This window comes from Diadema setosum, chromosome 8 (genome assembly GCF_964275005.1).
Source record: "Diadema setosum chromosome 8, eeDiaSeto1, whole genome shotgun sequence".
Classification (NCBI taxonomy): domain Eukaryota; kingdom Metazoa; phylum Echinodermata; class Echinoidea; order Diadematoida; family Diadematidae; genus Diadema; species Diadema setosum.
In genome coordinates, this window is record NC_092692.1 from 4,743,611 (window position 1) to 4,815,699 (window position 72,089).

The following is a 72,089-nucleotide window of genomic DNA, read 5'->3' on the forward strand; positions in this document are numbered from 1 at the left end:
ATACATGCGTATGAATACAACAGTACAAACACACACATGCGACACCCATCTTAATTTGGTCCACCATTCCTTTTCAACCCAGTAGGATTAAAGCATTACTCTGATAAGTAACAAACACGTCAAGATATATTCATACACTTTTTCCTCCAGAAATGACCATCAGGCAAACACGATGTTGGAAATCCAGTTCTTTTTGTTGGACAAGAAGCTGAAAAATTCATTGCTATCATACAAAGGCACAAACCATCTCCTGAGATAAGACAAGAGAATCATGGTAAAAAAAAAAAATGAACAAAAATTGTCAAATCAAAATGATTTCTTGTCAAACAAATTGCCTAATCCAGCCAACACAAGACCAGTCGATGTTTGCTCAGAGGGTAATAAATCCACCCCTCTTGAGTACAATTGCATACCTCTCCTTAATACAGATTGCCGCCGCGGTAATCGATATGATAGGCAGACATTTGTATAACCCTGTCATGGTAAAACTTTGTTTTTTGAGGTGCAATATTTATTAACAAAACAAAATTCAAACAAAAATATGTGTAGAAAATATTAAAAAACAATGACAACACAAATTTCAATTCTTCAAAATATTCAGAACACACCAGAGATGCACCAGAGTTTAACAGCCTCATTGTCATCATTAGGAGCTACAAGATGGCAAAAAAGGTAAATATCAAATTTAACCATTTTTGTAATGATATTCACCACTCATGGAAGTCACAAGTGAGGGAAAAATATAAGCCCTTAAATGCTGTACAAGTTCCGTTCAGCAAGAAAAAACGAATTTTCATGAAGTATACTTGGTATTCTTTTTGCAGGATTTAACAGGTACGAAAGATAAATGTGTTTGTGATAATTACTTTACCAGTATCATATTTCGATTTACAAATATGTGATGAGTTCATGTGAATGGCTGACAAGTTTGTGTGTGAAATGTAAACAGACTTTGATAAAAGGTTAATTTTCCCCCATTCAATACAGGGCGTGTGGTACATCCAAAAACCCAGATGACATATCAAAATGTTTTGAAAAGATGAAAATAGGCCAAATGCAATTGCCTATTGTCATATACAACGTGCAAGAGGATGGAAGACACCGCTGATTTTCTTAGTTGATGGGACTAAGCAATAACGCTTCTCATGTTAAAGTTTTTCCTTGGGGCTTTTGCATGATATGATGTATGTCCTGTGGCTATGCGATGAAGTTAACAGTCAAGTTCGTTGCACTTGTCCTTGCACTAGTGTATTTGAGGTTGCTGATTTGGCGGACAGCCCAAAATGTCGATCCCGAAATTCCTCTTGCCGACGTAAGGTACGTAGTTTCTTTCATTGGCTTCAAAGTAGTCGGGTCCATCAATGAGGAATTTCCTGCCTGCAATAGTGGAGAGAGGGACAAGGAAAACAATAAATGAACTTGTGTTTTGAAATGGATGTTGTTGGATGCCGAAGACAATATGTGCATATTGTCTGTACAAGTCAATATGCATCTCTACCAAAATTACCACACCATAAAGAAGAAAAGAACTAGTTTTCCTGTGTTTCAGTGCTCAAACAGGTTAACACATGAATACACGGTATATAAAGGCAATGATGATGCAAAGAAAGCCTCAAGTTTTATTTAGGGAAATTAGATAATGGTGAATGCAACTTTTTTAAGAATGTAATTACTAAATAATAATCTGGATTGTAATTTTCCCACTTGCAAACTTCCAATACAAATTTACTTTATCTTATCAAATATAATCAACTGTTATAATCATTCTGGAGTATCCACTATTTCCAGGATTAATATAATTATATTAGCCATTTTAGTACTATACGGAATGCTTTCAATTGGAAATTTTCTTTATGAACAAATATGTAATATCACAAAAGTCTTTTTACCACTGCCAGCTCATAGATGCTAACATAAGGTATGAGAAAGTTTCTGAAAGTGTATGAGCAAATTTCTCTGTTTCTGTGGCTCTTTTTTTCTTCGCTGCTCCTTACCATAAAATGAGAATGCAGCCTCAATGTTCGCTGATGGATGGAGTCCGCGAAACACTTTCTGGGTCGACAACCTGTCGGCCTGTCCAGACAACTCGTCGTACAACCACACTTTACTTCCTTTGAACAGGTAGGTCTTGCCGCTGGCACGATCGTAGAGGGCAGCATTGACCCGCGAAGGGAAGTTGGTGTTTGCGTCACCTGTGCGGACGGGTCCTTCAATCAGCGTGGTGCCGTCATATACCCACTTCTTCCGGGCTGTTAAAGGAAATTGATCTGTTGTTATTACATGTATTTACCCTCACTCCAATATACAGTGCGTTTTATTGTTTTTTTGTTTGTTTGTTTTTTTCCAAAGAGGAAGAATGAAATACTTATTTTGCACAGTACGTTTGTACAAACAGTTTGTACAGCACAGTACGTTTGTACAAACGACCAACTGCTGCAGCAGTTGGTCGTAATAACGGTCGTAATAACATAATGGTTACATGTAACCATTATGTAAAAATAATAATACCTAATGCAATGAGATTATTCTGCATCAGTAATTTCATTCAAAGTTTTCCAAAATCTGTGGCAGGGCACTCTTGGTAGATGACTTCTTGAGACTTCGTAGATAACGTGAGGGAGATATTGTTGCTCATTTGTGATTTCGTCGCATGCAATTTAATTTGTTCCTGCAAGAGGGTATAGTTGTTGTTGTTTTCAATGTCTTCCTAAGACAATGTTCAGTAATATAATCATCGTCCATATGGTGTGATGCATTGTGATTCGTCTGGGTCTCTACGCGGTAACTGGAATATAAAGGAAGAATGTCTAAATGAAGAACTTCAAAGAATCATAGCAACTGGATTCTCATCATGAATTCAAAGATAACAGGGCTGGTATCATCAATGCGTACCTTTGATAAAGACAATACGACCGTCCTGTCGTTCATACACCGTCTTGATGCCCCTTTTTAGCCCCTGGAAGAAGTAAAGGACCGAGATGCCGTTGTCTATATCGACGGGAACCAGCGGCAAGGTACCATCGGGAGACCCGTTCGAGTTGTAGCGCGGCCTAAACCTCCACAGACGCTCGTTCTTCGTGTGGAAGAAAGAGAAACATTTAAATGGTTAAAATTTTGTTCTACAGCCTTGCAATAGCATTGTTGTAAAACTTGAAAACCTATTAAGTTTTCAATACATTGTCTCATTAAAATTTGAAAGTAAATATTCAAGTCTTATTGAAAATATCGAAGCCAAGAGTAGCAGTAGTACACGTATTAGAAACAGACGCAGTTTGTTGTAGCAGTAATAGTGTTGTTCTTATGAGAGACAAACAAACCTGGATATATTGTATGAACTACACCATGGGGATTACACGACTTATTCTATAAAGAAGCAATGTACATGTACCTTAAACACCATCACTGTTCCCCTGATGTCGGCTACGGCGTCGATTGTCGTGTTGCAGTACGGAGGGACGATGACAGGCGGAATCGTGGGCGTCGTCGTGGGAGCGACAGTGGTGGTCTCCAGGTCGGCAAATGGGTGCTTTCCTGTGATGAAAATAGTAATGATAATCAATCTCCATCATCATTACCACCATCATCGTCATCATCGTTATTAAAAAATCAAAATCAGATTGGTTGTATAATAATGACAATTATAATGATAATAACAAGTGTGTCATGTACTGTATCGTGTCTGTCACACATAATACCTTTGGCGAACAATAAAGAGTTTCCTAACTTTGCTTCATCTAGGAGAGCTAATTATAAATATACAATAGCTCATGTAGTTACTGGGTAGGAGTAACTGCCTTGTTTGATGATGCCCTGTACTTGCCTTTGCGTTTGTTTGTTGTTGTTGTTGTTGTTGTTTTGTTTTGTTTTTGTTGTTGTTGTTTTGGGGTTGTTGTTTTTTTTCGTTGTTGTTGTTGTTGTTTTTTTTTCACAGAAGTTACTCAAGAAAACGTAAGCCCGGGCTTACTTTTGTCGACAGGCCTGACACACTTTGGGGGCAGTGACGAACTTTGGCTCAGAGTGAAATGTCCTCTACCTAGTCTTCAAGAACACGACTAATGTGTCTTTTTCATCGGAAATCACTAAATTGATTTGATGCCTGAGCAGGTGGGTATACAGCAAACTCTTGTAAGTATCACCACATGTAGTGATAATGCGAACTTTTTGTTGACAGATAAACCCATTGCATCTATATAATCAGCCCAAAAGTCAATCCGAGTAATAAAGTAGCCCCATGGTGAATTAGTATAGGTTTTCCTCTTTCTTTTCACTTTATCCCATAAGTTATAATGCTATAGATTGAATTCATGAACTTTGTTTTCTCCTCAAACATAAGCCATATAAACATTCTCATTATGAAATTATTGTCTGCATTCTTATACACGCACAAAATATGAAAGCTAAAACATTAAAAAAATGGCGAGTATAATATATCATGTGACAGATTTTTCACCTCCACCCCCCCCCCCCCAAAAAAAAAAAAACGCCGTGTAGAGCTGCCTCAAATAATTGTGCACTCTTCCTCACCGCCCGTCATACTCTCGTATATTGGAAAAAATCGGATAGAGAATAATTTCCCATGAGCGTAACAGTCTCTGAGGGACAGAGTCAATAAAATTGTCAATTAAATCCTGTCCGTTACGTCAAATTGTGTGTATGTATGGTGACAGATGAGGACGACATACGCGTGCCCCGCTTTTTTTTTCCATAGCACCCATGGTCACTATCTAGGAAAAGGACATAGGATCTTATGTAAGAGACAGAGAGGGGAGGGAGACACGGAGGACGAAGAAAGAGGAGTGCGCATGCGCTCAACGACCGAAACATCCGTGAACGTGACGTTGGGAATGCGCGCGCATCACCGTGAGCACGTGACGCTATGACCCACTGACGACTGACTTACCGTATATGACCTGGATGCCGAGCCTGTCGTCGAGAGGAAGCTTGAAGTTGGGAATGTAACCTTTGTCCCAGGGCCACATGAGAGAGGACCTGTCTTTGGAGTGGTCAAGACCGAGTGCGTGCCCGATCTCGTGGGCGGCGGTGTAGAAGAAATTCACGCCTGATGGGGGAAAAAATAATTAAAGTACAAGTGATAGTCCCATAGTCTAAAGGTAATCATGGTCCCGTCTAACCATTAAAAAATAATGTATCACACTTTCTAGCGGAAAAGGAAGTTTAAATCTAATACAGGCTTGCTGATAAGGACAGTGTTATCACTTTTAAGACACTGAAATTGTTGTATGTTATACTGGGAATTTTTGCTGTGTGTATACTCTGTTTGAACACATCAAACATAATTTAGGAACTTTGATAAACTGTAATTACGAGATCTCCCGATGCAAAGGAAATGATGTAAGAATATCAAGTATACCAAGATGGACTTCAGGCGATATGAAGACACGGTCATGATAACACGCACGAATCTCTGTCATCCTCGAAGTCAATCTCGTGTAGACACACTTAGCCTTCCTTCCTTCCTCGGAAAGCGAGGGAGAAATTCACAGATAGAAAGAAGGAGACTGAGTGGAGAAGGGGGTTCACATTGAACTGTCCGAAGAAATGCCTTGAGCCCATTTTCGACAGGCTTGGCGACTATAGTGACCCACATTGCCTTCCAAGAAAGCACTTGACGATTTACAAAGGCCGCCTTGGTCTCACACACTATATCATAGCAGCGGACACCGTCTTTCTTTAACACACTCCCGATTCCAGAAAAAAAAAGAAAAAAAAAAAAGGTGAACTTGAGTAAAGTTTCGGGAAACGGTATGAAAAAGCAACAACACGAGTTAACTTCGATTGAAAAAAAAAGAGAGAAAAGAAATAAAACGTCTGCATGATTGATACACTCCTATCATTATATTTCCACGAAAACCCTGGACAATCGTTATGTCGCCTTAAAAGCCTATTGCACTTTGGGGATGATGACTGGCAATCAAGGGAACGAAAAAACAAAATCACAAAAATGTTGAAGTTGGCATTGTACGCTGAACGGGGTCATCAGCAAGTTTAGAGATTTTCGTCAAATTTCTTTGGCTGCAAGTCTAAAACATAATATGAAAACATATGTCTTTAGCCATGCAGTCATAACCTATATAATTTTTCAAGACGGTGAAAGAAAATACAGACGTTGGGCCCTGTTGCATAAAAGTTTAGATCAAACATAAGTCACTAAAATCAAACATAAGTCCCTAATACTCAGTTCTGATTGGCTGATAACGGACTTATGTTTGATTTCTGACTTATGTTTGATTTCATCTTTTTATATCACAGGGCCCTGCAGTCGTGTAACGATACCATATAATGGTTTCGCGGCAAGCCTTCGAATTTACCTGCTCTCATCTTATGCGTGTAGTTTTCGTCGTCGTCGAAGTGGACGTCGCCGTTCGTCAGCCCCCATCCGCTGTTGGGTGTGAAGGCGTGTGCGAGGGTTCCGCCCTCACCGTCGAAGGCCGGATCGCCATATACTTCCGTGTGACGTCGGCTTCCGAACAGCAACTCGATATCGGCGCGGCCTTCAAAGATTTCCACGAATCTGAGAAAAAAAAATAACAACAAAACACCTGAATACAATTGTTGAAGTTTCAGGCCATTAACTTTCGGGAGATACTCCAAATTACAAGACACCCCAGAAAAAAAAAAATTCAAAATATGCTGATCCTGATCTGAAATTATGACTCATGAAAATAAGCAAATGTATTACATGCAATTCAAATAGATCAATAACAATAGTGAGTATGGCGCTACCACCAACTGAGGAAGGTTGGTATATCCCTACACCAGTCATGCATGCAAAGAAATCGTTGATATAGGTATACACTTCCTTTTCTCACTTCGAATCAGTTAATAAGCAACTGTAAAGAATAACTTTGTTTGGTAAATAGAGTACCAGGTATGCGTAACTTTTTGAATAGTTAAAGCCCGTTCGATCGCAGCAATTTTATTTGCTAGTCTCAGTGCCAGTCTCCGGCGATTTTACATCAGGTGAACTCTAATCCGGCCCATTCTGTTACGACATCAAAGTGCGACTGTCTTCCAACACTTCCCATCACGTGCCTTCCGGTTCATTTCCTATTGTATAATCAGCAATCACTTGATAAAGTCTCCCATTCTTCATCTTTTTTTTTTTTCTTCCTGGGTAATCGCTCGATTATCGCTACTCTACAGTATAATAGCCGACAATTTTGTATTTACACTTGAACCGTATAATGAGTCACGCGCGCGGAAATGTCTCGTAATAGTCTGCCTAATCTACCGACACGTCACGTGACACCGTGCCTATATTCATGAGGATAATTTGTATTGTTAGAATTCAGAGAAAGGTGATGCAAAATACGTCAAAGGAGATAAAAAGGAGAGATGCCCACAAGTGAACTGATATTGGCACGATCCTTCGCACTTTGTAAGTTTGAATCTTGATTCGGGACATTAATTTTATAACGAATGACCTTTCGTTAAACTCCTTTCTTAGTAAGAGTGAATCATATCCCGTTTTGTGCTTTGTATTCGAGTCAATGCACCTCAAGAAAAACAATGGATAGCGAGATCGAATTTTCTCAAACTAATATGATTTAAGGCGTACTACTTTGAGTAGAATAGATACGTTTTCTTCTTTTTCGTTGTACTTTTCATTACACTTTTCCCCTCGTAAATTAATGAGTCACATGTTTAGTAAGTCAATGCAAAAATTCCAAGATGCGTTGTACAAATCATGCTGATAATTATGTTGTATAGAGGGATTGGATTAAGTCGCACTTTCCTAATGCAACCAACAGAGTTTGAACTTTCAAGGATGAAAATCCAGGCTTCAGAAAGCAATGGCCAAATAGACAAGCATGACCGGAGAAAGGTCAATTGGATCGCGATATCACACGGGAGATGCGATTTCTTGGAAGAAACTAGGGCAAAAAATAAAACAAAACAAAACAAAATGTATGGGACAACAACAATAAACCCGGTTGTGTCATTGAGTAACCTTTGATCATAACATCTGCACTTTCATCAGGAGATGATCATACCACGAGTCACAGCTAATGCACTTTCATAGAATTGAACACAGTATCAGGATTTGCAAACGTAGATTTTACATGTACTTCTCATTCAGTATTAGATAATATTGACAGAACACATGCGCATTTGAAAATATTTGTTCGATATTTTCATACGGCATGGCATGGGAGACACAAATACAATGAATTAACAAACAAACAAACAAACAAACAAACAAACAAACGTGACAAGTCGCTTGATCCGATCAGACTTTTATACCAAGAAGTGGGTATTCCTCACCATGATAATCAACTTTAATAAAATAATATTATAATGGAGTCGAGATGTGCGGGATTGTGAGCGACTTGTCTTCATGTTTTATCTTCGTAAGAAATTCTGCCCGCATCTGTTGTAATATTTCATCAGGTACTTTTTTTCTTTTGCTGACACAGATACCCGTTTCGACTAAAGGGTGGTGGTTTTGGGTCAGAGACACATTTTCATCGTACGTGCTGCCCGTTTGGCTGTTGTAAGATTTCAGTCCATAGAAGAGCACGATTCGGACCCTCGTAATCCGTTTGTACAATGAAATTCAAGAGAAATTAGGTCAACTACACTCAGCCAGCTTTAAATGTAGGAGTAGATAAAGATTGCCAGAGGGATATAACTCTGTCATATGGGGGGACATTTGGGGAAACGAGTATTTGGAAACAAAAAAGGGGTGTTGTTTCATTCATATCTTATAGGCCCTATCCTATTTTGATTAACGATATAATTTTGGACCTTGGTTTTTATTGCTTTGTTTTAATATCTATGTGAACTCTTTGGAAGGTGTTTTATCTTTAAACTAGATTCATTCAGGTTTTCATTACACTCAAACTGAAATTTCATATTTTCAGATATTCTGTTACTCGGCGAATACGTATTGTCTGTGGCCATACTATATTTGAGACAAAAACGTGATCAGTGACATTAAAGTGCATGAAACAAATAGAGACCTGCTCATCACCTAGATCACCAGTGATCACACAGAGTTGACACACTTTTCTTGCTCTCTAATACTTTTAAAGTTCATAGCGTTTTTAAGTTAGCATCAGATTTATTTATTTATTTTTTTTTTTTGGGGGGGTCAAACTTTAATTAATTTACTTCTCTGATTTTTCCGTTTTCATAACAATGCAATATAATATCATGAAGGGGTAATGTTATTTCACTGTTTGTTTGTTTGTTTGTTTGTTTGTTTGTTTGTGATCACTTTGCTCATTTTCGTAGTTTACGAAGTGCCTGCAATCAGTTTGATTGACGTGATACAAATTCTTGAATCGGGAGCTGAATCCTTACAAGTGGCAAGCGAATGCAGCGTCTTGGTTCACAGCTAATGACATAAAAGACTTAAATGACCTTATGAGAAATAATAGCCCACGCACACATGACACAGCCCATCAAAGCACTACGCTGTCCTCGAAGAGATAATCTCCTTTCGCTTTATACCATTCTCTTCGGAGCTGCGTGTTTGTTGTCACGGGTAGAACTGTATCAGCTCGGCTTCCGAACGCTGATCATGCGTGCCATCCTTGCATATTTAGGCGATTGTCTACCTGTTACATCACACTAAAACATTTTCACTCTGACTGAGAGCACTGATCCAAACAGATTAATACAGATTCGCTGATGAATAAATGTCTTATTGCTTCCTATGCCACAGCAACGATTATTTATTGTTTTACAAAATATGGCACATGTTGTGCAAACAGGGCTTTCTTGTTTTTGTTCTTCTTCTTCTTCTTTTTCTTCTTCTTCTTGATTTCTTCTTCTTCTTCTTCTTCTTCTTGCTGTTGTTGTTGTTGTTATTGTTCTTGATGTTGTTTTTGTTGTCGCTTTTATAAGAGTTGAATTAAATGCATCCACCAATCTCAGACAGGGTCAGAAGTTTGTTTGTTTGTTTGTTTGTTTGTTTGTTTGTTTGTTTGTTTTTTAATACCAACTCAACGAAGAAGCCAAACATTATAATCAAAACAAAACTCATCCATTATCTTGGACTCTATTCAACATCGGGCATTACCTGGGCCAGAAGAGTGTATGTGTCGGTCAGACCATAGAATAAGTATTTAGCTCCGTCCACTCATAAACACAAAGGGACTCTGCTACCCCTGACTCATCAATCTATGGCATAAATGTCAAAGCTTTTGTAAATTCAGGGATTTGAAATCTAAAAGCTTTCCATAGGCTTTTAGGACTTTGAAAAAGAAGGGAACACATAAATATAAGAAATATTATCAAACTGGTATTATCATGGTTTGTTGACCCCTTGATCTGACCTGGACTACTGGGCTATTCTCTGGTTATACACAAGATTACGTTTAAATGCTTTATATTTGACTCTAAATGGAGTTCAAGTAAGTTGGTCAGTTTAAAAGGGTAATTTTGGGTTTAGTCTATTTGGGGCAAAATCGGATGATACGGCCATCCGACCATAAACAGAAAATAAAATTCTATTAGGTGGTGTCAAAAGAGCGATATTGAATGCACGACAGCCGTGGTGAGGGAAAAACGCGGTTAGTGTTTTGTTGGACAGGAAAACACATCAGGTATACGAGTATACTGTATGTCAATTGCGCATATAAAAGGAACAGTATCAAAATTGCATGAAAATCTGACAAGGTTGTTCTACAATCATATCAGTACACCGTGATAAATAATATTAACCTATTCTGTTTTCACTGTCTCTTCTTGAAAAGCTTTGTTGATCTTATACATTGTACTATAATATTGTACTCTAATACCATGATTGCTGTTTACTTTCCATCTACTAACCTAACCCTATTATAAATAGCGCGGTAAAGCAAGCTGCACATGGGGGTGATACTATACTTGCCCCCACTATCCATGCCCACCCCCCCCCCCCCCCGCCTTAACTCCTCCAAAGTGATCCAATCGATACAGCAGAACGTAAACCAGTTATCCTGTCATCATATTCCACCTCGCGGCAAATCAGTGAGCGCTGTTGCCTTGAAGTTCGCAACCTGCAAAACTTTTAAACAACTTATCTGACGCATTTTTTTTTTTTTTTGAGACCGCGACCTCTACAGTCCTGTGATGGTGAGAGGGAGGCTAGACTATCATCGATCGGTGAAAGTCGCGAATCTTTTGTTTTTTTCATCAGTGTGTAAGTGGCGATACACAATATTGAAACAATATGGCTTTGGCGATTTTTACGCTCAGCGTGACATGGTGAGATCGTCTCTATTGTCTAAACTTTTCTTCTTCTTTTTTTTTTATGTGAGTGGTAGTTCCACCGCCACAAAGGTCATTGCCCACTAGTCTTATTCCATGCGCCAGGATCGATTATCCTGAAATAGTGATTATAATCGTAATGAAAAACTTTTTTTAATATTACAAATTTAGCTTTCCGTCTGAGAGTGGTGCCAAATAAAAAATAACAACAACAATGGGAGGGAGAGGGAGGAAAAGGGTTGGGTTGGAGAAAATAACGACAGCGGGGAGAAAATCGATATCTAAGTTTTCTTTCTTTCTTTTTTTTTGTCTCGATCAAGACTAATGCAGCAAGAGACTTCTGACCATAATTCCATATTGCTCAACCTATTAATAGCTTGTACCAGGAAAGCCAAGCGGGACAGTAAAATCACAACTTGCTTTGAATCCCGCACAATGTAGTGTCAAAATCATACAACCAAGAAGGGGGGGGGGGGGTCTATAGTAAATGGTACAGAATCTGATGATTATATCCGTAATGATACCTCAAACTGAATTGGGATGACCTTACGATGTCACCGGAGGAGACCAAAATATAAGTCGATTAACGGGGGTGGGTGGGAGAAGCTTGCTCTACTAATTCAAATTGGAATAGAACTCCCCATTCGACGTTTATGTTGTTTGCCGAAATGGTTGAGTCATAATTGGTTTGAAACATCTAGGGATCAAGACTACTGAATGGCGAGTCATTCAGTGTTCAAATAAGAAAGCAATTTAATTTTCTGCGTCACAGCAGTCATATTGCCACAGACGATTTGCATACAAACGTTACGCCCCGTACATCAGCAGAAAAAAGTCCCTTCAAAGTAATGATAATACAGTGTAGTGTAAAACGAAAGAGAAAACGGCAGGATTTTCTCTCCCTTAAGATTAATTTTGACAATTACTCCACTCACTACGGTGATAAACAAGCCGCTGGCATCTCTTATGATAAAGATTTTCTGTACAGGTCTATATGAATTCGGTCATCCATCTTTTTTATAACATTGTATGCAAATAGGCCTTTGGCCCTTTTCATACCTGAACAGAAGTAATAAAGGGGATGTTTCTGCTACTAATGAAAAGGTTGCAATTCGATTTTTTTAATATAACACTGTCACAAATATATGATTTAGTAATAGATGATGTCCAATATGTCCTATAGTCTTATGATGATAATTACGTCCAAACCCGATAAGCACAACTTCTAGTATTTGTTGCACTTGCAGTGTTTTTTTTTTCTTATTATTATGATTATCAAAAGAACTGGCACTAGCAAGGAGAATGAAAGAAAATAATTTTGCTGAAAGCAACACAACTCATCTATAATTGGAAGTATTCTATAAAAAAAAGACAAACAATTACAAGCTTTTAGGTCATGAAGCGTTTCTGGAGAAACAGGCAAAATAATGACGTTCATCTTGATCGTACTCCACGAAAAAGTTCGCTCAACTTTACATCCCTTCTTGTTCGAGTACGCATTTAAAGATTGAAATAACATGTCGAGAGAATGACTGTCCGAGTTTTTTCCCCAACTCCACTACAAAAAACCGCAACGCCACAAACCCTCAACCCATGCGCAAAACGAAATCACACAAAGGCACTACAATGGACAATGGCATGGACTTGGAAACTGGCGAAGACAACAGTCATCTTTTACTTCTGTTATGTTTGTATGTATTGCCTACACGTGTCTTTATGTGTGTATGCGTGTGCTTTTGACGTTATCTCTTGTCATTCCTTTGACATTAAGTCAGCGGGCTATTTTCGTTCCCCATTCAGAGACGAGAAACTTGTTTTTCTACTTTGCTCATTACCGAGACACAATGAGAGATGATAAGCAGCAACAGGAGCACTTAAAAGTGTACAAAGCATGCTAAGTACCATAATACAGAATTTTGTTTTCAACCTGTCTTTGTGTTCTAAATTGCCCCAATCCCAAACCATTTACGATATAGAAGTGTATCTGACTAATAGCTTGTTCTTTGTGGTGCTGAACCTTTAATGGACTGTGACAGGTCCTTTTAAAGAAAATAAATCAATGCAGGTTGTTGTTTAATTCTTTTTTTTTCCAGTGAGTACATCTGATATTACCTTTTAGTTTACACTAAGTCTTTTGTTGAGATATTTTTCAGTGTAATTGAACGGATAGTTACAGGGATGGAAATATATCGTATGGAGGGTTCTCATTTTCATGAATAGGTTAGAATTATTGAATAGGTTATTGTCCATGTTCCCTGCCCCCTTTTACTAATTTCTAGTTTTCAAGGAAAGCAGAAAAGAGGCAGTTTTCATTTACCTCCATCATTTTTTTTTTTTTTTTTGCTTTCTTAGTAGTGGGGATGATAAAAAAAAAAGAAGAGTCGACCAAATAATGTAAAATGACTAAATTATCACCAGCTTGAGTTGATTGTTCTCATCTGCGTTATTGTGTGTATCCTCAACTGCAAATGGGACGCAAACTAAATGCCGATTAATGTCATCAATGTTTCTTTTCCCACCATAATTGCTGTCACGCGACCTCTTGAAATCATGCGCCCACATCTTTTATTGTTAGTGCAAAGGCTTCGCTCATCTTTTCTACGTTTAGTTCCACCATCTTAATCACTTAATAACCTCCGAGGGTAAGGAATAATAGAATATCCATAATCATAGTGTGTCCAAGATGGTGGGCAATTATATGCTGGCATTGTTTGTTTGTTTGTTTGTTAGTTTTGACCTGATTATTCGATGTCTTTGTTATCTCGAAGACAAGAGCTGAGAGAAGCGCGTAAAGACTTCAGGATCTTGAACCAACAGGCCAAACTGTGAATCAAGATCATGAAATAAATGAAGCGACATAAAAGCCATGGATGCTTGCTCCTCTGGTGCTAAATGAAAATCCGTCATCAGGGTTGCCCATGAGTGAGAGTTACCTATAGACTGGGGCTTCCTGATCTACATTCTTTAGAGGAACACATGACGCATCACATTAAACAATGACAAGGAATTTCAGGGTTGCAGTACTGAATTGTCATGAAAAATAAACTAGCAAATATACATGTAGAGACACCTTGGAGTATTCAGTATATGGATAAAACTTTTCAATATGGGATATCTACCTCTGCTTCCTTCCAAAACGATAATACGATCAGATTTGATAGCACACGTTTCTCACCATGCCCCATTATCACTTCATATCTTACCATTTTTAATCGCTTTTACGCTTATATTGTAGCATTCATTGTACCACTCTATTTTCGTTTCATCTGACATGCATATATTTTAATGGATGCTCCTTCTTACGTTTGTTTTTATATACGTATAAAAAATAAATTCATTTTTTCTCTATATATCTATCTACCCATCTATCTATCTGCCTACCTGCCTATCTATCTATCTATCTATCTATCTATCTATCTATCTATCTATCTAAGTTCCGTCATCCTGACCTCTGCGCACTAAAGTTTTGTTTGATTGTGTCTTCAAAGTCACGAAGCTTCTAAATATAAATGTAATCTATTTGTCAGTAAATAATGTTGGAGCTGTTTGCTTTGTCTTTCAATACTTTGTAATTCCTCTACTGTTAATCGTTTATCTCGGGATGACGTCTTGAAGAAAGATTGTTTGCGTTCATCAAGGTGAATTACATTCGGCAATGAGATAAAGTTTGCAAGTAACGGTCGTATTATGAGGTCAGCGTTAATCATTTCTGGAATTCGCCCCACCACGCACGTTGAGTCATTAAAGAAAATGTCTGTTTGGTTACTGAGCTCCGTCGTGCATTCCTTGATGGCTACTCATGTTTTGAAGGGGGGGGGGGGGAGAAATCGATTTTTGAGTCGACTGGTCATCGCTTGCCCATTCGCAGAATCCAAACAGTGGTCCCTGGTCAGATGGACGAAATTTGCTGACCTGAGAACAATGGCAGCCACTCGAAACATTCAAAACAATGTACGTTGTTTGTTGGAGTATATGTTTCATCGAAAACATTCATGCATATCAACGTTTCGTATAATGACGAGGGCATATATTACTTGATGATTATGTCTTTGGCAGAATAAGCCCGTCGCTCCTTTACAGTGGACCCTGCTTATACACCGGTGGAAAAAAAAAAAAAAAAAAACCAACCAAATAAACACCCGCGAATCTATAGGGGAGTTCACAAACCAAATAAAGGCTTATTAATGGGGTGCAAACAACCCCCCCAAAGAAAAGAAAGAAAGAAAGAAAGAACAACAACAACAGCAACAAACAAACAAACAGTGATTTTCAGACAATGTGACAGTCCATCATCAGAAGTAAGTTGCGTGTTTTCTGGCGCGTAGAAATACATAACTACTTGAGTAATACAATCTTTGTGTGTCCACTGCAATGAGGTATGCGCATATTACGCAGTTGTGCTGACATCACAACAAATAAGAAAATATTTACAGAGCTACTTACAAGAGGGGGGGGGAATACAAGATTCATACTCTTTTGAAGAAAATAATAAAGAGTTTTATGAATAATTCTATAATCCATTCATCTTTTCTTCTCCCCCACAAAAGTATTGCGTCGAATTCCATGTTAATGGAAATTGTGACTGGTGCCATAAAGGACGCAAATGACGTGCGAGCTACAAGTTCTACAACTTTATTTGAATTGTAAGTTCCAGGAGTTTGACGAGCAAACGAACGAACTCGAAACCCAGCCCCATAACAAACAATGTCTGCCACAGCGTAGTAATGTTTTTGTTTGCTTGCTCAACAACTATCGTGTCGTTCTTGGCATTCCATACACGTCAACACAACACTCAATAATTGACAGAGCGATATCTGTTTTTGGGACACTTCAGTTCTGGGTACGTCTATTGTTTAGCTGACAACAACCGAGGAATTCAGTTCAGTGGTTGTAATCTGGATAAGATGTTTCTATTTTGAAGTTCCTGCTGCATTTGTCACTGTAATCTATTCTTTTCAGTTCATAGCTGAAGTGTATATAATAACCTGAAGAATTTGACGTAATAATGCGTCAAATTTGTGCTTTGTTTGTCCTTCCTCTAATGTTTAGAAAAACAAGATGTTATTTTCATTTTCTTCCATGTTTTCATGCAGTGACTTAGTGCAGATATCTGTTGGCCAGTATGGTACGCAAAAAAACTGGGTTTGGAGACTCAGCAAAACTTGAAAACCACTCAACAAACAATATTATATTTTTGAAGCGAATCGTTGTCTGAGAGAGGACATAAACTCAAAATTCAACATTGTACTTCAGTACATCACCGAGTGCTTCACTGAATAGGCCCGCACTAGCGCAGCATTGATTTTTCTGCTGTTTTGTTTTAATACAAAGCGCGCCTCCTATTGTTATTCTTAAGACAATCGTTTCCCCTCTCTAAATTAAAAGGTCTAGATCCCACAGACATCAATGGAACGCAGTTGCTAAAAGGATCACAAGCCTTCCTGCAAATAATCTAGATGCATATCTATTTAAAAAATTCTATTGGTTAATCTATTTTGTAAACAGGCTAGATATTTTGACCTGTACACTGGTGGACGGGGCTATACATGACCTCGGACATTGTTTGGGGACAATGTAGGCATTTTACACGCGTTTAACCTGTCGGTCTAATACCTCTTTGTAACAGACAGTTTGATCCTTTTTCTTTATGTGACCTGGAGCCGCGGGAAAAGAGAAACTCACATAGTACTTAGATACAGTTATGATATTCAGATAAGTTACCTTCTTGAGACAAATTCGCATGGTTATACCAGGGAGGTGCTAGAGAAGGAGAGACAACTACTGCTCTCCTTTGAAGTCATGCGCGGCACCGCCGAGAAGTTATGCGTTCAACTACAGGTGTTAACCATGTGCTTTGACAAAAGAGAGCATCAATAATCGGGACTAGCGCTCTCACATCTAGAAATACTTGCTCCTACTGCAATTCGCTCTCTCTTTCAATGTGATGGCAACAATAAATTTGTGTACCTTGAATTGGAGCAGCGAATAAAAATGCAATGTGAAACTCACAATTTTAACAGCAAATAGTTTAAAAACACGCTGGAACACGCTTTAGCGGAGACTTTATTTGAAAGATCAAAATATCCCTTATTAAAAGATAGAAAATTAACATGCGGAAATGTGCACATTATAGAAAAATATTATGTTTTTAAGAGGGCCTAATTTTCATTTCATTTCGATTTGCTAATTACGAAGAAACTAGAAATACATGTTTATAATATTGAATTCTTTCCTAAACTATTCTAAATCAATTCGAGTATTTCATTTAAAATTTTGCGGTGAAATAAAGCTTGTAATTCAACGAAAGGTGAAATGCGTTCTTCGTCTCCGAACTTCGTCTTGCAACCAGAGCGGTGCCGAGCATGACTTCAAAGCGTAGTGGAATGCTAGACATCCCATTGTAACGCCTTGTACCCAAACATGTGTTTGCATGAATTACGAAGAGTTGCCACTCCATCTCTGTAACACCTCCCTGGTTATACACGAGTACGTGTATAGGCGTCAGAACACAATCTACGACTATTGATGCAATTGAACTATTTCAATTTCATTGACGCAGCAAACCACGGGAAGTCCAACCAGATAATGATGTTATACCATGGTTAAGAGAAGGTCGATAGACTCCAGGTTTGAGTGGAGCCGTAATCAAAATACATGTAGTACAGAGCACTTCAGTCAACACATTCAAAACAACAAGAAATCTGGGGCAAGTTCCGGTATCGATACATGACTCGAACGCTGATAAAGTTTTAAAATGCCCATGTACCCCAGCTGCACAGAGCCTATCACACAGAAATTAACCATCTTTATTTGTGCAGAGGGGCAAGTAAGTTTGATATAACTTTAAGCTCACTTCCAAGGTATGATTTCCAAGGTATGAAATCACGCGGATACGACCACGTAACCACATAACATGGAAAGTTCTGCCTGCACACTCTACGGCAGGTCCACGGGTTCGAGCCCCCTGGCTGCACCGGGTGTTCCTCTTGGCAGGACACTTTATCCCTCTCATTGCCTAGTCCCTCGGAATATGCCCCCCCCCCCCCCCCCGCTGCTCACAGCTCGATTCCTTCTTTACTGACGACTTCCACATCGTACAATGTCTATAAATTAGCTTTTAAAGTGTGTCCTTAAATGGTTAAAGTGGTAAGTGATACTATCACTTAAATCGAAATAATAACTTAGCATTGAACTGTCAGGGTAAGACTTTGAGAATGTTTTTAGAGGGTATAAGACTGTTGATATTCATTTATTTTGAGACTTACACTAGAGGCGTGACGTCACTCCAAAGCGTGAAAGCCTCCCTCAGATCATACCGGACTTGGGCCTGACTGATGTTCGACTTTGGTCCGGGGTAGTTGATGATGCGGTACGTTAGTGTGTTCTTGTTCCACCTGTAGTTGCCGCCGGCGACGCTGTAGCGTCGCTTCCGCGCCGCCGCCCCCGTCGTTTCGCTCGTATCGACCTGCTCCTGGAGATCAGGGTCCGGCATACCGCACCGACGTTGTCCCATTATCTGAACGGTCTCCTCGTCCAGCTCGCCGGTGGGTTCAATGTTGGCGTACACTTGCAGTTTCTGGACGGCGCGAACGAATTTGTCGCTCTCGAACGTCTCCCCCGCCGTCTTGCCCGGCTCAATGTCGTCTTGCCCTAGGTAACCATACCCCGTGAAGAATTTCTGTCGTCGTGCAGGAGGAGAATCAGAACAAAAGGTACTATGAAGTCAAAGATAATTTGACTTTGCTTTTCACTCAGCGATGATAATGTCAAAAGGATCTCACGACAGGCATTTTTATTTCTATATGACCTGATACTAGTAGTATGTAAATTTTTTTCATACTGGTATCCAGGTTTCATACACTAGTTGTTGTTATGCTTGGCAAGCTTCAAACAAGCTTGATAGTTGTCAGGAACAACCTCTTAAAAAATGTTTGTCTAAGAACATATGTTACAAACTGGTTTATTCGAATCAATATCAGTGTGAGCAAGCAAGTTGATTTTTCATAATGTATAACATAATTTTCAATGTAGCAAATGCTTTTGAAACACCTCCTTTGAATAATGCAGATAAAGGGAAAAACATCGAATTGAAGACCTGAGGGAAATCACCCAATCTTAGTTATAATGTGGCTATAAAAATGACCAATTTCTGCTTTTGTGCGGGAAAAGACAAAAGCGACAAGTGTTACAATGATAATGGTAGTTACAGCCTTTGGGAAATATCCTAAAGAATAATAACTTACAGGCGTGGCGATGCTACCACTTCTATAACAACAATAAGCCAAGCAATACACTGCACAGCAGAACCCCTGCACCCAGTCTCAATTTTGCATTTCGTTGCGATGTATAGTGTTCTATTATGGTTCGATATGATAAAGGCTGAATGATACAACCTAGTTTTACTGTCATCCGACACATAATAAAGGCACGTGACTTTCATTTATCCGCAAAGCATTCATGTGCGCATGCACCACAAGAACGTGACGCCAAGCATTTTCCTGTTTGATATGACTTGACTCAATTAAAACTCAGTCCGCTCACAAGTGAGCACAGAAAGGAAATGGTATCGTAGTGATGACAATTAACAAACAAAATGCGAGAATACATTCTGTACCAGTCTGGATTTTATAGCAAAATGTGGCCTGCATGAGAACGAAAGAGACGGAAAATATTATTTTACCCCCATTCTTTGATACAATGAACACACACACACACACACACACACACACACATAACTGTACCTGAATTTTTACGCAAATTGATTGAACTAATCATCAGATTTATATAGCTTGCCTTTTACTTTTAAATAGAATATTTGCATAAGCAGTAATTGCAAGCAGTTTGCTTTTTTGATATCTTTTCGTGAGAGAAACGGAAAAGTGAGAATTAAGAAGTTTCAATTAAAAACAAACAATCCAGAACAAGTGCAACAACACACAAAAACAACAACAATAACAACAACTTACGAACAAACAAACTTACAAAAAAAAAACCAAAGAAATAATATGGACTTACCAAACTTGCAGCCAGTTTGGCTTCTTCCGTTTCTGGAACAGGCGCTCCACTAACGTCTGCCGTCACGAAGAAAATTAGTAACAAAGAGAAAATTAATGGCACAGCTGAACTTCTGTTCCCTGCCATTTTGCAGTTTGTTGTTATCGAGTCAGTAATCCCAACAACAACAAAAAAAAGACGCAACTTTGCTTCCAGATCAAAATGGAAGAAGGATGCAGAAACGGAGATGCTTCGCTGGCTCCTTTCTGCCCGTTGCTGTTTAACTGGTGGTTGTCGTCTGTTCGGAAAGAGATGTCCGTACGATGTTTGTCTCCTGACTGTTGATTACTAAAAATCCCACCGTCCTTGTGTTCACTGTTTCTTGCTGTTAACGTGAGCTGAGCTGCCTCTGTGGCGTGGCGAGATGCTTGCTGTAAACTAACATTTGCTTCTGCTTTCACAACAGCACTTCAACTAGACACACATGTTTTCGTTTGCGAGTTAGCACGCTTCTTACTCCATTTCACATGTGCCGTCGCCTTTTATAAGAACCAAGGAGTGATGTCATCGCGAAATTATGAGCGGTGCGCGGTGGCGGTTTCTGGTGGACTTCATACAAAGGAAACTAAACGTTCGCTCAGGCAGACTCAGGTTCTTGCGTGTGATTCGTGCATATGCTGAGCATGCGCACAAGTCGTATGCGGATCCACCACCCCCCTTGCCGCGCTGATCAAATAATGACCAATTTCTTTGATTCTACGATTAGCGGACCTTTTTCTCTGCACCTGCTAGTCAATCCCAGCACCACACTGGCAATGAGCCATAACTTTCCTTTCCTCCTCCTAAACCCAAAACAATCCCACACGTCACTGACGAGAAATCTTGCGCAAGATGTATACGGAACTCCAGCTGGTTTGGTTGGGGCTTAGGTTTAGATGCATCGCGGGTCATTCGAGTACAGATACACCTATGTTCATCGACACAGGGCTGATAATTTACTAAATTCGGTCTCGTCCAATCATCCAGCTAGCAATGATTACGTCACATCCGGTCACAAATAATTAAAAAAAAAAGAATTTTGTTTTCTGCTCTTGTGAGCGAGAAATTTACGTCAATGAATACCTCTGGGTGTCAAAGATTTATAAACACTGTAATAACATCAAAAACGTTTATTAAGTCACCATCATGCATGACTCACAGGAATTTATTTTCCATAATAGAATGCTGTACAATTACATTATTTGTATCTATTTTGAGTGATCGTGGGCATGTAAATCATAATATGTATTAACTGTTAGAGTGAAAGAAAGTCGTAAAAAAAAAAACAGTCTGTAACAACAACTATAGTTTCATTCACCGACCATCCGGAAGGAGAAAGAAGGAAATTACAAACAAACAAACAAACAAAAAGTAGAAATGCCTGAGTATTTTGATCATTGTATTATTTTACTATCTTGTCATTTATCCCATTTTATCTTGCTTTTTTGAGCTTGTAACTTTCCAAAGTTTTGGCCAAAGACTATGAGCAGTGATCAGCAACTCGCTGAAACATGCCTTCAGAGAGGAAGAAGTTCTTTCTTCCATCGTCCTTGCGCGTACAGACGCGGGAACAGCAGAGCTATATCATGATACACCAAAACATATTGGAACCTACTATACAGCTGCATAGCTCAAGCGAACTTTGATATAAACAGAATCATTGCAAATCCCTTGCCCACTTTCTGTTTTGACTTTGCCGCCCGTTTGCCACTGGAGTCGCCAACGTGATAAATCCAAAAAACAAAAAAAAAAACAAAAACCAATCGGAAATCAGTTATGAGATCGAACGCACGCTATGGGTTATAACAAAATATTAAAAAACCCAGAAATTAAAATCTTGGTCAAACTTTGTCCTATTATTTTGATTTGTCATTCTACCAACGGTCAATTAATGAAAGACCTATCACAGACAGACCGGTAATGGCTGACTTCCGATTTGCGTAGATGGAGTGACTCCTTGGACACGAAGTTTAGATCCGTTTCGCCTCTGATGTGATTGAGAAAACATTCGACGCTCCCCGCGTCCCATCCGTTTTAGCTGCTAATTCAAAACCTTTTCCGACACGCTAGGCGGACTTCCCGCCCTTTAACTGGTTTCTTCACAGCATGTGCAGGAAAGAAGAAAACCTTGGCTGTATTGATCGAAGAAGAGTCACTAACAGTTTGATCCAATCAGATCTTCTCCAGTGAGAGACATTCACTGCTGTGAAAAAGAGAACTGTCTTGAGGATTTTTGTGGTCCGGCGCTTTAGATTTTCATCATACAAGCATTTGGTTTTCTAGATTTTCATCCAAGATACTTACAAACCTTTAATTTTCTTATGAGAAGAGAAAATCCCAAGATCTTCTCTTCCTCCTTGATAGCAAGAATCCGGGCAAGAATCATAACATCATTGTTTTTGGCAATGTAGTACAATAAAATGTATAAAGATATTCGGCATGTTGTGTAACTTTCTTTTGCATAAGACTGTGAGTCAATGAATATGACAATATTTTGTTGAATTAGGTATATACATCACTTGATAATACCTAAATCAGTTTACAATGATATTGATTTCCTGGAAAATTACAATATCTATGTATTTCAGAATTTAAATTTTCAATATTTTGTACCAATTACTGTTAAATGTGATGTTTGTCAAGGAGGTCTCCATGATATTAACTTGATCATAATTTTAATTCTAATTGTGATACTGTAGTCATGGAAATTCTAATGTTAATGGATTGTAATCAAAATAGAGGAATGATACTGACAATTATAGAAACATTCACATATTTAGAATAAATGATGTTTTACTGAATCGTGTCTATCATAAAAATATAATGATGTTATTCAAATTCATGAAATTCTTCCGTCGAGATGTTTTCATTGCAACTGATTGACAAATTGCCCTACATCGACGTATATAAGCACTGAATTGATCAGTGTTTAAGTAGTAGCCATGATAAAAATCATGGGCGTACATACTGGAGCAGGAAGAATTTGAATAATTACGCAGTACCCGCTGCATGCTATAAGGATTAGAACCAACACTTTCTGTCGGGCGAAAGCTCGGTGGTATAGTGGAGATGACGCCTGTCCGGTGATCAGGAGGTCGTAGGTTCGAATCCTGCTCCAGTATGTACGCCCATGATTTTTATCATGGCTACTACTTAAACACTGATCAATTCAGTGCTTATTTACGTCGATGTAGGGCAATTTGTCAATCAGTTGCAATAATGATGTTAGCCTTACAAGTCCGTCAATATATCGATTTTAATTTCATGCAATATTACGATAATTATCCAAATTCTTATGATGTCAATGGATAAAAATTAGGATGACAGTAAGAATAATGATAGCAATAATCATCACTGATATAATTATGATTTTCGTAACAAGTTTTGTTTCATGAAAAGTATAACCATGCAACTCACACGTAATCATTGTTCTCAACATATATCATATCTTATCATTATCATCAATAAAATCATTAAAATCATCAGACCTTTTTGTGTCATTCTTTTCAGAAGATTCTAATTTATGTTCAAATTACAAAAAAAACAATTTGTGTAGTAACTGTTAGGCCTAGCCAGGTGCATCGATTTCGCCACATGTGACCTCTCCTTTTCCATTGATTATGATTCAACATTGCCAACCTTGCACCATCCCCCGCATTTGTCTCTAGTTTTACTATACTGTCAACCAAAACGATCAAAATCCCAGAGGTAACAAGATGAAGCCGGTGGTTTTGTCGCACAGAAAGATTCTATATACATGCCATCAATTTACCTGCTTGGTAGATTTTTCAAAGTGGTTTGAAATTAGCAGCAATCTCGATAAAACTATTATTATTTAAACTGTGATTGAAGCGATCATGTCACCACCTCACAACACACCCATTATAATGTACAAAAATATCATTTAAAGACTGTTTCTTGGTGACATATTCAGCAACTATTCATCATGAAAAAAATCACCTTTGCTAGGTTATCACACAACTACAATAGTTCAATACAATCAACAATGTACAAAAGATACCACTCATATTTATGACATTTTTGTCACACACTAGACTCTAGCAAATATTTTGAACATTGCATGCCAATGGAAGGGGAGAGTTGATGACGGCATCTTACTCTTCCAGTATGTGGTATTTGCTTCCCATGGACCACTTTTGGGTCACTTTGGCTCCTATTCATACTATCATTGCTTCGAATAGATTTGAAACTTCAAGATTTCCTGATGTTATCTTCTAATCTTATGTTCGATTTTCTGACAGAAAAAAATATGTGAACAGTTTATGCTCTTCTGATTTTCCTATATTTTGTGTGAAAGATACTTGAACATGGCGCTGAATTATAGTTTGAAAGGTAAGTCAACGGAGGTACCTGGTATTTGGCATTTAACATTACGAAGTATCGGTGAAAGAGGTAAGCAAAATATGAAAAAAAAAAATGCTATCTTCTGTTTTTATCTGGCAGGAAGGAAACTAAAGGTCGTCGTGGCTGTCCTTTGGCCACTTATCACTGATTCCGCGGTGACCTAGAACTTTTCTGAGCATCTTGATATTCACAGAGACAGAGCTGGAGTTGCGAATAGGGCAAATTATGTAAGCTCCATGGCTTTATGTGTGTTGTGATAAAAAGTGAACTAATAATCAATCGTTGCTTCTGATTTTCTTTTAAACTTAGAATTTCATTCAGAAACAACACTGAAATGCAATAAAAAAAAATATATATATATGAAGGGTTTGTTTGCAAAAGCCGATAAGTCCAAATTTGCCAAATGGAGATATTTGCGATTAAAGCTCAAGAAAGATAAAGAGAATAATAAGAAAATTTTTGCTTCTTTTGACCATAACTTCAAAAATGTACCTTAATATGTAGTGACCAATATATAATTTAAAAGGTATCATTTTGTACTTTATGTCAGAGACCGAACTTCAAAATCTTCAAAAATGGACTTATCGGTTTTTGCGAACAAACTCTTCAAATATATATATATATAAATATAAATATATATATATATATATATATATATATATATATATATATATATATATATGAATAAGAGGGGTTATCACTCGACCTACTTCAGCATGATCTATAGCTGTTGACCGGAAACCCATTAGAATGTTACCGTAAATCCGTGTCGGGTTGTCAAAATACAACGGTCCCGGAATCAAAGTAGTTATAGTGACTCGCCATCCGCTGTGTTTTGATGACGGGTAATATAGCTTGGCCTAGACAGATCAAACGACTTTGCCCGTTGGCAGTTCACTTCAAGGAGCCAGGATAAAGTTTGTCAGTTTAACCAAAGAGGTATACCTCCTTGACTGCTACTAGTACTTGATTGTAAGGCACAGATGGTATTGTGCAGCAACTTCGAGTAATATCATAGTTTACGTATTAGTGTAGTATTGCCTGAGAGGGCGCTATACATCCTTCCTGGGGGGCGTTTCATCAACGAGTTCGTCGGAGATTTCACCGACAAATTTGCTATCAGCCAATCAGACCAAGGATTTCATTAGCTTTTAACAGTTGTCAGTGTAAATCCTTGCGTCTGATTGGCAGATAGCAAATTCGTCGGTGAAAACCTCCGACGAACTCGTTGATGAAACGCCCCCCTGCTCTGACGGTGATTTTGCTCACATTATCGATTATGTTAACTGCCTTCCTGACGCGTCTCGCCCAAAATACATTTTGAGAAGGACACATTGTTTACCTTTCCTTGCAGAGACAGCAAATTGCATCGTCAATACAATAGTATCGCTATAGCGCCTATCGATATCAGCTTTATTGCCTGACTGATGGTGCGCGAAAGAGCGTCACGTCATACTTGGATAGGAAAGGTACAAAAACAAAGGCGGAAAATAAAAAAAAAAACAGAGGAAGAGTGGAAGCGATAGAGGGACACTGTGAATGGGTGAGTGAGTGAGTGTGTGTGTGTGTGTGTGTGTGTGTGTGTGTGTGTGTGCAGATGGGTGCGTGGGTGAAGGGAAGAGAGAAAGAAAGAGAGAGATTAATAGAGAATTTGAGGTGAGACGTGTTGCGTAGATATCGTTGTATTGTTGGGGAATGATGACTTTCGGTGATTCATGATTATATCAATTGGATGATTGTTGTAATCAGACCGTATCCATGGTTACTTAGACTCAATTGATTCTGATGCCAGCTAACAACCCGAAAACAAAAGAAAGAGTAACGTTCGAAGAAAGGTATCTTTCATGTTGTCACAATACGTTATCGTAGATATGTTTAATCGGTTGCAACATGACGCATAATGGAGTAGGTGGATCACTAGAGCTTCAAACACATACACTCCGCATAAAAGTCTAAATTTGAGAGACCAGATCTAATGATTAACAATGATTCACAACTTATGAAAAAACTTGTGAAATACGACAGTTTGTGATTCCGCGCGTGCCCGCTTGTGAGAGCACGTGGATGTGCCATTAGTGTACGTGTTTGCGTGCGCGTCTGTGTGAACGCGCGCGCGCTACGGGGCAAATTGCATCTCTTTGGCAAATTGTGGTTTCTAGGGTCACCATCCGCTTACAAATAAGGAAAGGTGTGCTCACGTAATTATGAATGAATCGCCGGAACTATCCCCATGCACTTTGAGAAGTTCACACTGTTGATTCAGTTTTGGCATTCTTGCCACAGACGCGTGGTTGACGTGGTCAACGTGTAATATGAGCGCAGGAAAGAACACAATAATAACGCATTGCGACTTAACTTTGAAGATTAACAAAATGACCAATCAGAATGGGTCGGAAGTACTTTAAGACTCGAGGAACAGCCTTGACGGATACGTGACGGACGAACATCGGCTACATTATTCATGAGACGTGTAGAAATCCCGAGGGACCGGTTGTCTGATCAAGTTTTCTTCGTAAAGAGAATTGGCATCCGGTGTTTTATGTGAGATACGTCACTCCTGGTGGCCGCTAATGTGATCTAATTCGGGGAGAAGAAACGGTCATGACACAAAACTTGGGGAGAAAGCAAAAAGGGGTGAGGGAGAGAGAGAAAGGGGGGAGGGGGGGGGGGAGGGGGAGTGGAAGAGAGGAATATTATGATGGAGAGAATGGAACAACTGACGAGGAAACTTAGGGAAATAAGACAACACCGAGATGGACTCGTTCATCTGACTTTGTATTGAAGAATTTCTGTCATAAGGATGATATAATAATAATAATAATAATAATAATAATAATGATGATAATAATAATAATAATAATAATAATAATAATAATAATAATAATAATAATAATAATAATAATAATAATAATGATAATAATAATAATAATAATAATAATAATAATAATAATAATAATAATAATAATAATGATAATAATAATAATGATAATGATAATAGTTATTACATCATCATCGTTATCATCATCAACATCACCATACTCATCAAATTTAAAAGGGACCCCCCAACACAATACAATTCTTGAAATAGAGCCAATGAGTTTGATTGTTTGGGTTCATAGTTTTGAAATTAGAATTTTAAAATCTGAGATCATTTATTGTTTCTCTGTAAACCGTTGTGATGATGCAGGTGCACCATCGGGCGTGACGTCTTTACCAACTGATTGGAGTCTGGGTCCTTCAGAAAACGACGATTATAACTACCTTAGGTTAAACGAATAATGGTAACAAGCAAACTCATATATTAAAGATGTAATTGAAACTCAGTCTATATCTCACTTGTATAACCAAGTGTGACCCTACGAACACACGCGATGTAAATTAAAATCGTTAGAATATCTGGAGTGATGTAAAAATATCGCTGCTAATGGAAGAATTCCAAACCTATACAGTCGCTAACTTCACGGTCAATGGCCCGTCATAACTTGTTTGTATAACCGTCATCGTTCGGAAAATGTGAAGGTTCGGCCAAATTATTTCGTTTTGATTTCCTGCTTGGATGGGTTCTTTTGAAATTGCAACAACAACAACAACAACAACAACAACTCGAGTCAAAATGTGCCAGGGTATATGGTAAACCAACTTCTGACAGTTGTGTTTGTGCTATACACACAACCGGAGATAATCAATTAAAGGTTTCACTAATACACCCGACTTAGGAGGATGTAAACTAGGTAAACACAAGTTTGCCTGTTCAAAGGTGTAAAGGGCAATAACAGGTCCTACTCCTTACACAGAGCCGTGATGTTCAGTGCTGAGCAGACGACATGAAAAAAAAAAGTGGGGGTGGGGAGAGAACAGTAAAACCAGCAATTTGTAGCATCATGAAGCACAAAAACGCATTTACTGAATAAACATAGCTCCTACATAGATTGATAACAATTATGTTAAAAGGTATTTGTGAAATCATTATTTGTTGATAAATTGAATGAAGTTGAATTGAACTGATTGAATCACAATTGAATTGAACTGAATTAATAAATCGGATTAGAAGACTGAAGTAGACTATAAAATAGCAAATATCAGTATGCCATCGCTCCATCTCATTATGCTCAGTCAAATTTCTCCAGGCACCATTATCCGGTCGCATAACGGGGTTTGAACAAAAAGAAATACTAGTCATATACATTGTATTAGGTATTTGTAATGCTTATCTGCTATTCTTGACCCCCCCCCCCAAAAAAAAAAAAACAAAAAAAACAACAACAACAACAAACAAACAAAAAAAAAACCAAAACAACAACAACAACAACAAACACACAACAACAACAAACAAACAAACAAACAACAACAAACAAACAAACAAACAAGCACAAACAAATCAAGATGAATCTACTCAAAAGATCAAAGAACTGTTTTGATGTCAAAATTACAGGAGCAATGTAGCATCCCGATCTATTCCCATGGGATTTGTTTATAGTAGCTCTTATTTTTGTTAACATCCATGGTTTTCATTATATAACCCTTGAAGTAAGAGACAGAGGCGGTGGGGAGGGAGCGATCGAAATCTATAAAGTTCTTCAAGATCCTCCATTCGTATTTTGAGGGATCAATATGATATGAATAGCAATCTGACTTGTGATTTCATGAATTCTATTTTAAAGGGAATGGCTAGTAACTGATCAGTGGGAATCAGTGGGAATGCTGGGGGATGATTGTTCCAATTCTTGTGGGATTCATTTAAGAGTACATTATATATCTATTGTTGTGTGAAAATTATTTGCTTCAGAATGGTCTCATATTCGAGTAATGTGCAGTTTAATGTTTGCAGGTTAGCATGCCTGTACAGTGTCGGAGCATTAAACTACACATTACTTGAATATGAGACCATTCTGAAGCAAATAATTTTCACACAACAATAGATACATAATGTACTCTTAAATGAATCCCACAAGGATTGGAACAATCATCCCCCAGCATTCCCACTGATTCCCACTGATCAGTTACTAGCCATTCCTTTTAACACATGCAGTAATGAAACTGGGATAAGAAGGAGAAGGAGAAGCAGAAGAAGAAGAGGAAGAAAAAGAAGAAGAAAAATGAAGGAGAGTAAGGAGAAGAAGGAGGAGAAGAAGAAGGAATTATTGTTACTATAACACAACATTTAGATAAGTCTGGGACATTTTGTTTTGTTTTTTCCTCCCATGGCTATATGAAATGAAATTACCGGCCAGACGTTGCACCTTATTCTTGGCACGGGGGTAAACGAGAATAATAGGAGAGGAGCAATTAACTTTCCCCAGTAATCATGCTTCTATCGCTATGACAAGCCTTCCAGCTGTTAAACCAAACAGGATGGTATCGTAAAATATGACATCCATGAACTCTTCATACCCTTTACTACACCTCAATGAAAGAGGATGATGCGGTTGAGGCTTTTCCGTCCGTTTAAAATTCCGTAAAATTGAGTCAGTAAAGCTTAGACCATTTTGGCATGTAGTTATCATATTGATAGTTGGAAAAGCAAGACAACCACCTCATTTTTTTTTCTCAAATGAGTATCAATGAGCTAAAAAAAAAAGAAGAAAATATTTTGGTAAACAAGGTAAAGACCATGACTTCGTTTTCTATAGAATCTAGAATTCTATTAGGAATGAGGTGAAAAGGTGTGTTCATACCACATTGCATTTCTGAAGGTCAATACTTTAGGGACCTTTCTTTGCCTTTAAACAATATCGCATTATCTTTCACGTTACATCTTCGCAAAATCGCTGAAATGATCGTCAGGTTTGTCTCATTTACCCTGATTCGCTATCACTTGTTCGGTTTGGGTGCTGTTTTAATGTTAATGTCTATTTCAGTCATTATAACGGGGGGGGGGCGCCTTTATGAAACAATTTAGTTGATTTATGCACTGGCATAACAATGCAGCTGACTCATCAGTGCGATATCTATTTCTTTTCGTCTTATTTTGGAAGCCCCCCCCCCCCCTTATTGCCGACATGTATTAAGTTACAGTGTTTTAAACCGATAATGTCTTTATAGATACATGCTGATGATATTATCAGACAAAACCGCACTAAAATCTAGTTTGATGACCATGGCGGCATTGGTAGCTCGCCTTCCTTTCCAGATCTGCGATCATAACTATTTTTTTTTTGTTCATCTCCATCCTCTTTACAGGGTGTAGTACAGTTCTGGTCGAGGTGAGGATTTAGCATTCAACTTTTTGCGAGATATTCAGAAACCACTCTATAAGATGTCAAAGAGCATGCAATTCTAAGGGGTATCAAAGGTTTATTTGATGAAAATTGGTTTTGAATGGCTGAGATATCCAAAAATAAGGTGAAATAAAGAGATCCTAATAAAAGGCGTGGCCTGTCGCCTTTTATCATTGTCACTTTTTTGGATATCTCAGCCATTTGAAAACCAATTTTCATCAAATAAACATTGAATCCTTCTTAAAATTACATGCTCGTTCATAATAAATTATTTCATAAGAGTTTCTCATTATCTCACTTAAGAATGTTCAAAACATGAATCTCCACCTCAGCCAGTACCGTACAGTCCCTTTAAACCTTTTAAACCTAATTGTATATTATTACAGAACATTATAAACGTCAATATATAGACGTATAGTATTTTTCACTCGGACGGAGCGCCACAAAAGGAAACAGGTAAATTGCATTAGTTCTTTTATGAGGGGAGGGTAATCTGATTTTTCAGGGATGATTCTATCATACTATAGCATTAAAAATAAGCATGCAATACTCCATACCTGTAGGCAAATTGAAAGTGAACTATCATGTTCCCGTTATCTGTCCTGATATGACCTTAACAAGTAGGGATGTGGTCTCTAAACTCCAGCGATAAATCATGGTAATTATGTTTTCTGCGCCAAGTCACGTGGTTATAATGAGATCACGTTGGCATTGGACGTCGCCGGGTAGTCTCCCGGTTCGAGCATTGCAACGAGGCATCGCTGTAGATGTTCGGTCGGTAATATTGACTGACTCACTTGTACAACATGATTGATTAACCCCCTCTGGACCAAAAACGTTACACTGTCATCGAGATTCTATACAAACAGATCGGAAAATGCGGTGATATGGTTAAACAGTGTGCATGACCATCTTTACCCATAGTCTAATTCATAATAAGTCAAAGTTAGTTTCGTCTGAAAATGACGCGTACTACCAGATAAGTGGATCCCATTTAGTGGAGATCACAAATGTACAATATTATCTGGAGTGAGGTAAAGTATGAGGAATTTTATTGCATCATCATTATCATAATCATCCAATTAAGATTAAAAAGCGATGTTTATGGGTCTGAATCACTATCTAATAATTGCTTGCGTGCATTCCTGCACAAATTGATTCTTAAGGTTTGTATCGACATTCTTATTCTTCGAAAGCGCACCCCCCCCCCCCTCCAATGCTTTTAAATGGCGGATACCGCCTTTAAGGTACTATATCCGTGTCACGGTTTGGTTTTCTGTATCAACAGACATTACCCAAGGAGAAAGTTATCTCTATTTGATTAAAAGAGATGCTAACAGTTTCAGATCTGTGATAAACTGAGAGAGATCAAACAATGATAGAACAATGTCAAATGATAGTTTTATCTGCCAAGGGCCACACGGGAACCTTGATGTTATTCTAAGTGGTGTATAACGTCAATTGTGCTGAGATCTCTTTCAAACTTTGCTCTTTTACATATAGAATAGCATGTTAAGAGTTAAATCCCGAAACGAGTTAACGCCATTCTTGTCCATTTGAGATATTTGCTACTGAAGCTGCTAGAAATAAAGAAAATAATAAGAAAATATGGGATATTTTTCATCATAACTTCAAGAATAATCCTTGTTATAATCATAATTGAGATATCACTGGAAAGGATTTACTTTGCCATATCTGACGGTAGACTTCCTTTAAAGTGCTTGAAAATGGCGATGAAAACTCTTTATGTCTTCATCGAGGTCTTTGTTGTGATATTTGATAACAATTTTCTACACAATTTTCTTTCATCTGGAGCATGATATTGAGAAGGAATAATATTGCAGTTCAAGTAGTTTATCCGTAAACCTATGTACTCCTGAATTTTTGTGTTTGTTGGGGAAACTAAGATTACGTAAAGAAAATATGATCTGAATCTCACAACGAAAGAAAAACAAATCTTTCAAAATGCTTTGAGAAATGTTAGGGCAAATATCAAGATCAACATGCACTCTCGATATGAGATATGAGGAGCAATATTGTGAATTTCTCTTTGAAACATTCCTTGTGCATGTACTGGTCTTATACTGATGTGACGTCACAGATTGGTGTCAAGTCCTCGTCTATATAGAGAGGACGTCACATAGAATTATAAAAACTTTTGAAATTTGTAACTTTTGAATGCATTGACCATATTTCCTCAAACTGTACTGGGTGTTTCACCAATCTTCCTGCCTCCGCTATATAATTGTAACTATTACAAGAGAATATGTTTGGGAAAACATTTTAAGTCATGGCAGCGAAATGTAAGCTACATTTGTAAGAGCTTGGGTCGCATACCTTGCTTCATACCCCTCATTGCACTTATTCTATACGGCAATGACAAAGACTGAATGAGGAATGTTGTGTTGCCAAAATACGAGTAGGATGGAGATTTGGTCGATAGATTTGACACGTGATTTTCTAAGCTGTGGGTTATAACTGTAAGGACCCAGGAGAAAGTCGATCTACACACTCTTTTAACTCTTTTTCATTGACGTGAATGAGAAAAAATGACTTTCGAAATTCGACGACTCTGAAGGCTAGAGATTGCTTCCGGTAAGGTCAGTTGGGGTTGTGGCCTTCCTAAAACGGAACACACGAGTGCTTTACACTCATGCAAGTGAATGCATTTTCTATGTCCCATTAGGAATTAACATTGTGTAAAGAGCATTACAAATTATGCATTGATAAACCAGGTGGTGATTTAGTTAAAAGATTTGACACATGGCTTTTCTAGAAACGGAGAACGTCACCAGACAAAACCATCTATGGTAATTCAGAGGTCCTACGGGAGAAGGCGCTATGCTCTTTTAACCCCTATTTCATTGATGTGACTTGAGTGTAATGACTTATTAGAGAGCAACAACTCTGTCAAAACGATAACTTCCGGTACGGTGTTTGTGGCCTCACGCATAAGATGAACACACGACACAAAGTGAATGCATTTTCTATGTCCCATTAGGAATTAACATTGTGTCCGTACGAAGGGGGTTACCGAACTTTCTATCTTCTTCCTCAAATTAGTGCCTCAATTTAGTGCCTCTATAGTATACGCGAACCTGAAATAGTGGAAAGTATACAGATCAGAGGAGGAAACCATTTCCAGTTGGAAAAGAAAATCTCTGGTATCCAGATGAAGCAAAATGACCAAGTAAAGTGTCTGACGGAACCAGAGTGTCTACACAGATCGCCTACGCATCAGACCGTATGTAGTCCCATGCGTATAGGAAGTGAGGACACGCAAACTCTCGTCAGCACTGACAAAATGAGGTAACATTGGTATTGGTATTACACTCATCTCCGTGAATGCGATGTTTTAAATTGATAAACCTACACTCATGGAATGTGTCGGTGTGCAGTATTTGTGAGGTGCCTTCTGTCTTTTATTGAAACAGAACAGATGTCATGACATTCATTCGTAACTATTGCCTCGACATGATTTTTATTGTGATCGGCAACAGACGAATATGACTAAGCTTATAAACTAAACTACATTATCTATAGCCATGCGTGCGTGATACAAATTGAGCTCCCACGAACCTTGCAATTTGCACGTCTTTCGAAACTGTGTTGAATTTGGAATATTTTTGTGTCTCTGCCATAGTCGTGAAACGAACTGGTGACTAATTTTCAAAATGTCGGCCAAAGCGAAAGCTACCGCGGAAGCAGCAGCCATTCAAGCGGTTGAGGATTACCTCAAAAGTGGAGATTTTCTAGATGCCATCGAGAGCGCAGTTGAAAGGGCTTTTGACAAACATATCGCGAAGTTCACTCTGCGAATAAATGAGCTTGAGAAAGCCAATACCACCATAATGGAACGATTAGAACACATCGATGGGAAATCATTGGAGCTTGAGTCGTCTCAGAATGCCAAGGCAGCTGAGATAAAGAGGCTAACCGGCATTGTCGATGCCCAGGCAACGTCTATCAATAATCTGACACTCGCCATGAACGAAGCCGAACAATACTCGCGGCGCAATTGTCTGAAGTTTTATGGTGTGAAAGAGAGTGACGGCGAGAACACCGATCAGGTCATCTGCAAATTAGCCTCCGAACGCCTTGGCATCCCCCTGACAATGGCCGATCTTGACCGATCGCATCGCATCGCTCCAAGGAACAACACGACGGACTCACGCGCGGGATCAACCAACTCAAATGTCAGGAAGCCTCGCGCAATCATTGCCAAGTTCTGCTCATACCGCATGCGCAGTGCGGTGCTTCGCGCTCGGAGGAAGCTGAAAGGGACTGGCATGGGCATAGATGAGGCTCTGACGAGCACCAATCAGGAACTCTTGCGGGCCGCAAAGGGTCATCACAAGGTGAAGGAAGCGTGGTCCACTGATGGAAGAATCGTTGTTCTGTTACCTGCCACGAATGGAAAAACGATCAGAAGAACAATACACAGCAAAAAAGACTTGGACAAACTCTGACGTCACTAGAAACCATGCATATCACTACTGACGCATTCCAAAAATGTATACGTTATAACTTTTTTCCCTTTCTTTTCTCATTAATTTTCCTCCTTAATACTTTTTGATCATAGGCGGGAAATATATATTTGTATTTTTTTTTCATCATCACTTTTCCTTCCAGTGCATTACTGTTTTGTCATTTTCTTTGTTTCACAATTGTCCTGTTATTCATTTTCGTTCTGTGTTTTCACTCTTTAGAAATGTCAAACGACTTTGCGATAAAAGAAGACCTACGTATTAAACAAAATGAAAATATGAAGATGTACAATGTAACTGATACAATCCTATGCTCAAATCTGAACGATGAAAGTAATCATTTGACTAGTTTACCTTTTGGAAAAATTGGAGACTCAGAATTCAAGTCCTTATTTTCGCCGATAAAAATATCCAAACATGAATTATTGAATTTTCTAAATTTAGATTCTGATCAGTACCAAGATGAAGATGAAAATTTTAATCCCATCATCCCAATTGAATACTATTTGACTTCTGAATTTAATGAAGCCGTAGCAAAATACTCAATGGCTAACAACTTCAGTATGATCCATTTCAATGCAAGGAGCATGTCTCAGAACTTTGATAGGATTCATACTTACCTTTCATGCATTAAGATTAAGTTTTCAGTGATAGGTATATCTGAAACTTGGATAAATTCAGCAACACATGCTCCTTTTACTCTTGAAGGATACAAATTCATCCATGTTGACCGACCAACCGGTCGTGGAGGTGGAGTTGGCCTCTTCATCCGAGAAGGGTTGAACTTTACACTCTACGAGCCTACGGAGTATTGTGAAGGAGTTGATCATTTATTCATAAAAATCAATTGTAAATTATTTCGAAATATTATAGTCGGAGTGATATATCGTCAACCAAACTATTCAGTTTCTGCATTCACTCCTTATTTTGAAAAGATAATAAGTGAAATCAATATAAAACATAATTGTGTATATTTGATGGGAGATTATAACATTGACTTGATTAAAAAAGATGTAAGTTCACCCATATTGGAGTTTTTGAACACAATCATTTCTTCTGGATTTCACCCATTGATAGACAGACCAACTCGTATCAGTGCTACGTCAGCCACAATTATTGACAATGTATTTACAAATGATAACACCGCCCCCAGCCTGTCAGGCATCCTGATGACAGATATTTCTGATCACTTACCAATATTTCATATTTCATTATATCCAGAGGAGAAACATAATAGAAAGAAGTTAAAAACAATAAGAAAAATTACTAAAGACAACTTAGCTACCCTTACCGCCGACCTAGCACTCACGGATTGGTCAAGAGTGTATGAAGATAATGATCCGGAGAGGGCGTATAACGTGTTTTGTGATATATTTATGAATCTTTATGATATGCATTTACCCCAAAGAGAAATAAAGGACAAAAGGAATCAAGAAATTAGAAAACCATGGGTCACACGTGAACTTTTAAAGTATATCAAAAAGAAAAATAAATATTATAAGATTTATGTTAATTTCCCCTCAGAATTTAATAATAGAAGGTATAAAAAGATACGGAATAAAACTACTCTTTGTTTACGCAAAGCAAAGAAAGATTATTATTTGAAGAAGTGTGATTTGATTAAAAGTAATACAAAAGAGACATGGAAATTCATTAATGCTATTTTGGGGAAAAAAAAGATTGACACCAATGACCAACAAACGTTTTCGTATGACGGGACTGATATTGATGATGCCAGTGAAATTGCTGAACATTTTAATGAGTACTTCATCAATATTGGATCAAATATATCCGCTGGTTATACAACTGATACAAATACTGACGAATTTCTTACTTATATGAATGAACCTGTCACTAATACTTTGTTTTTTAAACCAGTTACAGTAGATGAAATTTTAGATATTGGAAAGGCATTGAAATCTGGAAAAAGTTGTGGTTTTGATGATATTGACTCAATTGTGGTCAAACATGTTTTGCCTTTTATTGTTGAACCTTTTTTGTATATATGTAACTCTTCGTTAAGTACTGGTATTGTACCATCTAAAATGAAAGTATCAAAAGTTATACCTGTTTTTAAAAAAGATGATCCCAAAATATTTACAAATTACCGTCCGATATCTATTCTGCCTTGTTTTTCAAAAATACTAGAAAAAATAGTTTTTACTCGTTTTTATGGTTTTCTGCTCCAGCATGATTTATTATATGAAAGTCAATATGGATTTCGGCAAAACCTGTCTACAGATATGGCAGTCATAGAAATACAGGACAGAATAATTCAAGAAATTGATGGTGGTAAAAATGTTTTAGCAGTATTTATGGATCTCTCTAAAGCCTTCGACTGTCTTTCTCACAAAATTTTATTACAAAAATTACAATATTATGGTGTCAGAGGTGTGTGTTTTAATTGGTTTAGATCTTATTTATATGGAAGAAAACAATTTACTGTGTATGATTCTTTTAGCTCGTCTCTTAGGAATATTGAAACGGGTGTGCCACAAGGATCCATTCTTGGACCTTTACTGTTTTTAATTTATATAAATGACATTGTAAGCTCTTGCCATGAATCTCATTTCATTTTATATGCAGACGACACCTCACTTCTTGCCTCACATAATGATATTAACGTTTTGACTGAATCTGTAAATAAAAGTCTTTTTCAAGTACATAACTGGTTCAAGTGCAACATGCTTACTTTAAATATAAGTAAAACGCAATGTGTATTTTTCAAACGCGGAAATGTACAATATAATACTGACGATATAATTTTGAAAATTGGTGAAACTCGTTTGAAATTTTATGAATCTGTAAATTTTTTAGGTATTGTACTTAATAGTAAGTTGAGTTGGAATGATCATATTGATTTTGTATGTACAAAAATTTCTCGTTTTATTGGCATCTTAAATCGACTGAAATATGATGTGCCAGGTTACATATTGTTCACTCTTTATAATGCTTATATTTTATCCGTTTTATCTTACTGTAATTCTATCTGGGGAAATACGTATTCTTGCCAAACACAAAGACTTCTCTTACTTCAAAAGAAAGCAATTCGAATTTGTACAAAATCAGATTATAGAGCTCCAACATCTAAACTTTTTAAATTATTATACACCCTTAAATTGCAAGATGTAAATAAAATGCAAATATGTTCTTTAATGCAACGTTATCATGCAAAAACTCTTTCGCCTTATATACAAAATATGTTTTCTTTGAACTCTGATGTACATAATTATTATACGAGATCCTCAACTCATTTTCATCGATGGCGTTTTTTAACTGACAAATGTAAATACTCGTTACGTCATACTGGTCCTGTTCTTTGGAACACGCTAGATTTGAGCAAACTTAATGTGCAATTTAATAATACATTTAAAAGACAGTATAAGAAGATGTTGATTAGTAAGTATTGATTTTTGGATATGGATAATTAGTCTTCTTTTTATTTGTATGTTGTAGAAAGTATATCCATTGCTGTTATTGATTTTAGGTACATAATGTTATCACAATAGCATTCGAGTTAGTTTTTATAACGATTTTATTACGGGGTATGTGCAACATAACAAGCCTATTCTGGCTTTCTACGCGCATACCATTTTCTGGTTAACCACATACACAGTGTCAATGAGCTTTTGTTTTTATTGTACCTATATTCTATCTGTTTTCCTTATTTTTTTTTTCATAATACTTTCCTGTTTTGTCAATGTTTTCATTGTTTTTGTTTGTATTTCTGCACCTTTGCACAATGTGCTCATATTTACATGTATTTTTTATCTATACTGTATATTGAATCGGAAATAAAGATTGAATTGGACACAAGTGTTTTACATTCATGAAAGAGGATGCAATTCATATGTCACATTATAGTTGTCTGACCGAAAACATGAAATACAGCTCGCAAAACAGCGTTACGGCACAGAAAGGGAAGTGGTGGTAATGAAGGTTTTTTTTTTTTTCTGTGATCAGCGACTTCTGGAATAGCCTAATGGCTGGACGCTTGTTGATTCGCCTTTGTCTCAAATTGTGAGGGACAATTACCGACAATATTGATCATTTTCTGTGTTTTTGTCATGCTTATTTTGATCCCGAGAGCATGGTTAATGTCAAATACGGGACTGTGTGATGAATGAAGCAACATTGCTTCGTTGAACTCATCAGAATCTTTACACCAGTAAACACTATAGTTTATTACGCAAAAAAGACAGTGAGACTTTTTCTCTTCTGAAGAAAAAAACAATGCATTTCATGTTTTGAAAATGCAAGTCAGGTATATGGGGGTATCTAGTAACATTCATTAATCTTTATAGGAAACAGCTACACTTTGCACTTACAGGCCTACGCCTAAATGTTCTTGCTTTCATTTCAATGAACGTCTATAATGTGATTTGAAGAATGTTTTGAATACTTTTATATCTGGTTTGTGTTTCCAGTATCACGGGAAGTATCGACCAGGCACACCGTACAGGGGGGGGGGGGGGGGGCTAGACTGACTTTGCCCAGTTGAAAAGCCTGTGCTCATTGTACCGAGCTTGGTTAGCCCGGTGATGCCTTTTGTCAGTGGTTTTGTTCCTCTGACCGATAGCTACCCTACACCAAATTTTGAAAAGTACCCTCTAAATTCCTTAGACTGGATATCAATCAAGGCCTTTAAGATTGTGGTGAGAGACAAATCCGGAATTAAACTGAGAAAAGGGATATCTATAGGACCTTGTTATTGACAAAATATTAATCCTTGAGTGACAAGCCAATAGATTAAAAAAATGACAACAACCTCAAGACGTTTGGTGAGAAACATCATATTGTGATAAAAGAACGTCTCGTTCTACCTCCCTGGGTAGATTATCCTCAATCAACATACCTTCTGTATAAATATAGAAGGAGAGGGGGTTCCTCCAATAAGGAGTCGATTTTTCACTTTTTGTTTGAGCATGCTGGTGGCTTTTCCATTCCGGGACATCCCCTATGTCTGATGTTTCTCTAAGACGCTAGGGAATGTTTGACTGTTCTGCCATATGCCTGCTAAAGAACTCCATTTGCCGACAGAGAGAGAGAAAAGAAATACTGAAGAGAACAGGAACTTGTCAAAATCTTACCCTGGTAATCATCTTCTTTGAAGGTACGTGCATGCTTCAAGAAGATGGACCGCACAAAATCAGACACGCGTCGGCCTAAGTATAATCAATGACAGTATACAATGAACAAGCGCTATATCAAGCATGTCAAGTGTGTGTCTGTGGGTGTGGGTGTGTTTGTCTTGAGATTGAATCTAGGTGTGTGAGATCTTTGATGTAAACCTTATCTATCCACGACACCGCAAAGTGTATAGCTTCTCGTCACCTGGAAATCAAATAAAGTGGACACATTCAAGGTTACTGCATTTTCCTCCTTGACCGATAGAATGAGTCTAAACAGTGTTTTTCTTGGGTCTTTTTTTATTTCTTTGAACATCAAGTGGCGAGTGTAGTGTGGAGTCTATGAAGAGCGCGGCACTGACCGAGAAGTCGGCCGGGGTTCAGCCGGTGGAGACGTTGTTGTAGACCGGTGTGGGTCACGGTCGGGCGAACGAGCATGCACTCACTGCTTGTTACTCGTTCCACGTATCATTAAACATGTCTTCCGCAGTTGGAGAAGCAATGTCACGGTGAACACCTGTTTCTGTCATTTTGGTCACAAACTGCTTCCCTAAACATCACATTTCCTGGCCACCCTTTGACACATTGAAAATGCTGGCACGTGGGTTTGTGTATGTTTTTCTCCGTTTGGTTCATTTTTTTTTCTGTTTCTTAAAGGTAGTAGGAGGACGTGCCTGCATGTAGGAGGTATACAATTACTTAGTATGATGATTTTCTTTCACGAACTCATTCATTCTTGTTAGAGGAATAAAATGAAGCTATATTTGGAATGTGTTTACATTCCTCGCATTTGGCTAACCATGTAATCACTTATCATGCTTAAGGTCAATAGCGAATGTCTCTAATAAAGTTATTCTTGTGTGCCCTGACCTTAATGCTGTCACCATCTATTCCTCATTCGTTTTGTGTTACATGTACAGTACAGTGTATTCCTTTTAATGTTCACTCTAGTTTTTGTTTCATGTTTGTAATGTTTATGATATGTATCCTCTGCTCTTTACCTGGTCAAATAAAATTTTGATAATAATAATGATAATCAGTTTGCATTGTCATGTCTTATCATGGCGTCAAATATTTTTCTGATTATGGCTTAGAATAGAAACCATCGTACATCCTGCTAGACATTACTGTACACAAACACAACATTGGTGTAATATTCATTGCCTGAGCAACTTCTGATTAACGGAAAGCTACCTTGTATGATCGCTGAAGAAGAACCTCTATCCATTAATATTGATAAGGTGAGCGAAGGAACAAAGCCATATCTGAGAATCTCATCGCTTCACGGAATCCTAGTGGAGTTGTCATTTATAGAGGGCAGCATAACAATTTAAATGAAACTTTATCAAACTAATTGTACGATAGGTTTAAGTTTTATAAGATCATCCATATTTTGTTTAAACTCTCGCCGCTAGATTTCTCACATTCGGGGTTGTAGTTGTTGGTTTTAAACCTAGCCGGATAAAAGAGTGAAAAGAGTGATCCTGTATTAACTCTGCCACTCTTCCGTGATCCCTGGCAGAGCAAGAATCGAGTGGGCGAGGATGAGGTGCCCCAAGCTAAGCAGAGCTGACAGGCGATCCAACAGTCAAACAAATCAAGCGCGAAAATAAAATCAAAAGCACAAAAGTGGTAGAAAACAAGACACTGCAAATTCAACACAAAACAAAGTTTAGGCTTGACATTTGTCCAAGGCAGTCTGGAAAAAAAGTTTCAAAACCACCCAGACATTTCTCTCCCTCTCAATAAATGATTAACCCCCTCTTTCTAGGGAAAGGGCCTCTATTCTCTTTCTTTGTACCCCTCAGATTCTTTAGGGGGAATCCCTTACATATGCTCGATGCATGACGTCTTGGCAGAACAAGATGGAAGTGGCTAGGTGATTTGTTTAACAATCGTCAGTGGGAACCGTTTATCCAATAAACCGTAGGCGGGCACTTTAGCGAGACGTCGTGGCTCATCTCGTCAAGTAAGAAAATTGGAGATTGGATTATTCATTTTCTTTCAATTACACTTTAGCCAATCAGAAGCGTTTTGAGAAGAGCGAAAGCGAAGTGACTGGGTTTAGCAATTTATATCAGAAGAGGAGGAGGTTAGGGCGACTGGCCACCCGTTCTGAAACGAACATCCGGAGCAAGTGGAAAGGACAACGCATCGCATTGACCAGCAGAGAAATTACATTAGTTGCATTTAATTTTGTAAGGAATTAAATGTATTCAGAGGTGTGGGATGATTTGGAAGGAGATTTGGTTGGAACTATGAGTCGTGAAGCACGTACACCATTTGCAGATGAAACAAAAACCCAACATTAGTCAGTGTCAGTGCTTCAACATAGTTCTAAAATGTGAGTTAGGGATAGAAACAACCAATGTAAATATCTGAACCAGTATAATCGATGTTAAGTATTGTTAAATGTACAAAATGTGAACAATAGTTATAATAAAAATGTTTCCAGACTAAACCGTCTACAGTTATGGTTTAATGAGAAAAATAGTGACATCTCCGTATATTTTAGGCTTCATTGTAAAAAAAATTTATATGGTAGGGTGCTTTGTGATACAACTTACCTACTATACACATATGCATCAAAAGTGATATCTTGAACATTAAGGTAAGCTGGACCTTTAAAAATAGTGAACGATGTCATATCAGGGCCTATACGTACGTGGTGCTATAGGGATAATGCGACATTTTAAACTTACGCCACGTGTTTCTCTTGAATCTTACAAAGTGTTTACTCAGATTTATATCAAAAAGGGATATACTGGAATGATTTAGAAACCAATGATTAAAAATCAATTTAATGTTCTCATGTCTCTTCTCTCTCTCTCTCTCTCTCTCTCTCTCTCTCTCTCTCTCAATCTCTCCCTATCTGACTGCAAATCCGAATTAGGAGTCTTTCAACAAGAATAATGGTTGCTCAAATATTGTGACATAAACTAAATAAAAGAAATAGACGGTCAAACGACACCTATTTAGCTCGACTTTAGTAGATGCATCAAAATAATTAAATGAGCATTCGTAGCTACGATATGAAATGTCAAGCATATCTCATTTATTTCAATCTATTTTGTAAAGGCAAAAATGTATCAAAGAAATCATGATGGATGGATCCATCAAATAATTTCGATTATAACGCTGAAAAAATGCCGTTGACTTCACCAACCAATACGAATGCATACTCCCCAAAAACAAAACAAAACAAAACAAAACAACAACACCACTACCAAAAACAACTAACAAATCTAATGTGGGCTTTCAAATTTCTAAGACGACATTGCTTCATTCCTCCTCTTCACGTTAAATGATTTGTCGAACACATGTCGAGAAACATATTGACAAAAAAAAAAAGAAATAAAAGAAGATGCACTGCGGTGAAAGCAAATAAGATATCCGTAATCACCGCACGGCCTTGTCTGCGGAGAGAGACAAGGATCTAAAACAAGGATACGAGGACGAAACTAAAGAAAAGCATGGGGATGGCACAGACAAGTGAAGAGGATTTGCTGAGGTTTAGCGCAGAAAGCGAAACGGAAGGACAGTGACAATGGGACACAAAAGATGATGAAGCCAAACATTGGTTGTCCTCGAGAATCCGACAGAATTCTGTACCACCAGCGGGCTTTAATAGCTTTGAGGTATGTGTAGCCGGAAGCGTTTTCGGGATTAAAGAACTTGTTACCAGCTTTGGATGTAGAGCTGAACGGTCTGATTTGAAATAAAGAAAAGTCTTCCAGAGACAACAGAAGAAAAGAAAGAGTAGTTTCTGAAACTCGAGTACATCTTTATTTGTTTTTTTAAGGACCATTTCATAGATGAGGTATAAAGGCCGACAAACATACATTTTCATTTCGACCTCTTTTCTCTTGGGGATTGTTTTTAGAACAAAATAATGCTGGATAATAACTTGATTACAGAGACAGAAAAAAGGAGATAAATAGTTGACGGTGTTTGTGATATGGAAAAATTGAGATGCGCTGTTAAGCAGGAAGATTTGGAAAGGATGGACCATTTTCGTTGCCTGGCGTCTCCCCAAATTACCAAATTTTCTTTCGGTATGTTTCTTCCTGTAGATACCGGTTGTCTTTTTTTTTAAAGGTTTTGTGATCAAGATGACCAAAGTGCACTGATAAACGGACAACTGCAGGCAGTGACCATCCTCGGGGAACTCATGTAGGCCTAAGTATAATAATGCGTCCATGACGACAAGGGTCCTCTGACCACGCCCAGATTACTGAATACGCCTATCAGACTACACACCGGAATGCGGATTTCGATGTCACGTGTCAAGCAAGCGTTAAAAAAAACAACAACACACAATTCTACACCATATCTAAATTGAACAGATTGATAGGCCTATCAGACGTTCCATGAAAGTCGGGCATACAAATTAGAAAGTTATGGAATTTTGACATCAAAAATTTTTTTCCCACAAGCGTCAAATTGGTCCATATTATACATCCTCCAGTATAGAGGTGATGTTGGCAATGCCTAAAATTCTCCTGTTTGTTTGTACACAAAGTATCGCAAGTATTAAAATTTGGGTCAAATTGCAGTCTTTCTCCCTTTGAAAAATCACCGTTACTGGAATGGAACAAACTACAAAGAATTGATGCAAAGGGTGTATCGATTATTCTCGTTGATTTCGTGCAAAACAGTGTCAAACATAAAGAGAGCCAAATTTAGTGAAGATATGTGTACAGGTCAACGAACAAGACATGATGATTGTGATGACATCAAGCCAGTGAGATTAAAATGGGCTCAGAGCGCCCCCAACCTGTGCCTCGAGCTCTGGCAAGGCAGACACACTGCCTACTGAGCCACTGAGCCGCTGAGCCGCTCTCGACAGAATCCGAAGTTTACTTATAGGCCCTGTGTTACATATGATATTGAGGTAGATCAAACAAACGACACGTTCCTAGAAAATCGAATGGAAGATGATAATGCATCTCTTAATTTGGGAATTTTCATGTCACGCATACGATATGTAATATGATCCACATTATAAGTCTCCCTGCAAATATTCAGAACTTAGTATATTGTTTGAATGATTTTGGACGAATGAAATTGAACGCTCAAAAGTAGAATATGTTTTCCAGCGATGAGAAAACCTTGAAAGAATTAATCCCTTGCACCAGCTCCATAAAGCTAAACTGGGATAGAATGTGCAGTGTAGGTCTGGTGGCAGTGACAATGGCAATATCAATACTTTTGAGTAAAGAGTGTAGACGTGCGAGTTAACCAGACTCTGGGTTTTTTAGAACATCCTGGATCCTGTAGGAGGTTGCATCCTCTTGATGGCGGGCAGGGCAAGTTCCTTGAAAGTGGTGATTGTTGGAGCTGTCACTGCAGTATGTGGTTCAATATCCAGACAGATCGCGGATAGAAGGAATATTTGTAGTTGTCAATAATATTGTAACTATTGGAATTGTATACTTTTAGGTGTGCTGAATTTAAAAATGTTTTTGTTTTTCTAGAAATGTATGAGTAGTTTGTTTTTTTATATATATATAAACAATGACATCTCTATGAAACATGAATAGAGTATGTGTTTTACCTGTCACTAACCCCGTTCGTTTGAGCTCTGTTGGATTGATTTGATTTCCGTTAATTGACAAAAATTATATAATGATTGTCAAAAGAAAAATCAGAATATAAACACAGTAAAAGCTATGAATCATACCTCTAGTATTTGAAAAATTTACAGACTGAAATCTTTCATAAATCAGTGGTGGCAGTAATATCTCCTTATACTGAGAAAGAGGATGGCGGATGCTGAAAATGATTTTTGACGACTGAACGCACTTGTCCCTTAATTGTCATAAAATGTCACAATCATGCCTTGTATTGCTATGATTTTTTTTTTTTATGTTATAATTATACTGCCCTCTCTAGATGGGGAACCTACAATAATTCGTGATGTCACAATAGCAGAACGATATCAGGAAAACATACAGAGAATGTCGCCAAAATTCTTTTAAATGACGTAGGAGGTACACTTAACAAGTGCCTGCAGACATAGCACAAGGCTCAGTCGATGGTGAAGGGAATGTCTTCTTGTCATGAAAATTAAAACGTTCTACAAAATTCCTTTTTACATATTTTCTTTAACGCTCTCCTATAGTTTGACATGAAGCATCGATTGTTGTTGAATGCCCATCGTGTGAGGGCGGTATGTGGAAAGAACCAAACTTTTATTGATTTTCATCGAGTTTTAACTAAGCGTTTCAATAAATCTTTCTACATTTACTAAATCCAAGTTTAGTGTTAGGGAATTAATATTTATAAGTTTAAGATGAGAGGCCCTCTATCTTACAACTGTGAATAATTCACCGTAGAGATACGTGTTGAAAAAAAAAATGATATTCAATGTATAATCATTTCAAATGTATATAAGTAACCCAATTTTCTCCCGCTTCAGTTGTGAATATATGCCAGTTTAGAGTTAGCTTATGTGCATATGGGTACAGATGATAGCGATAGGTTATATAAATAGTGACTTTTGTTTTCTTTAACCCATCAATTTCTCAAAAATCTTCACACACTGGGAGATAAAGAACGATTAGTGAGCCTATATGGTAAACTGATCCAAAATTTATTTGACACCATTTCTACTACACGTATTATCATTCGTATCATCGTATTCATTCGTATCACTATCATAAAAATGTCTATATACACTATCAGTATTATCATTATCCTCGTCATTGTTGCATTCATTATTATTTTTGTCATCAATAGCATGAATGTCGTAGTCACGTCCAAGATAAACGAATTATGACAATGAGGGTCTACTAACAAAGAGGACAGACTAAGAAAATGACAGATATGGGCCAAAAATTGACAATGTCGTTCCCACTGAGCTCTTTCTCCGAAATGAAGCCACAAACAACATTAAATGAAAATTTAAAGAAAGTTTTACATTTGTTCTTGCTCTCTTATTGCTTAACACATTCTTCCCGCCGTGCGGGATCATTTCCTGTTTACGGCTACTCGTTGAAAGGGGTCGCAAAAACTTTCTTGTTAGATATAGTGAGTATCGCAGCACAAAGCTCGTGGAGGAATATTCAATGGTAAGGGAGAACAGAGATACATCTAGATTTCTTGCTAATGCACGCGGTGAGCTTTCCAAGAAACACCTGGGCGAATTACAACAACATCGCAACAAATGTCGAGTTGAATTAGGCTTATCCTTCCCGACGGAATTAAGTTTACCTAAAATAAGTGGAGTTCATGGATCTAGCATAACATAGTCTTCTTTTACTGTCACAAGGTCACATGCCCAAGACGTGGTTCTTTCAACTATCATTCTGTAGACGGTCTTAAAGTTTCTTGAGTTCAGTCGAACTGAATTTGTTTCTCATATTTCACAACAAAATACAGTACATATCACTACACAAGAAAATATATCAAAAAAAAAACCAATAGCAAATACAAATCAAAACTAGAACTAATTACAAAAACATATGCAATGATGAATCAACATTACACAAAGGTTCTACTTGAATGGATAAGCGTTATCACTAAAACACAACACAGTTTTATCTAAATGTACATAGGCCTATCTTGAAATCAATCCGTCCCTCCTTTTAGAAGCAACTTTTTCATCAAAGAGCAATGTCTGAAAAAAAGAAAAAGGTCTCAAATTTTGTTTGAATGCCCCTCTCGTCTGGGAAGCATGTTCAAAGGTGAGGATTGGCTTCGATATAAAACATGACTATACGGTGAGGTTTGGGGTAAAGGCGAAATAATGGTCTTGGTTTTGTTTAGTTTGTGCTGGTATTTGACAAGAGCCAGTGAGTTTGATTTTTTTTCTCTTCACGAATCGTAAAATCAGCGGGAAGGTTTTAATTGCTTATAAACTACCTGGATTAAGGCAAAACGGCAACAACAATAACTTTTCCTTTGTAAATTGTCTACGTCTGTGGCGATAAACCTTTGGGGCAAAAAAAAAAAGAAAAAAAAAGAAAAAAAGTAAGGTAAAGATTATCTAGTGTCCAGACAAAGTCACATCGGTTGCATCATCTCATTGAATAATACTCAAGTCTCTCAGACAGATGGAGGAAACAATTCTTTCACGAATTATTTGGGTTTTTCTTCCACATAACTGTTCGTCGAGATGATTGGCCCGAGATGGCTATCAAGCAGAGCAGAGAAAGGTATTCAACTACCTGAGCTATCCCAGCGCTGGACAGCACAACCGACGGAATCGAATGAGGGCGCTATTTTATCAAAATTTGTTGGGTAGATGGACTGTGGGGCTGTATGAGTATAACGTTACTGTGCGCCTCACCGTTTTCTCATCATGTAGTGTGTTGTATAAGCAATGTAAAAGAGAAGAGAAAGCGACCATGCAAAAAGAAGGAGCAGATGACGAATTGGAAGGAGGAGATGGAGAAATAGAAAGGAGAGAAAAATTAAAGAATTAAATGGAGGAATGAGAAGAAGGGAGAATGAAATGTATGCCATAAATAGGGAAAGACAATACGTGTGTGTGTGTTTGTGTGTGTGGAGTGTGTGGCTGGGTGAAGCACGGGAGAAGGAGGAGACTCGTTCAATGGTATGCCTTTCAGGTTCGGCTCTTGAATCCTTGTAACTTTTTGCCAAGCGATCATGGCAAAAGACTCGTCAAAGTCGAACACTGGTGCAGTGGCGAGTTTTACTACAATCGTAATTACAGATGGCGATAGATCACTTGACCCAGAGCCATGTAATAGAAGGCTCTGACTTGACCAAAGTCTCAGAAGTTTACGCAAACCTCCCCTGCAAAGGCTACCACCAATAGCATCATCAATGTCTGTCACAAGGTTACTGATATGCCAGGTGCCAGGTGCATACAAGCCCACTTTGTTATGCATGTGATAGAGACACGGCAGCGCAAGCGCAAAGGCAATCAGCTGGGAGATAATACTATACGTGATGGCGAGTGTTACCAGGGAGGTGGAAACCCACCTCCCTGGTGTTACAGGCTTCGCTAGTGCTTTTGCTTATAGTGCTGCACCAAAACTTTGGAATAATCTCCCTCTCGCGATCAGGCATGCATCATTAATCAACAGTTTCAAAAATCTTCTTAGAACTCATGTATTTCAGGAAAGGTTTCCATAATCATGTTACAGCACATCCCTGCATGCTTCCCAGATATCTTTTATGAGCTATGATTTATGTAATTATCAACATCTTTAAAGTTTATATCCTTTATTGTAAGATTTTCAGATGAGAATTCAATTACGCTATTTGTTTATGACTATTTCATTTTGATTCCCTTTATACTGTTATGTGCTGTTAAGTATATTTCATAGAAACTGCGCAATATAAACTCACAATTTTTATATCCCTTATTGTAAGATTCTCTGTTGAGAATTAAATTGCGATATTTGTTTATCATTATTTTATTTTGATTATATCAAATTATATACCTCATATATAGATTCCTCTCATCTGATTGGTTAAAAGTGGAGTCATGAAAATAGCTGTGCCCCATTTTTGATCAAAATGACGTCATGATTTACTGTGCCCGGTGCATATAATCAACTGTGCCTTGTAAATAGGTTTGGAGACAGTCGCAACCCCGTACACATAGATCGCTCATAAAGCTGATGCTATAATCTTTAAATAGCTTTAAAGAAGAATCTATATTTTCGGTATATAAAACAAATAATGACAGCTTGATCTTCGGGGCACAGTTAAAATTATGTAGGCCCTCGGTGATGTGAAAACCATTATGCCCTCAGCTTCGCTTCGGGCATAGTTATGGTTTTGACATCACCTTGGGCCCATAATTTTAACTGTGCCCCTCATAGCAGTCATTATTTGTATACTGTTATGCGGAGTTGAGTATATCTTATAGAAACCGCGTGATATAAATTTACAATTATTACCATTTTAATCATTCTAAAGCTTTGCGCGTGCGTCGCATCATCTCAATCGTCCACACCAAAGAGACTTTACTTGCTACTAGTACTCATTATATAAACTGTTTGGTAAGACTACCCGAAACTAGGTCGCGTCAAGCCAGCTTCAAGAACGACATTCTTCTCCCTGACGTCATAATACACTGTCATCACATCCACTCAAGTTTTGAGGTTCTCGTTGATAACTGTATTGACCGAAAATTATCCTATAAACAACAGAACATGTAACCATGGTATTATGCCGATGTCGTACGTATTCATTACCCACAAACAACTGTTGTCAACAAGTCTATTATCTTCGCTCCCATGAAGATTTGGTGGCGATATACCTACATTCCAGAATAAAAAGAAAGAAAGGAGATTGACAGATGGATGGAGAGAGAAATATGTAATAGAGAATATCTATGCTGTGTGTTTACTGTTTGCAGGGCTGAAATGCTGAAATAAGCAGTCCGGTTTTGTAAACTTTGAATGAAAATAACAGCTGTGCGCATATTTTCCCTGTCGATATCACATCGAGCCTAGCAGGATATTACGACCGATGTCAAAAATATTTTCAGCTCAAGTGCTAGAGAACGTATGGTCACTGTAGGACGGTGGATTGAGATAAGTATTGGCTGAGATGTGTAAAAAAAAATAGACGCAGAGGGCATTACAGGAATTTCGAACAACATTGTACGATTAGCTCTAGGTTTATAGTTCATACAACATTTGTCATCATTATATATTTATATATATATTTTTTAATGGTTGTATTTCAATAAATTATTTATTGAAACAATCAACTACCAGACTACCATAATATTATATTATGATCATCACCGGTTTCTTACCTCAAACTGCTACAGTGCTAGGACAATATGCAGCTTGTTCTAAGAAACAGTAAATTCAAGATTTTCCTTTTTGATGACAAAAATATAAATGGACCGATATGGAAATGTTGATTAAATCTTACATGAAAGAACGAGACATTTAAAGATAACTGTTTTCGCATTATGCGGGCTTTCTAAGCTTCCCGTTCTTGTTCAGTCGTAGATTAAGTTTCTGTTATGAAGGAGCGTTATCATCCAGATATCTTGAAAATAAACTACAGCTTTGTAGGCACTTATTAGGATCATTTCCTCACAATGATGTACGACTACCAGTAATTCCGTGTGCTGCCCTCTATAGTTGTGACGGCAACAACAATCCACGATGTCACAGCAACTATTGTAGAACGATACAAAGAATTAGAGTGAGTGAAATTTCATATGTCGTCAAAGAAATATATCCTTATCGAGTAAACTCGTATCCATGTTTTGGTGAATGATAAAATGTTAGATATGCCATTTCAACCGGCTCGGAAAGGAGTTATACGGGCAAATCGTGCCCGATAACCAGTTGCGGTGGGTGAAACAGAGATAATAAAACCCCCTCTGGTCCTCAGGGTTCCTTGGAGGTTAATGGTGATGCACCCTCGAGGCGTCGCACCCCCGGGGATCATACCAATTCCCTAGCGTGAAACTAGAGTGTCAGTGCAGTAGAGAGGTAATGACTTAATCTTCTCGGCCCGTGCCAAGATTTCACTCGCACCAATCGCAGGCATGTGTCCTCAATAAAATCAAGTCAAGTTTCGCTTCAATTTTTGTGCTCCCCACCCCCCTCATTTCATGGATAAATCCAAACGTAGTTGCTTTTACAATGTCATTGTTGTTGCTGTTTTTACTGTAACGTCGAGCTCATTTCCGTTGTGTTGTAAACATCAGCAATATTTTCCCACGGCCTAGTCATTGGACTTTGATAACCTTTTATACGAGCATGGGGTTGAAAATTCTTCCCTCCCAGATTCTTAGGCTCAGTGAGGAAGCCCGCAGACAGTGAGTTGAATAGCTTTGCTACTCCGAGCTAGCATTAAAGGATTTGTAATTTCCGCCAGAGCGTGTGTGGGACGTAACATGAATGGGCGAGGGAGGGATTCCAATGGGTGCACACACACACATCGACACATATTACTTCGTTAGAATACGAACGAAAGTTATGTGGACTATCAGTTGTGACGTTTCGCTCTGCGCATGACATAAGTCTGTGACTATGGTTACCAGTGTGAAAGCGGCAATCGTCTGGTTATCTCCTTGATTACCCGTGGACTTAACTCTACAGGAGAACAGGAAATCGCGAGTTATCAGGTGCTTTAACACAAAAAACAATGCTCTGTCGACAGTTCAGTGCGTTTTGCAAACGACTACCTCTTTCTGGCCCTTACCAGAGAAAAATGTGAGTATTGGGCGTTATTATAGTGGTCTTGGACATGTCTCCGTGGGTTCGCTTCGTGATCTTTATCCTGTTTTTCGTCTCTTCTCCACCTGAACGGAGGAGAGTAGCAGTTGCCATGGGAGACAATGGGCGGTCTGTCCCTTACAGCGCTGAAGAGGCGCGCAAAATTGTCGATATTCACAACCAGAAACGGGGAAACGTGACACCGTCAGCTGCAAACATGGAGTTTATGGTAGGTCGAAACTTATTACAGAAATAACCTAATCGTAGTTCTTTTCTCGCAAGCCCCTCCCCTTACCCCTCCATATCTTATCCTATCTCTACTGTAGGTCTCAGAACCCAAATGAATTCGACGGATGTATCTGTGAAAACTTCTGCCGTGTTAATTTCTGATCCATATTACTTGTAAGAAAGGGTACCTTCCAGCCAGATTTCTTCTCTATGAATGACAAAATTTCACATCATCTGCCCTTTAGAAAATGTCCAGTTCTTTGCAAGCCGCAGGTCAATGTTACTTCAGTTTTTAACCGGATCCAACTTGCTTCAAAAAAGGAAGACAGCAATATAAATGTCAAACTCGTTGCATGTGTAATGGACTAACAGGTGCGGGGGTGGGTTTTTTTTTTTTTTTTTTGGGGGGGGGGGAGGGAAGTTCAAGGAAGACAAATGGACACGATGTTGCTAATCGTTAAAGGCAGCCATCAAAATATTTACATTACTTACCAGTTAATAACCTCGCATTGTATCTTTTATTTTTAAACACATGTATAGGCCTATACATCCATATTCGGGATCTTGCTGCTTCGTCATGGCTCACTTTCACTCCGGTCAAAAGTCATTCATAACTTGACGCGTGGGACCTTGGATTTCGTAACGCGTTATCTTGTGCAAGAATGTGCCATTTTTATCCGCGTTTATCGTAGCCCTTTTCATAACGGCAGCTTCAGCCTTGATACATTATGTAGGATATGGGCCTGTTATGCTCAACTGAGAAGAAAATACTATGACAGTTCATGGTGTCACCGCAGAGCTACGATATAAAGAATAATATGTATATTAATAAAAAAAAACACTAATCCCTTTGCCTTGTTACTGACCTAATGTTAAGAGTAATACAGAGTATTATTTCCGTAGCTTTCTATAGGGAGTGTTGCAAGAAAGTTGCAATTAATTGCAACTCGACTTTCTTGCAACACCCCCTAAGATAGTTAATGTAAGTCGATTGCTCTTTGATTATGCCAGAAAAAAAAAAAAAACATGGAATTTTCGTTATTTTTAAAAATATTTCTTCGCTATTCTGCAGTGATGTAACAAACTGTTGTAGTCTTCTCAAGTAACGATGACGGCACAGAAACTTCATGACTTCTCAACGAGCTATCCGATTTTCCCATAACTCCACTGATTTGTTCTACTAAAAATATTGCTACATTCACTCAATCCACATAAAGATTACGGAGTGCTGTATTGACTACACAGCATGTCAAGTTCAACTTTGTGAACTCACTACCTGGCAGGCTTAAGATAGTGAGTATGTGTGCTTAATGTGATCCGGAATGGATCAAAATATGATTAGAATGTTTTAAACTGCTTTTCAAAATTATGTAGGTCACTTTCCTCTCTTTCACACAACCATGATTGGCCATGCTACGACGTCGTTTATATCACGTTGTATGTATACAACGTTACGACCCAGAGATTGGTCATATCATGATAGTGATTGATAACCAAAATATTTGTACCTCCTTTAAGTGGCTGAATCCGCGAAGCCTCTATGAACGTTCAGAAAGGGTAACGTCTCAAAAATACACTTGACCTCAACGATACGTTTTCCCTGTCATATAGTCTTGGGACGAAGACCTTGCTAGTGCAGCTCTGGCGTGGGCTGCCCGCTGCACGCTGACCCACGGCATTCCAGAGAACTCCACGATATCGAGGTTTCTTGGCCAGAACATCTGGGCTGGTTACGTGCTGGTGGGGAACAGATCACCAGATCTTCTTAGTCCGTTTATGGCTTGGATTAACGAAGACCGGTTTTACGACTACGATACCAATACATGCGCAGAGGGACAAATTTGTGGTCATTACACACAGGTGCGTAACGAATGGATAAGTGACGTAATTCAAGTACTGCGCCACAGTATGTCATAGTTGGAAGTAAATTAATGCAGCAACAGAATTCATAAGGAGTTTGAGTTTATCTTATCTTACATGGGTTCGCTCACTTCAGTCAATTATACTTGTTCTTTTGTGAGTCCGTGTATAAAAAAAATACGAACAACAACATATATTAAATATAGCAAATAAAAATAATCAAAACAAAATATACTGAATTTTATTACAGAAACAAACAATAAATTGAACAAGTTGTAAATCTAATTTGATGAAAAAAGAAGAAAAATGAGAAAATAATACACGGTCTTACAGTTCAATGCAGTAAATTTCTACGATCTATTCATCTCTTTCAAAAAAAATTCATATCGAGTAGCGAATTTTATGGCGTACCGTGACTTCTCGTGTAAATTGTTGTTAAACAGTCGGAAAATCATCAGCAGTTCATGGTGTAATGAAAGCATAAAACATTAGTTTTGTTTTTTTAACACTTGTCTTTTGTCTCTCAAATTTATCTATTACTTAATATTCATGCAGATCGTGTGGGCCTCAACCAATAAGGTTGGGTGTGGCAGAGCTCGCTGTTCCGTTGGCGATAACATTTTCTTCGATCGCTGGATCGTCGTCTGCAACTATTTGCCCGGGTGAGTAGAATATGAATTCAAGCTAATAAACAGAAAGCTAATAAATTCAAACCCTGCAATACACAACGACAGAAGCGCTCATACACTGTACACAGGCACTATATACACTCATGTCGCGCACACGGGGTCATCCCACGAGACCGACACCCATGAGTCATAATACATCCCACGAGTCATACAGCCCACGAGTTCGACACTAGGCAAATAAAGCCCACGAGTTTGACACTAGGTAAACACAGCCCACGTTGTGTCAGTCTTGTGGGCCTTGTTTGCTTAGTGTCGAACTCCTGGGCTGTATGACTCCTGGGCCCTGTTTCATAAAGCTGTTCGTAAAGTTACGAACAACTTACGAGCGATTGGTGATCAGATCTTGTGCTGAATTATTGAAATTCTGATAGGTATAGCACATCGGAACTGATCACCAGTCGCTCGTAAGTTGTTCGTAACTTTACGAACAGCTTTATGAAACAGGGCCCTGGGCTGTATAACTCGTGGGCTGTATGACTCGCGGGTGTCGGTCTCGTGACGTGCACCCGCGGGCACACACATAACCGGGTACGCCTATTGCGTTCCCGGTTTTGAAGTGTTATTCAACAGATCAACGATTTTATTGACAAATCACTCAATTGATTACACTTTCGATTAGTCCCAAAAGGGAAGTGAAATAGACTTTTCCTGAATTACCTGACACCATAAGCAATTCTCGAGGCCATGATCTCTAATGCATATAATCACTGAGTATTATCCCCTGCAGTAGTGATCGTCATAATGATGATGATAATGATGATGATGATGATGATGATAATAATAATAATAATAATAATAATAATAATAATAATAATAATAATAATAATAATAATAATAACAGCAATAATAATAAAATAAAAATGATAATAATGATAATGATTATAATAATAATAATAAAATAGCCATAACAGGATGCAAATAACGACAATTAAATATATCATGACTAGCCCTTTGAAGCTGAATCGGTGGTCAAGACCAAATAGACTCGATATCATTGGTTCGATTCCCATGGTGACAGTGGTAGCGTTCTCAGGCAGGACACTTTTACTTCATCGCTTAGTCCTTCCAGGGAGGGTCTCACCTCCCTGGTCCTTCATGGGAACTGTCTTTCAACTCAAGTTGAACCCCAATAATGATGGCACTAGAAACCGGAACTCTGGTGTCGCTGTGCAAGGTTACGCAAGAAACGAATCGGGAGATATGATTAGAAGAGGAAATCAGCTCTTCATTGCAATCAGCAAACAACTAAAAGACTAAAATGGCCTCTCTGGGGATTCAGGATCTACTGTATGTTTTTGACATGATCGTTACCTTTATTACCATTATTATCATTGTCATTCCTATTATCACTGTTGCTATTACTATCTATCTATCATTTTGATGATGATGATGATTATGGTTATGATAATGATGATGATGTTATTGTTATAATTATTACTATTATCAATATTTTTACTATTATGATAATGAGTATGACTGTTACTGTTATCATTAGTGTCAAACATTGTCATTATCATGATGATGATCAATTACGTTATAATTTTTGTCATTATTACCGCTATACTTCTCATCGAATACCGTCTATTCCCTTTAAGGACATCATTCTCTACTAGTCAGGTTGTTTTTTATTTTTGTTTTTGTTTTTGTTTTTTGTTTTTGTTTGTTTGTTTGGATTTTTTTTTTTTTGGGGGGGAAGTATTTGACATTTTTTTCCTCCCAAATATTGTGTAAACCGTAGTAGATGATAACAGCGATGAAATATTTGCACTCACATCTTCACACACAGAGGCAATATTCGTGGAATGTTGCCCTACGTCGACGGGCCAAGCTGTACGCGGTGTGCCTCCGGGAACGGGGAATGCTTCGAGAATATGTGCCGTAAGTCGCTCGTTTCGTCATTAGAAGGATAGTAACTGGTTTTTACAAGTACAAAATTCTGCTGTTTAATTGTTCATCTTTTTTCATTATCAGTGAAAATGTTGCACTGAAAAGCGTCATAGCTATAGTGACAGGTGTCGTATAGTCTTGGTTAGTTGTTTCTACGCTTGATGCAAAGGCAGTCCACCTTATATCAGCGTTGACATTAACTCTCATAAACTGCTCGTCTCCTGTAGTCAAAATGTTAACAGTCGATACATTACCCCCTGGGAATTTCGCTCTTTATCCAATGTTATCAATTGATTGTCCCGTGCATGTAGTACTAAACGGAACGAGACAAATAAGCAGAATGCGGAAGGCTTTCGGGTTTCGTCTGTCAATCAAAATAAAATATGAGGAGCGATCTATCCGTATCAGTCTGGGATCTGAAAAATGAACATCCCGTGGAGTTAATGCCCTCCTTTTAAAGGACGCCTCTTTTTTACTGTCATTCCTCCTTTTTTTGGGGGGGGGGGTGGGAAATCTTAGGAAAGAATGACAACACATGCGCTAAATACATCAAAAGTTTTGAAATATGGCCAAGAACAATTTTATTTACCAAAAAAAAAAACCCAACATGACTTTACCTTCAGACGACAAAACGACCTCCGAAGAAGTGGAACGTAATTTCACCCTTTTTTCTTTGTTTTTCCAAATGTCAAGGCCCTTTATGTACATGTGTAATAACAACATTTTCTTCAGAAGGATTTATGTCAGGCTGTATTATGAAAGACGGTCATTTAGAGACGGTATTTACTTGTTCTGAGAGTTTTTGTCTGTTAAACCACGTGAATCTAGCCATTTTCCTAGGTGACAGCTAGAGAGCCGATCTGAAATTTATGGGGAAATGGAAGGAAATCCTAATAACAGTTTCACGTCGCGTTGCCAAACTTGACTTAAATTTGATCAAGAATTTGGCATATTCATTGCCATTACCAGTTGACATTTCCACAGTTAGATTCGTTGGAAATCGGAAATGGTTACAGAATATCAGCGGCAGGGATGGGTAAAGTACGCAGGATGTACCTATACCGTTGAGAAGAGACTGAATAGTGTTTGTAGTATGCAAACTCAAGTTTGAGCGATGGTACTGATGGTACAGTTCTATGATAACATGGATAATGTCTATCCGTCCCTTGTTTTCATCTTTAGATAGCAAATAGTACATAGACATCTTTTGTACAATAATCGAAATCATTTATCATACAAATAAGGCATCATGGTGATTATGATGGTGATGATGTCTATCACCATTATCATTATTATCCTTTTTTAGTACTTTGATTATCATTATGATTATGACTTTATATCAAGGGTATAAGTGATACTTGTGTTTAGTCACCCTTTATTATCCTGGACCTCAGCTACAGTCTTTATGTCCCCATTCCCTGTCATTCGTGGGGGGGGGGGGGGATTGCATGTATTTTCTTCCACGTTATTCCCACTTTATTTCATATGTTACAAGCTGATGCAACATTTGAACTATTATTGCAAGCTTGGCCGTAGAAAACTTTCAAGTTTCAAATCCTTTTAGCAACTCCAAATCATAGTGCTGTGTATCTTTTTGTGTGTGTGTGTGTGCTAGAATATTATTACAATGCCAGATTATTTTCATTAATCTTATAGGAAATATGTAAACAACCGGAGTTCATTATTTCAACTCAATATCAAATGTAAAAAAGTGATTATGTTACATTCCCTTACATTTTCAGGACCGTGCGCCGACCATTCAAGACCATGCGGTGAGTGAAAATAACATGTCATCACATCGTTCTGGCTTCATCTCGGAGCATACTATGTAGCTAGTTGTAGTCGCAGGATTAGCAAGAAGTGGTGATTGCAGTGCTAAGCAAAATGTTGCACTCTACTCCAGGGGTTGTGGTAGTATAACCATTGATGATTCATCAGGCTCCTGTGATTATCTTGTCAGATGGAAAATGAAAACAAACAAACAAACTAACAAACAAACAAACAAACAGCAGCAGTAGTAGTAGTAGTAACAATGGTATTATTAGTATTACTATTATTATCATTATTATTATTATTATTATTAGTAGTAGTAGTAGTAGTAGTAACAATGGTATTATTATTAGTATTACTATTATTATCATTATTATTATTATTATTAGTAGTAGTAGTAGTAGTAGTAATAGTAGTAGTAGTAGTAGTAGTAGTAGTAGTAGAAGTAGTAGTAGTAGTAGTAGTAGTAATAGTAGTAGTAGTTGTAGTAGTAGTAATAGTAGTAGTAGTAGTAGTAGTAGTAGCTATAGTGTAGTAATAGTAGCAGTAGTTGCATAGCAGAAGGAGGAGTCATGTAAAGTGTTGGGTAGCAGTTATACTTGAATTTCAATGATATACTGTAAACCAGCACTACTTTTCATTTTGATAATCACCGTTTTGTTAGAATGTATTAATTAATGACACAAGTCTAGCCTGAAACCTTGTTTGCATGCATTTCATTTGTTGATTGAAATTCGTTGCGTTTTTATGCCTCCGCCACGAAGTGGTGCCGGAGGCATTGTGTTTTCGGGTTGTCCGTCCGTCCGTCCTTCCGTCCGTCCGTCCCTCCGTCCGTCCGTCCTTCCGTCCGTCCGTAATGAATTTTGTGGCAAGCGTAACTAAAAACCTTTTGAGGTATCCTAATGAAACTTGGTATGTATGTGTATTAGGTGGTGAAGTTGTGCCTATCAACTTTTGGGTGCGCATGCTCAAGGTCAAAGTTCAAAAGGTCAAGGTCAAATACATAAAATGTCTCTATTTCCTCCATATCTATGCATTGCCTGAAGATATTTTCTTGAAACTTAGTGTATACATGTATTACCCAATTAAGATTCTGTGGTGAAAGTTTTGGGTCATGAGGTCAAAGGTCAAAAGGTCAAGTAAAAATGTTAAAATTTCACTTTTTTCTCTGTATCTTGGAAATTGTTTAAGGTATCTTCATGGAACATAGTATATATGCATGTACTGACTGGCAGTGGTTATCTAGGAAATTTGATGGGGTCAAAGGTCAAGGGCAATACTTCAAAATTTTAATATTTCCCTTATATTTATGCAATGCCAGCAGGATTATCTTTTTTTTTTTAACTTGGTGTATGCATATATAACCCAATAGAGATTCTCTAAGATTTTTTTTTTTTTTTTGCCAAGAAGTTCTAAGGTCAAAAGGTCAAAGATCAAGTGAAAGTGCTGAACTTACTTCTTTCTCCATATCTCGGAAGTGGCTCAAGTTATCTTGAAACTTAGTACATATTTATGTATGTTCTGTCTGACAGTGGCTCTTATAAATCTTAGGGTCAAAGGCCTGATGAAAATTATAACAATTTACTGCTCAATACAGAATTGCACTTTTTCTCTATACCCTGAAAATTACTCAATGCATAAACTTATGAAAGGGTCAAAGTCACATGCTCTCCTATTCATCCAATTAAACATAGGTCAAGGAAGGTGAACATTCAACACATTTGTGACAAACATGTCATTTTAATATTTTGCCAATTTTGTGAAAATGTAATCACACATTGTCCACATGTACTATAGACCTATTAGGAGAATCATGCATTATGGCGGAGGCATACCAGTCGCCATAGCGATATTTCTAGTTTTTTTTTTTTTTTTTTTTGGTCATGAACTCAACCAATACCCACAAGATCATTTGTAATTTCCCTGTGGAAAGAAAACAGAGGAAACTGAATTTGATTGAATTGAAATGATGGGCGGTAGTGGGTTCATCTGACAGTGGATATGAGTAAACCCGTGTGTCTGTACAATATGAAGACTTTATAATAGATGATGCTAAATTCAATCTACTCTACGTATCTCGTTAATGTTGTTAGTAATGTTTGTAAATTTGGTTTTTGTGGGGTCTCTTTTTTTGTTGCAATACAGAGGAAGAATGAGAGAAATGGAATTAGTAATCTAAGCCAAATTCATAATGATTTTAATTAATACCACGCCATCATACGTCGAAGCTGCTTTTCAGGCTTGAAAACGTATTACACAACTATGCACGACACGTCGTATTCGTGGTTTGGCTGAAGAACCTCCATAAACCAGCAAAGTGTGGAACTACATCATTGTAATACACCGTCTTCACCCATGCCATTCAACGTATGATCAAAAACATGTCCTAGTTTTGAGCGATATAGTGAAAACAGCCTAGGTTTTGGGCAATGACAAAATAAATTTGCATTCTAGGGTTAACACAGGATGCGGGTAAGCATTCCCACATATGAATTGTATGCTTAACATTTTGTGACGGTTATCTGCTAAAAGCAACCGCTGACTGTTGTTATAAGAAAGAAGAAAGAGAGAGAAAAGGGGGGGGGGGTAGGAAAAAAACAACCCACACGTCAGGATGTATTGAAAGATGTTCCTGTTTTATATGCGATCGTTTCACCAGGGCAAAACGCAAGGGGAGGCCAGCGAGTAAATCCCGTTTTCATTTCCCATTTTTCTTTCCTACACACACCAGAATGTAGGTTGACATGTCAGAACTGTGGCACGTTGGATGCTCGGACCTGCACCTGCTCCTGCGCGAAGGGTTGGCATGGCAACGAATGTGAAAGTGAGTGGTGGCATGTCTTCAATACACAGAGAGAAAAAGGAGAAAACAGACCGAGTGAAGCGGCAGTGTGAATCGAAAAAAAAAAAAAAAACTTGTGAAATAGTTTGTCGTGCGTCGAGTTGATTTTCGATCCCTCGATCTGTCATCGTGGGCTAACCTTGAGTGACCTTGACTTTCGATTCGCACGATCTATTGTACAGGATCCCCGACTCCCCGCCTCATCCCCCTTAACCCACCCCTCTCGTTCTCTAACCCTCCTCTTCATGACAGGTTCCCATTGTTAAATAATACATGTATATGGACGAGCTCGCCATAACTGGTACTATAAAGCAGGTGTGATGGTTGCTCTCCGGACACGAACACACTTAGAACATACTTCTTTTTCATATTTTTTAAATATTTGATATTGTGTAACTGTGCAAATAATAAAACTTAATAATTTGGTCAACAGTAAAGGCATTCTCTTTTCTACTCTTTATTATTCTAATAATTTTATAGAGAAGGGGGAGAAATTTATGAAAACCTATATATTGTAATTGAAACACATAATTACACACACTTCCACACACACCACAATCACACCTACACGCATGCACACACACCACACGCAGTAATTCAGTTCCTGTCCTAACTTGTTTGTTTTTCTGTGTGATCTTTCCCTTTCTACCCCCTCTTTTTCTCTATCTATCTCTCTCCTCTATAACAGCAAAGGCTTACGGTAGAATACCATCTATCATTTGCGGCTTATTCTATTCCTGTCATTCAAGTAGACCCTAGTATCCTTTCTTTTGTAGATGAAAATATAACTGACAGATACCCGTAAGCGTTTACAGAATGATGTTCATCAAAAGCTTTTTTTTTTTTTTATGGTACCAAAGCTTTTGACGGACATCATTGCTGCCAAAACAAACAAACCAAAATAAGAGAAACAAAACTAAACTAAAACCTTCTTCCAAAGAAAAGAGAAAAGATACAAAACATGTTTTTTCTTCGTGACTTCGTATTATGTATAGCTTCTGAAACTAATGGCGAGTCGGAACGCTCATTATCACACTAGGCGGTCGCACTGCAAGTAACCCTGCGTTCTGTTTTCATAATACAGTAAGCTACTGGAAAGCCCTTGACTTTGCAACTGAGTATCATTATTTCGATTAGCTCTTGTTCGCATGGCTATTGTAGCTGAAAGTTTTTTTTTTTCATGTTTTTATAGCTTGTAGAAAACAAACCACATCCGTGCTTTAATGAGCTCGTCGACGTCGTTCAAGTATGAGGCCGTGAGCGAGTGCGACTCCCACACAAGGACGGGATCGCATAGAGCAAGGCATGCACACAAACAACACGCAAAGTACACACAAACACACAAACACACACACACACACACAAAGCAACAACAACAACAACAATAACAACAGCAATAACAAAACAAGACATATTTCAACTAACGTGTCTGCGTCACGTGAACCACTTCGCTATCAACAGCTTCCTCCATTACCAAAATCACAAACAACGAAACACAAAGTAATTCTCATAGTCTGCTATGAAAACAATACTAATCAATATCAGAATATGTGTTTAAAAAAAGCATAAATTGTGGGACCTATCCGCCATGTTTCAGTAATTCTTGGAAGAAGGTTTTTTTTTTTTTTTTTTTTTTTTTTTTTCAATGCATAGCAACGAAAAAGCTAGCCAGTCAAATTTACATTAGGTTTAAGATCTTTTTCTCTCTCTCTTTTTTTTTGGGGGGGGGGGGGTAGGGAGTTCGCAACCAAAGAAAGTTTTCTGTATTAGTTTGCCAGTACATGTTTTTGAAAAAAGAGAACAGAATGTATTGGAGATATGTATGGACAATCTACTTCCATCACGTCTAGTTAAAATGTTCTTTAGTGATCCTTGTCGTCAACGCGGGGAGGCAAAAAAAAAAAAAAGCAAGCTTTCTCAAACGGTCCGACAAATCTCTAACAGAAAAAGAGGAGAGAAATCGAAATAGGAAGAGACGATAACATTGTATACCCACAGCGAGTGCCAAAAATAATCAATTCAATTCGACACAGTTTTTATTTTCCACTCATTGGATGGAATACCCTCGTCAACCAAAGACTGGTTTTCATATATGGGTTCACACTGAAGGGTAAGAAATACAAGCACCACAATTACAAATATAATACCGGTATTGGGAAAGTGAAATATACAGTACAGACTAATTTTTAGATACGAGAGGAAAAGATTACAAAGACAGTTTTGTCAAATACTGCATAGTGGGGGAAACAAGAGCATGTAAGAATACGTAAGAGAAAACTGGTATTACTGAAACTTGGCTGCATGTGCACTGATGAAAAAACTGATGATTGATGCTCTATCGCATTGCGCATCATACATTCAAACTTATTCCATCAAATCCTCTTTTTTTTAAACTGCATCTAGAGAAATACTAGATAGAGCATGCCCAGGTCAATTATTCAATGGAAAAGCACTTTTTATACATAAAATCTCTTGCCTTCATCTGTTTTCTATCTGCTTCCAATTTTCCCATCAAAATTTCTAGTCTTCTTCTACTGACATGGCTCTCTAAAGGGAAAGAGAATCTGTTACCTCGTGCCTGTAGCCGTGGTCACAACTCGCTGTACTTGCAAGTGCGTGTTGTCTACTTGCAAAAACGTGGACAAAATTTGGGGATCCGTACGTAGTAAGTACCGCCTCAGTGCGGATTTTGAAGCACGCAGACACGCCGTAGCACTTTTATGTCACGAGGAACTTTCGCTGCGTTCGGGCTACGGATTCACCCTAAGTACGGGCAACGTACGTGCCCTACAACGCACTGACTCCGTGCGTCTTCCTGCCGTTACTTGCTCGAGGGACGGCGCACGTAGCACTTGCGTGTTGAGCACGTGATCAGTGCGTCGTCCGTGCTTATTCGGCACTGCATGAGTTCAACTCTTCAACAGAGCACGCAGATCGTACCGAATAAGCACCTGCTCCGCACTTACAACGCAAGTTGTGCGTACTGATTTCTGCAAGGAACGCAAGCCCAGCCTAGGGACGAGTGTCATTAATTTTCGTCTCCAAGATGTTGGCAATTAGGTATTCGTACTGTTCTACTTCACCTAGGGGGCAGAAATGCCCTATAAGGATTGTTGCCTCGAAAAAAAAAAATCGCATACTTAGAAAAATGATTGTTATGTTACATGAAAGAGCTTTCAAAACTCTATCGAATTGTCATCACAAACCAAAATGTCATGCCATATGACCTTTCTGCCTGGCAGTCGATGAGTAATAATTATGGTTATTAAAAATGTGTATACAGTGTATACAGTATATAATATATATATATTATATTTTGCAGAACAGGAGAGACAGTCAAAACCTGCTTGAAGAAGAGAAATCTTGAGTTCTGAGTATCAGTGCATGAAGTGACCAGGTTTTTGGAGTTCAGAAAAATAAATGTTGTTACATTCAAGAGTTGCACAAGCTTGGTTAAAATGCATTGGTCATCATTGTTTTTGTAGAGCAATGATAAAGTCAGCACAATTTCAGTTAAGCTGAAATTGAGAATGTATATTTTGAAATTAAGCAAGGAAGAAATTACTATGATGACAGTATTATCTTAAATGAATTGCAAACGTGACACCTTCAGACTCAGCGAAAACTGGAAAACCACTGGCCTACAATTATCGTTCCAGCAATTTGCTGTTAATCTAGCTCAAGAAATGCCTGGATGGCTGAAATGAACCGCTGGTCACCTCTGAAACTGCGTGTAAAGATGGCAGACTTCAACATCAACTCATATGCATCTGAAATAACAAACGTATAATTATTATTCTCAGCTCACCTCCAGTGCCAATGTGTTAGGCTATTTAAACCAAAATAATGTTTTACAATGTCAACGTATACACGATAATATGTTTACACGTGTACCTGGGCCCCATTTCATGAAATAAGTTAGGATGGCAACTCTTGCTGGAATGACAACTTCCAATGGCAACAGCCAATCAGGAAGATGGATTCTTGTCGTTACTATGACAATTGCAATTCCAGCAAGAGTTGCTATCATATCAACTTTTTATGAAATATATAGGGCCCAGATGTATCAACCCTTTCTCTGTCAGTGAGTCATCTATTCACACATTTCGCATATAAACCTATGACCATGAATTGAACTGCCATGTACACGTATGGAGAAGACGTATGATTATACATCAGAAGAATCTCGGAAGTTGGTCCTATAGGCCTACCCCCAACATCTGACGGAAAAAAACAAAAACAAAACATCGCACTTGCACGCACTTACAACATGCGAGAGAGTAGGGATACCGTACGTGAGCAGCACGTGTAATTACAGTCTCCGCAAGATAACGTGGCAATCGCACGGAGATTTTACGTTGTAAGCACGTACAACTCACTTACCACGTGCACAACGTACGATGCACGTAACCCCTCACGGCCAGGCGTGGCGTGCGGGCTACGTACTTACACCCTGCGCAACAGTGCGAGTGTCGTGCGTTGACGTACTTCCTCCCTGCTATAGTCACTCCCTCCCCACGTTTTCAGAAAAAAACGTAAATGCCGTGGCCTCCGCCAAAAACGTACGGACTAAAAGCACGCACGGCGAGTTGTGACCAGGGCTTGTGTGACATGGTCACGGGTGTTCTGAACTAATAAGTGATTTAGGATGAACCTAGAAAGTCGAGGACCACTGCGAGGGAAACAGGGTAAACGAAGTACCTGCCTGACTCATTGTCCTCGGAAACCCTGCATGATTGATCGTACTCGAGATCTATGGGCATTTCCAAATTTAATAAGGGACGAGGTATGGCAATCAGCTAACTTATAGGAATTAAAGGCTCTTAGGTGTAGTGGTTAAGACTCTGGACTCTTATACTTGAGACCCGGAGTTCGAGTCCCTCTCTATAGGTGATTTTAACCTTGAACAACCCACAATGTTTCATTTGACCCAGGTGCCCTGATATGGATAATTGACCCATATTCATGAGAAGTTTTGTTAGCAGGATCTTCTGAACAGTGCTAACGTTAAAGAGGCTGATCTCTGTTTTGCTATTAATTCTATTGGAGTTATGATTGAGATAAATGAGGGGGTTGAACAGACCAAGAGTTGAAAATGTCATTCAAGATGATTCATGCTATTTTGTGTTCATGTCTTGACTCCTGCCGCAGAGCCGTGCGTGGACACCCACGAATACTGCGGGAAAAGCCCCGGCTGGCCTGGTCCGTTCGTGTGCCCCATCTACAGCTACATTCCCCGGTACTGTCCACTCATGTGTGGAGTTTGTGGTACGTCAACATTATTCAACGTGTCTACATCAGAGTCAGAGACACTTTAGTTGTAGCCTAAGTGGACTTTGATGGATAGAGTAAAGCCAAGCACAAAGGACAGTGAAACAAGAAAGATATATAAACACAAAATTTCACGTATTTTTTTTTTTTTTTTTGTGAATCGTCTTTACATCGGTAATAATTAAAAGGCTCGTGATGTCATCATCCCATAAATTTCCCACATGATTTGCCCACATGTCTGTGCTCAATGTTTCTTTAACAATGAATTCTACGCGAAGAAAATGTATCCTTCCCACATGATTGCCGAATGACAGAAAATGATTGTAGTTTGTCTATGTATAGACCAATGGAGGAATACACCCATGGAGTTCACCCCATCGAGTCAGTGATAATTAGAGAAACGGAAAAAGAAGAAACAATATAACAGCTGTCTTGTCTCTTAATCATCTTACATGACTTTCCATGGGCACCTAAAAGATTTCTTTATTGGGGGGGGGGGGGGAGGGGTGTTAAGTGACTCACCGTCACTCCTCGGTACACCGTAGATATTAATCATATAGTTATCAACATTTCTGGAAGCGACATTCCAAAATGAGACACCATGCAATTCGAACATTGCTTTTGTTCTACCACCGTACCTCATAATCATCATTAATCTTGTCCGTGTTACTCAGTCATGCCATTTTCTGTCAAGACAAACAAGTTGACAGCATTCAACAGAAAATTTGTAAAATCATACTGTAACATTATTATTATACCACAGATTAATGGGATCACCAAGACGACATTAAAATAAAATGAAACATTCAAACCTATCTTATATTTTCTGTTTTGTATCTAATTAGAGGCCGAGGATCCGAATTTTACGTGCGAATCCCCAACAACAGGTGAGTATTTTTTGAGGTTACTACTCTTTAAAAGTCGATTGCATCATAATCTGGAGAAAAAAAAGTATCGAAAACGAACATAGCAACGTACATGTACTTGTACACAGGCCCGTAGCCAGGATTTTTCAAGGGGGGGTGCGGTCACTCAAAAAACGGACCTTCGGTACCAATACCAATGATGACACACACACACACACACACACACACACACACACAATTATATATATATATATATTTTTTTTTTTTTTTTGGACGACCGAACTACAAAAGTTGTATAAGAATTTGCGCGCGAAGCGCGCCGCAAATTGTGAATTTTGACTGTTTTAATGACGTTTTAAAGTCTCGAGGAGATTTGTATTTTTGTCTGTTGCATGCAATCGCGTTACGGTATTTCATCTAGGAAATAGTAAAAACTCATTTTGCCAGGAAGTTGCAAAGTTTAATTGTGTTCGAGACTCTGCGCGCGTAGCGCGCCGCAAAATTGAGAATAGTGATTTTCCTGGTGTTGTTTTAACTTTTATTTTTTTCTATTGTATACCCGCGTTAGCAGGCCTGAAGCAGAGACTCCAACTCTCCCGTTTTCGACGGGAGATCTCCCGCCGAAGAACCATTTTTGCAAAATCTCCCGTTCTCCCGTTTGAGATTTAATTTCTCCCGCCCTGGCTCTTTGTCTCCCGTCGGAAAGGATTTTTACATATTTCTATCGTATGTTGAAAAAATAAGCCTTAGATAGCACCAGAGAGCATCTAGATCCCTGGGAATTTCGCGTTTCGCACACATCAACTTTGAGTCTCCCGTTTGCTAGGGGTTTCAGGCGGGAGAATCTCCAGATCAGAAGGTACTTTGGGTTGGAGTCTCTGCTGAAGCCTGGTATGCGAGTTTGTCAAAAACGAAAATAAATAAGAAATTTTTTAAAACAAAATGAATTGTAAATGTGAACCATTTATATTTTGCCTCCTTGTGGTAGGATATTTCCAGCATTTCCGAACTTTCACATTTTAGATTTAATAATATTAAAGGTAGTAGATCCGATTCGCAAACATCTCCAATATCAGTCAAATGTCATATTAACCATCATGCTAAGAAGGTTTTCTTTGTGAAATTTGGAGGTCAGTGAAATTCAAAAATTAAACATCCGTTAGCCATTGGAAGAAGTTGAGTGCAAATTCAGACCTCAGGCTTAGTGCTCAGATGTTTTCCTATTTGATTTGATCTGTCTTACTGTGCACACTAAGATACATACTGGAATGGTTATTTCTTATCTATTAAATTATAGTAGCATATTTGGTTACTAGCTGTCTCTATAGGCATTTTCGAATTTGGGCTGCAAAGAGATCCACTACCTTTAAGTTAGAAGAGAGATAAGTAAATAATGATAAAATAAACAAACAAAAAAGAATGAGTTTCTTTTGTAATACTATCTGACAAACTTTTTACTTTACCATTTTACTTCATAGCTCAGCACTTTCCATTCTCTCTCATACCCTCTTACCCATTACATTTAAATGAAATACAACTAAAATGAGTTTGCGTGCCTGCATAATACTCTTTGGAAATTATAAGTGAGAATGTTCTTAGGTTTTGGCTCACTTTAAAATGAGAACCAATAGAACTGTCACAACATGAGAAAATGTATAAGTAATAATCAACAGTACATTTCCGAATTTGGCCTGCAAAGAAATCCGCTACCTGTAAGTTAGAAAAGAGATTAGTAAATAATGATAAAATAAACGACAAAAAAGAATGAGTTTCTACCGCCGTATCCAGAACAGAGCCTGAAACGGTGCAGGCTCAAGAAATCGTTTGTACTAATACGTCTTGAAGTACTGTGTGATACTGTTGACTCAGACTTCTACAAAGCTGTAAGTGAGAATTTTAACCCAATCCGGCTCATTGCCTGTGTTTTTTTTTATGAAAAATATGAATAAAGAATGTAAATTGAATAACGACACGTCACAATGCAGTCTAACGCTCTCACAATGTTATCATACATAGGGTTTTCCCTGACTGTTTTTACTCCGGAGCTCTTGCAATATTCAGGCTTTTGTAATACTATCTGACAAACTTTTTACTTTACCATTTTACTTCATAGCTCAGCATTCTCTCACATACCCTCTTACCCATTACATTTAAATGAAATACAACTAAATTGAGTTTGCGTGCCTGCATAATACTCTTTGGAAATTATAAGTGAGAATGTTCTTAGGTTTTGGCTCACTTCAAAATGAGAACCAATCGAACTGTCACAACATGAGAAAATGTATAACTAATAATTTGTTGGAACCGTAAGCAAATGCCAGCTGAAGGCGAGTAGGCAAGTGTGTTTAAAAGCATTAGATTATGCACGGAGATCGTACAGTTACTTGATAGATGATCTTTTCTCGAATATTGGTACTAGCAAAAGGGCTAGAAAAAGCAGCTATTATAATTCGTTAGGCATGCATAATGGCCCAATGAGTGTTACAAGAGAACTGGAGTAAGACAGGTCTTTCATTTTGTTTTGTCTCTCCTGATCGTTCGTAAGAAATGCTAATTCATGACCACCTTTTCACAATTTGATTGGAGCATGCATTCATAATGGAAAATAGTTGACATAATAATCTACCCCCAGGCATTATCATGCCAACATGTACTTATATATACATGTACTATATCTTTGTGAGACGTAGATATAAAATGTCTCAGGTTTTCGATTATAGTAATTTCGAGGAAATTTCTTTAATTTTTATCATATATGTAAACTTGAGGCTATTAGATTTTCATCCACTTACCTCTGTTCCTGTGAAAAAATGCAAGTGTCAACCTCAATGTCATCCACGAATCGCACGTACTCGGGCGGCCAGTGGAAAAAAAAAAAAACACCGGTCACACGCGCCAAGGGCCATGGCATGCAGTGCCAATATAATAATAGCTCGCACAAATTGATACATAACATTTGTGTTTGTGTGCATGGGGACGATCAGATGGTTCATACAACAAAAGGGTTTCGTACAATTATTTTTAACATTGTTAAACGTACTCTTCCACATTTACGTAGCATATAATGTGTCTTTATATTTATTTGGATTGTTATCTTGAGAATTGCTAAAAACAGTTATTATGAAAAAGTGGACCTTTCAGAATTTGGGGGGGTGCGTACGCACCCGACGCACCCCCCCTGGCTACGGGCCTGTGTACATTATCATACCTGTTGTAGTTTTTTGTAACATAGTCAGTTTGTCCGAAATTGATGCAGAATGTCAACACCCTTCAGAATCGATATATGCAAGAAAAATGTCAAACTATTAACATAGTATTGCAATTTCTCTGAATTCCATTCAGCCAAAGTTATTCAGTGTAGAGCAGAGCAAATGTTTATAAATCTGGCAGGTTTGGGTTGCCGTTGTGGCCAACTTGTACGACGCTATATTACTATGATTTGACACCATCGAGCGACAATGTTGTACTAGCTCTATGTTTGAACCATAAAATCGATAAATTAATATGTATGTGCTTGTGGTGTGAAGGGAGGAGGGGTGAGGTATAGAATTGAAACTAGGTTTTCCTTTCACATTAAGTTTAAGTAGCGTCGCCAAGAACGTGCCCAAGCACCTTGAATCACCATTGATGTAGACATTCAAATGTCGGATCTACAATATCATTTTAACGCCGGTAATGTCCAAATTAAGAGAATAAGTAAATTCAGTACTATTACTAACAGAAACACAGTGCACGCTGTTGACTGATTAAGCACGCTCGTTCCCTCCGAGTTTGCCTGAAGAAGAATTTGACTTCATCTCAAACTTATGTTGTGTGGGATGTCTACTGCTTCTAGTAGCATGGGAGGTCCCGTGATTTTTTTTTTCACTGTGATCTTTCAGCAGATTTTACTGGATTGACAGATATCATTACGATGACAGAAGCTACAGTTAGCGCTACATCTTCAGACATTGCCATGGCAACGACCACTGGAATAGATACAACGTTATCGCCCACGACAAGAGCAGGAAGCACTCTGGGAGAATCTCCAGAAACTCTAACCACATACGGTGGAGCA

General features: G+C 38.2%; 2 protein-coding genes across 2 annotated transcripts in view; one reads left to right on the forward strand and one right to left on the reverse strand.

The window, feature by feature from the left end:
- Positions 1-1,243: 1,243 nt before the first annotated feature.
- LOC140232286 (collagenase 3-like) lies at positions 1,244-20,361 on the reverse strand. The gene is made up of 8 exons (XM_072312415.1): positions 20,236-20,361; positions 18,486-18,898; positions 6,330-6,532; positions 4,901-5,059; positions 3,389-3,531; positions 2,893-3,073; positions 1,995-2,249; positions 1,244-1,377 (listed from the first exon to the last, which is right to left on the reverse strand). Exons 1-8 carry the CDS (start codon positions 20,359-20,361, stop codon positions 1,244-1,246), a joined length of 1,614 nt encoding a protein of 537 aa, XP_072168516.1.
- A 32,289-nt stretch (positions 20,362-52,650) lies between these two features.
- The window catches only part of LOC140231712 (uncharacterized), a 23,195-nt gene continuing 3,756 nt past the window's right edge, over positions 52,651-72,089 (forward strand). The window contains exons 1-9 of the mRNA XM_072311866.1: positions 52,651-52,848; positions 54,459-54,707; positions 55,263-55,369; positions 57,183-57,274; positions 59,026-59,055; positions 61,785-61,877; positions 67,047-67,163; positions 68,012-68,053; positions 71,917-72,089. The exon at positions 71,917-72,089 is cut by the window's right edge and continues 352 nt beyond it. Coding sequence (XP_072167967.1) covers positions 52,651-52,848; positions 54,459-54,707; positions 55,263-55,369; positions 57,183-57,274; positions 59,026-59,055; positions 61,785-61,877; positions 67,047-67,163; positions 68,012-68,053; positions 71,917-72,089 — 1,101 coding nt within the window. The remainder of the gene's footprint in view (positions 52,849-54,458; positions 54,708-55,262; positions 55,370-57,182; positions 57,275-59,025; positions 59,056-61,784; positions 61,878-67,046; positions 67,164-68,011; positions 68,054-71,916) is intronic.

What these genes read in the sequence shown, in the direction of transcription:
- LOC140232286 (XM_072312415.1), bottom strand. Translation starts at nt 20,361, where the DNA reads ATGGCAGGGAACAGAAGTTCAGCTGTGCCATTAATTTTCTCTTTGTTA. An exon ending in CACGCATAAGATGAGAGCAG is followed by an intron (nt 5,060 to 6,329) that starts GTAAATTCGAAG and finishes TTCCCCCATCAG; the next exon opens with GCGTGAATTTCTTCTACACC. An exon ending in GGCTGCATTCTCATTTTATG is followed by an intron (nt 1,378 to 1,994) that starts GTAAGGAGCAGC and finishes CCACTATTGCAG; the next exon opens with GCAGGAAATTCCTCATTGAT.